The sequence below is a fragment of the Castanea sativa genome, chromosome 9 (genome assembly GCF_040712315.1).
Source record: "Castanea sativa cultivar Marrone di Chiusa Pesio chromosome 9, ASM4071231v1".
Lineage (NCBI taxonomy): Eukaryota > Viridiplantae > Streptophyta > Magnoliopsida > Fagales > Fagaceae > Castanea > Castanea sativa.
In genome coordinates this window covers 37915691-37987779 of record NC_134021.1, presented here as the reverse complement: position 1 = coordinate 37987779, position 72089 = coordinate 37915691, and the positions used below count along the sequence as shown (strand labels likewise).

The window sequence follows — 72089 nt, the reverse complement described above, 5'->3', positions numbered from 1 at the left end:
TTTTGTTGTGATAGTAAAAAATCTCTTACAAGACATTAACCATTTACTTCTTAGTAAATTGTTGTAATATTTTTTTTGAGAAATATTATGTCCATAATATTTTTACAATAAATTTTATGTAATAAGTTGTTACTAATTCTAATTTAAACCCATCACTTAAATTAATTTTTTTACCCACTAATAACAACTAATAACAAATTGTCAAGAATTATTCTCAAGTCATTATAGAAAGACTTGGCTCTTATAGTTATTAATTATAAGCTTATCTCTATGGCCTAACTTCATTTTTTTTTAATACGATAAATGAAAGTATAAATTAAAATTTTCTTCTAACTTTTGTTTTTGAAGAGTGTTTAATCCTTTTTGTTTTCCTTACAAGAAGTTGGTGGGATCTTGCCTCCAAGTTTGAATCCAAATTCTTCCACATAGAAATGTCACTAAACTCTAAAAAAAAATTAAAAAAAAAACTCTCACTTGCATGAAATCTCATACCTCTAATCCATTTGTCAAAAGTAAGAAATCTCAAGAACTTTTTCCGTTAATGATTTTTTTTCTTTTTTAAACAACTCTATGGGTATCAGCTTTTTCTAGATTCGATAAGAGATTAGATATGTCTCTATTCTTGTTTTCAAAGACAGGAATTAGTTTTGGAGGTTGGGATCGGCAGACGCCATACGTCACATTAATTGTATTAGGCATAAATCTTGAGGTCTATATTCAGGCCACGTATTTCCGGTCTTTAGCAACTACCAAGATGTTTCCATGACTTGGTACAAAATTTCCATGGTTTTGATAGCCTTGGTTTATCTTAAATGTCGGAAATATTTTATAGACATTCTTTTCTTTGTTTCTCTCCAAAAAAAAAAAAAAAACTGTCTTTTATTTGTTGTTAATTCGATAGTAAAAGATAAAAGATTTTAATTAACTCTAAACATTTCTATTAAATACATCAAAAAATGATTATTAAATGAGAAAGCTTTTAATTCTTTTTTATTTTCTTTCAAAACAAGTAATAATAATAAATAAATAATAAATAAATAAAACAATAGCTCAAAATATATCCAAAAAAAATTACAATATATTCCACAACTATTAAAATGACATATTGTGATTGCTATTAATTAATAAACAAAAAGCGTCAATGTTGAATAATATTACTCTAATATGTTAAGAGTCCTGTAGTTTTTTTTTTTTTTTAAGAGTTTCAACCTATGATGCCTACTCCTGATAATAGCTTTTTATCATCAAACCAAGATACCAATCAGTTTTTGGTGTAGGTAGGGATTGAACCCTAGGTCTCTTATTCAACCATCAAAGACTTTAATAATTGAGTTAACTAGAACCCACAAGAGTTTTGTAATTTAACTAACACATCTTAATGTTTTAACAGAGAATTCTTGAGACCCCCACCCCCAATATTCAAATTATCAACCAAAAAAAAAAAATATTGCTCTAATAACAATTATTGCATTAATGATTATAAAAAGGATTTTGAAATTTTTTGTGTTCCTATATTATTAAATAGAAAATATTAACCTTAGGATTAGTCATAGTTTTAATTGACTATTTAGTCATTCATTGAAAGTTGTATAACTCAATTTTGTCTCTTTTGAATAGTTACAATAAGTAGGAATGGCAACGGGGCGGGGCGGGGCGGGGCGGGGTTGAAGGATGGGATCTTCGCCCCCGCCTCGTAGAGATTTTTCTTGCCCCATCCCCACCCCGCCTCGCATGACGGAGAAAATTTTTTGTCCCATCCCCGCCCCTTAAGGCCCGCAAAGACCTGAGAAGCCCCGTCCTACTCCGTAAAACTTTATTTCTTATTAATTTTCCCTATAACTATTACCATTTTTTCAAATAAAATGACATGTTTCAGTATTAAAAATATACTTGAAATTATAAATAAATTTATCCTATCAAATCAAACTAATTTTTAGCAAAAACTAAATAATATTATCTAAATGTTTAACAAGACAATGTCACAACAAAAATTTCATAGTATGATACAAAAATCTCACATTATATTAATGATGAAAAGTAAGTTGAAAAAGACATATGAATCATGAATGAAAAGAAAAAAAAATAGTTAAAATTGGTACCTTATTTCCAACTTTACTTGAGAGAAAAGAGAGTTAGAACCATGTTAGGTAGAATAAAAAAAGCTGATGATATTTTTGTTTAAATAGTAAAATTTTAGAGTATGAAAAAATTACAACTTAATTCTTATTAATGCGGGGTGGGTCTAAAAAGTGTAAACCCATCCTCATCCCGCCCCGTGGTGCGGGTCTAAAATCTCGCCCCATCCCCGCACTATCACTTTTGCGGGACGGAAAAACCCACACGGAATGAAGCGGGGAGGGGCAAATCAAGCGGGGTGGAGAAAAATTGTCATCCCTACCAATAAGGAAGATGAAATACAAATCCTAAATATTTTTATTGAAAATATTAAAAAATGTCAATTAAACTAAGAACTCGTCACGCGCATATTTCACGCCAAATGATTTACAAGCTCATAACTCATGATGACTAATGAGTATATATTAGATATGCATTCTGATTGTATATTACTATGTGAGTATTACACTTGAAATAAACTCTATAAAGTGACGTGCGGTCACCACTCGCACGTGTTTTGACTTTCTGTGAATGTGAAAAGATTAATACGTAACAGACACTTAGAAAAAGAATATAGTGTAGCATATTGCTACAATGATAGTCATGACTTGAAATGCAATGCTAGGGTCCTTTGATTCGAGAATCTTCTAAACTTTTCGAGATCAATATTTAAATTATAATGTTTAATTTTTAAATATTAAACCGTTTATCTGAGATAAATAGTGTTGATTTTACCACTTTAACAAATAATTAAATATATATATATATATATATATATAAAAACACTACTTCATGATTTTTTCACTATAGGGGGGAAAAGGAAGAAAGTTTGAAATCTTGTCTTTATCCTTTTTTCTTTTAGAATTTTGAGTTTTTCATGATTGTTTTTTCCTTATATTCAGTCTCTCTCACCTTAAGATTTTCAATAATTTTACAAGTCAAGTCAATATTATAAGGAGATGCTTTAAATGGTATGATTATGTCAAGTTTATCCTTGATAGACAACATGATAATATGGCATGACAAGCCCAACCAAATTTCTTTGCTCAGCTTTAAGGGTAAATGAGGTCAAGCAAGGAGGGATGAGTTTGAGTTAACCTATATATCTAACAATCCAAGTAGGGTGGTTCAGCCAACCCGTCAAAATCAATTCGATTCAATTCAATCTGTCAAGTTGGGTTGATTTTTAGGAGTTGGCGGGTTGAGTTGGGTTGTGAAATTTGTTTTTATATTGGGTTGGGTTAGGTAGGGGTTATAAGATTCACAAATCCGTCTAACTCAACCAAACTCACATATATTTAATATATATTTTTATTATAAAAAATATATTTCAAAATATATTATGCAATTTTATTATTTACCTTTTTACCTCTCTTCTTACGTATAACTCAAACCCCTAAGCTCTTTTCATATAGTTTGTGTTGGTTTGGTGTTAGGATTATTTGGTTATAAATTTCTCTTATTTGTAGCAACATTGTTCTAATTCTCAATCTAATATTAATAAAGTAATTAAAAAACAAATCTGACCAACTCATGGGTCCAACCCAATCCATGTGGATTGGGTTGCATGGGTTGGGTTGAAAAAATCCTTTAACTCGATCCAACTTGAATCATGCACACCTCTAAACTCAAGTAGCTAGCATAATTTTTGTATGTGCTCGCCGTATGAAATTTATGTCTCATTGACATGTGAGACCCACTAATACCGTCTCTAAGTGACTATTCTTTAAAGCTCTATTCCCCGAAAATCACTGTCCAATTTGAATCATAATCACTGTAAAATATTAAGAAATTGGTTTCTTGAGTTATGGTATGCACAAAATAATTAGTTGTTTCTTGTGAATTACATTTTTTTTTTTTTTAAAAAAAAAAAAAAAAAAAAAACTATACCTTTATTGACTTAAGCAATGAAAAATCACTGGACCAACTAAATTGACGATCCACTTGTATCTTCCCTTTCCTTCATGCAAGTATTTATCGTCAACGTTTGTTTGTGCAATCAACTGCATCAACAATACTTTAATTTCTTCATCTTGTTCTGCTACATTAAGGGGGGAGGGGGTCAAACCTTGGGTATCCTCATGGGATTCTTCGTGGTGTCGACTAAAAGGTCATTATTATTATTTTCCTCAAATTTGACTTTTAAGCTTTCCTCACTCATGGATTTTTTACACTTAAAGTATGTGTCTTGTACAATGAGTATATTAGTCAAATAGAAGAATTCTTTTAAGACATGAATTACTACAATTTAGTTAAATCAGGTTGAAAACTTAAGAAGTAAATAAAAAAGGGATTCTAAGTTAGGTTTCCCAATTGCGCTAAATAGGACCAAAACTCAAGTCCTCCTCAACCTAATTTAATAGCCCCTCTTTTTTTCTCTTAATATGTAGAAAACCATGCGATTTTTTATATTGGTATTATTAGTTTCTTGTTGAAGTAGTGAAATCTAGAGCATTTATTTAATATTAAGGGCCAGATTAAAATTTATATATATATATATATATATATATATATATTTTTTGATACCATGGGCCACATTTATTTACCAAATGCACTATATTTTACTACAGGATTTTTTGCAATTTAACACCATTTTGCTATCAATTTTGTTAGTTAGCATGTTTCAAAAACTATTTAGGAAACTAGCATTTCGAGTTTTTAAGACTCGAGTTCAGTGAAGGAACTTGAGTCTCAAAGACTCGAGGTCCCTGAGGTGGAAAAAAAATCCACATGAAACTTGAGTCTCTACCAAAAAAGAAAACCAAAAGAAAGCCATCCCACCAACATAGTCAGCAATAGCTAAGAATCCAAGCTCTTGTCGGAGTTTCTCATTGGAATTTCTTTCACAGAATCCATCACAATAATCATTGTTGTTCGAATTCTAAGCCATTTTCTCCCGCTTCTAGCTCCAAAAACCCAAGAACAAAACCAAACACAAAACCCAAAACAAATACTTGAAACAATCTTGGTAATTTGGTGGAGGAGAGGAACTAGCTTCATTGCCCATAGTGGCATTGATTTTTCAGGTCTTTTCACTAGCGTTTTTTCTTCTTCTTGTTTTTCCTTGTTCCTTGTTCAATCTGGGCAAGTATTTGTGTGTGCATCTGGGCATTGAAGGAACTCGAGACCCACGGAGAAGAGAAGAACAAGAAGAGGAGAAGAGGTTCAGAGTAGATGAAGAATAAGAAGAAGAGTGAGAGAACCACATTTTTTGTTTTGATTTTCTCTTATTGAACTTGAGTCTCATAGACTCGAGTTCCATGTGGATTAAAAATTCCACATCAGTGTGCCAGCACATGGAACTCAAGTCTCTTAGGCTCGAGTTGCTATAGTAAACTCAAGTCTAAGAGACTCGAGATGTTAGTTTCTTAATTGTGTTATTTTGCTCCCAAAAAAAAAAATTATTTTACTACATTTCAATTCCTAGAAATGATGATATATAAACAAACAAGGTTTCTAGTTTGGAGAGAAACTTTCCAAACTTCTCATATATCTTTTTATTGCATGTAAAATTTTAAAAATCTAACCGTTGGATTGCATGTTCTTTTCATTCTTAATTTGCATGTCAAATTTCGTTCAAATTAGATATTATTTAATATTTGATCAATAAACTTATTTTCTATGCATAATGTTAGACTACAAAAACTTAAAATATAAACATTTGATTAATAATATAGCAGTTAATTTTTAATCTTCTTAAAATTTTTCAAACATGGAGGTGATGAAAAACTCAGAAACTAGTAAACTGAGTTTTGAAGACTATCACCAATTGAACCAACAAAGGAATATGAATCACAGAGAAAGAAAAGCCTGAGAAAATGAAGGAAAAAGCAGAAAGTAAGAGAGAGAGAGAGAGAGAGAGAGAGAGAGAGAGAGAGAATGAATGGAAGACTTGTATTCAATTTCAATATTTTCTACATAATGATACACTCATGCTTATAGAGTTATTTATACAACAAGAATCTGCCTAATTGCTTAAGTTAACCACCCAAAATATCTGTAACTAAACCCCAAAATATCTAGAACTAAGTCCTTGGAAATTAGGAATTCTGTTAAGGCTAACTAACTGATTTTTCACGCCCAAACTCAACTGGCACTGGAGCAAAGTGAAGCGCACTGTTTTATTAAGTTTTGATGAAGTCATTCACTTAAATAAAACAGTGCGTTTGGTGCGTATGCTCTTAAATGAAACGATGTGTTTAGTTTAATCAATACGCAGTCATTTTTAGCCTTCTTCTTTTGAGATTCAAACTTCGTCTTCCTTACTTTAACATCCCCCCTCAAACTAATGGGGGAAGAATCAACCAAAAGTTTGGAGCGATGAAGAAGAAACGAAGGAGCAGGAAGGCACTTAGTAAAGATGTCTGCAAAATTGTCATGACCTGAAACAAAACCAATCTGTAATTGCTTCTGAAGAACTTTCTCACGAGTGAAGTGGTAATCAACCTCTAGATGCTTGGCGCGAGAATGAAAAACTAGATTAGCAGAAAGAGCTATAGCTGAGACATTATCACACCAAATGACAGGAATGTGAGTGAGAAAAATGCTAAGTTCCTTGAACAAAGTACAAAGCCAAGCCAATTCAGACACGGTAGTTGCTAAGGCACAATACTCTGCCTCTATGGAAGAACAAGACACAGTGCTCTGTTTCTTAGCAAACCAGGAAATGAGATTGGGCCCAAGAAACACAAGCAACCCAGTAGTAGACCTTCTATTTGTAAGATCCCCAGCCTAATCTGAGTCTGAGAACGCATAAAGGGTCAAAAGCCTTGGGGTAAAAGAAAGCCCGAAATGGAGAATGCCTTTGATATAACGAAGGACCCTCTTAGCAGCTTCAAAGTGAGTAATGGTAGGGTGACTTATGAATTGACACAATTGATGGACACTGAAGACAATATCAGGATGAGTAAATGTCAGATATTGAAAAGCACCAACCATGCTCCTGTACTAAGTGGGATCAGAAAGAAGAACACCATCATGAGGAACTAAATGAGTTAAAGGACATGAGGGAGTCTTGGTTAGCTTGGAATTCTCCATATAAAACCTATGAAGCACATCAGAAGCATACTTAGTCTGTGTCAGAGTGAGACCATGAGTGGATTTAGTAATTTGTATGCCCAAGAAATAGTTAAGAGGCCCCAAATCCTTGAGTTCAAATACTTGACCAAGAACTGTAATCAAATTATGAATTTGGGTGGAATCATTCCCAGTAACAATGATGTCATCCACATATAAAAGGAGATAGATAATGATGTGAGCTGAGCAAAACACAAACAAAGAGCTGTCAGCCATGGAGGCAATGAAGCCTAGATGAAGCAAGTGAAAGGCAAATCGTTCAAACCAAGCCCTTGGTTCTTGTTTGAGACCATAGAGAGATTTGTGAAGCTTGCATACATAATCTAGATGAACAGGATCCATATATCCAGGTAGTTGATGCATATATACTTCTTCTTTGAGAAAGCCATTAAGAAACGCATTAGACACATCCAACTATCTCAACTCCCACCTACAACTCACAGCAATAGCCAAAACCAATCTCACAATTGCAGGCTTAACCACAAGACTGAAGGTTTCATGAAAGTCCACACCAACATGTTGATGAAGTCCTTTAGCTACAAGTTTGGCCTTGTACCTAGAGATGGAACCATTACTATTCAATTTAAGCTTGAACACCCATTTGCAGCCTACCAAGTTAACATGTGGAGGAGCAAGAACAAGAGACCGGATCTGCTGTCTCTGAAGAGCCTGAAACTCAGCAGCCATTGCCTTACATCACCTGGGATACTTAAAAGCAATTTTATAAGAAGGTGGTTCTATATAGGTATAATCAATGGTAGCCTTATAGCAAAGTTTGGGATTAGGTTTGGTAATGCCACTCTTGGACCTAGTTTGCATAGGATGGGAATTAAAGGTAGGGAGAGGTAAAGGGACAAGTGGAGGTGAGTCATTGTGAGAGAAAGGTAGGGAAACAAAATCAGTGAGGGTGGAAATAGTAAAAGGGACAGAGCCAAGGCTAGTGAAAGGTAATGAAGAATGTGTAGTAGTGGATGGAGAAGGGAGAGGAGTAGGAGTGGTATCAAGTAAGAGGGAATCTGTAGCAGATCAAGATGTGCCAGAATTGGAATGTGATAGACTAGGGGAGTGAGATGGATATGGACCTAGTAATGATGACTGATTGGTAGAGTGGAGGTACAATTGATTGGACAACCAAGTAGGAACAGTGGGAGTATAAGTATTGGTGGACACAAATTGAACAAGTAATGCAGAAGGGAACTTGGATTCATCAAAAACCACATGTCTAGGAGTGTAAACACGGTTTGTGTGAGGATCAAGACAAAGGTAACCCTTAGATTAATAAGGATAGCCAATGAAGATACACTCCCTAATCCTAGGTTCAAGTTTATAAGCTGTGTAAGGTCTCAGATTTGGATAACAGGCACACCCAAAGGTTTTAAGATGAGTAAGGTCAGGGAAGGAAGAGTAAAGGGTAAACCAAGGAGATTTCCAATAAATCATAGAAGTAGGAAGCAAATTAATTAAGGTAACAACAATCTGAGTTACAAATGACCGAAAGGAGTAATCCAAAGAAGACTGAGACAGAAGAGCAATAACAATTTCTATGATATGTCTGTGTTTCCTCTCAACAACTCCATTTTGTTGAAGGGTATGAGGGTAAGAAATCTGATGAGAAACACCATGCTTAGCCAAATAAGATTTGAATTCATTGAAAGTAAATTCACCCCCTCCATCAGATCTAAAAGTTTTAATTTTCAAAGAAAATTGAGTGGTAACCATAGCATTGAACTAAACAAACTTATCAAAAGCTTCAAATTTGGACCTTAGCAGATAAATCCAACTAAACCTAGAGTAGTGATTAACAAATAAGATGTAATACTTAAAACCATTAACAGATAGAGTAGGAGTAGGGCCCCACAAGTCAGAATGCACAAGTTTAAAAGGAGCAGAATCTTTAAATTGAGAGTGTGGAAAAGAAATATTGTGCATTTTACCATATAAGCAATAAGTACAAGTTAGAGTCACCAAGATTGACATTATTCTTTACAGACTTGACATTTGGAAACAAACAATTGAGGGCTTAATCATTAGGATGACCAAGTCTCATATGCCAGAGTGTCTTATTGAAATCAGAATGCCTAGAAACTTTATCATAGATTCTATACGTTTTTAGACCCCTGTAAAACTAAATTGTTTAACCTAATTAATTAACCAAGTGAATAACTTAGGTAAATTATGCAAATCTAGGTTAACACAAATATATCATATCATGCAAAGTAGCGGAAATATAAAGAACACAATAATATGATGACCCAGGAAAACCAAACCGGTAAAAAACCTGGGGAGGATTTAACCTAGCTATTTTCAAGGTAAAACTGAATCCACTATGAAAGAATTGAAATTTACACAATAGCGACATAGACCACTAACATCCTATTGCTACATCGAATAGGAAACTTACTATTACGACCACGTGACAGCTCCGAATCCACGGACTACTTTTTCTTGGATTCTCAACAAGCACAAGCACTCTCGCTTGTATATCTTTAAGCTCTTAATGCAGCAACTGAATGATCATCAAGTTCTTGACATAATCTTGATTCTTAATAACCCTAAGTATATGTGAAGGCAAACGCCTCTAGATCTAACAAGAGATTCACACATACAGCATAAACAAAAAGACTTTAAAGAGCTTTTGGGTACAAACCCTAGATACAAAAAGAGACACTCTCTTCTCTCTCTAGGAAGCCATTAAAAATGTGCTTAGAGTTTCCTTTATATAGTGGGAAAAGTAGATCAGAAACCCTAATCCTTACTAGGCTTGGGCTGAGTTGAAAAATTCTGCAAAAAAACAATGTGCACGAGTTTCGATCAATCGAGTCAGACATAATTGCACAGTAAATTCTGCAGCAACTCGATTCCAACTTTACATATAAGACACATACTTTGAGCAATCTAAACAAGACTAAAAGCGTTTTGATCATGGTTTGTCAACATTATAAATTAGAGTTCTAATACATTTAAACCTAAAAGTCTTAGAACTTAACAGATTCTATGTAATGTGAGAGGCTGAGAAGCATGATGAGGATAGATGGGATAAACTGCACCTTCACTATTGCCCTAGTAGAGAATTTTCCCTATGTCCAAGGCCTGGATGGAAATAATATTTTCATCAAAATAGCACCAATAGTGATTGTCATGACAAAATTTATAAAAAGAAGCAAGATTGGAAGCAATTGAGGGTACTCTAAGAACATTATTAAGTTGAATATCAGAGAAAGAAGATGGAATAAGAACAGTACCAATATGAGTGATAGGTAAATTTTGTCCATTACCAAAAGTAAGGTGATCCTGAGTGGTGTATGGCTTAAGGAAGTTGAGCTGAATAAGACTAGCTGTGACATGATCAGTTGCTCCACTATCAACAAGCTAGGGTTGATCCTGATTGAAGCAAGCATTTGAGGTTGTGACCATTGCTGCAAGCTTTGCAGGTGGATGCTTGCCTTGATAGGCATAATCCATCCTGTGATAACAATCTACAACCAAATGACCAAGCTTTCCACAGATTTGGCATATAGGCCTATCTGATCTAGGACCACCTGAACTGGATTGACCTTGTTGGAAATTGTTGAAAGGATTAAAGTGAGAGAACTGATCATTTGAGCCTCTGCCACGTCTTCCTCCTTTATTATTAAAGTTCCCTCGACCTCTACCTCTATTTTGGTTTTGATTATAACCATTGCCATTTGACTTCTGATTAGCTGATGTAGCCATAACAAAGATAGAGTCTTTAACCTCTAAACCATTATTAAGGGATTCCTCTTCTGCATTTAACAAGGTTGAAAGCTCATCAAAACCAAGCTGGGTACTCCTGGTCCTGATTGCTGATCTGAATGCATTGAATTCTTTTGGAAGTCCCTTAATTGCAATATGGAGCAATTCCTCATCATCTAACTCCAACTCCAACAGCCAATAGTTTGTCTCTTACAACTTTAATTTTCTATAAATATACATCCACAGACTCACTTCCTTTCTTCAAATTATGAAGCTCACTCTTAAGGTTCATGATATGAGACCTTGAGACTGAAGAAAATCAATTTTCCAGTACCTTCTAGACTTCTATGGCAGTTGCACAACCAACAATGAGTGCAAGCACAGATGGAGACAAAGTTGAACTTATAAAGGTAAGTAAGGCCTTTTCTTTTGATTTCCAAATCAAGAAATCTCGATTCACAATTGTAGTGTATGATACAGATCAATCCTTGAGAAACTTCTCAGGAACAAGTTAAGGCTCTTCAAGCAACTCATACAAGGAATAGGTTTCAAGAACCATGAAAATTTGATGTTTCTATATAATATAGTTTGTATTATCCAGTTTTACTATCATCATATTGGACATATTAGAGAGAAGTAGAAGAGGCTGATTTACCAGACTTGATGACATTGAGGAAGTGGATGAAGACGATGCCATTGTTGAGCTTAAGGCAGCCATAGTTGAAGATTGAGTAGCAGCAGCAGTAGTGTACTCTAATACCATGATGAAAAACTCAGAAACTAGTAAACTGAGTTCTGAAGACTATCACCAATTGAACCAATAAAGAAATATGAATCATAGAGAAAGAAAAGCCTGAGAAAATGAAGGAAAGAGCAAGAAAGTAAGAGAAAGATAGAAAATGAGAGAGAGAGAGAGAGAGAGAGAGAGAGAGAGAGAGAGAGAGAGAGAGAGAGAGAGAGAGAGAGAGAGAATGAATGGAAGACTTGTATTCAATTTCAATATTTTCTACATAATGATACACTCGTGCTCATAGAGTTATTTATACAACAAGAATCTACCTAGTTGCTTTAGTTAACCACCCAAAATATCTGTAACTAAACCCCAAAAATATCTGGAACTAAGTCCCTGGAAATTAAGAATTCTGTTAAGGCTAACAAACTGATTTTTCGTGCCCAAACTCGACTGGCACTTGAGCAAAGTGAAGCGCACCGTTTTATTAAGTTTTGATGAAGTCATTCACTTAAATAAAACAGTGCATTTGGTGCGTATGCTCTTAAATGAAACGATGCGTTTAGTTTAATCAATACGCAGTTGTTTTTAGCCTTCTTCTTCAACCTTCTTCTTTTCAAATTCAGACTTTGTCTTTATTAATTTCAACAGGAGGATATAGTAAGAACATGCGATTGAATGAATAGATTTTCATAATTCATACTCAATAAAAAGATATAAGAGAAGTTTAAAGAGTTTCTCTCCAAAGTAATTTTGAGAGAAACTTTGTTCTAAACAGACATATATACGCATATCAAAGTCAACTTCATATCATGCTATGATTGGTTAAGCTATTGTAGTTTCAGTATGTGGGTGGCATAAAAAATGGAAGTGCAACAAGGAGTACTCCAAGAAAATGGAACTACAAGAAGCACTCCAAAGTCTCACCTGTTAAGGAGCTTGCAAAAGGGAAATTAGCCTACTAAGGCAACGTTTGGAGCAACTACTTGGAAAATGCATGCATTTTATAGAATAGAATGTATTATGACGTGACTTCTTCTTTTTTTTTTTTAATTGCGTTTGGTATCATATTGAAAATTTTATTGTAGAATGCGTTTTTGTCATGTTCAACCAAATTGTATAGTTGATTCTCCAAACCAAAAAAAAAAATTGTATTGTCACTTCATTAGCATTAATATAGTAACAAATTTTTTTTTTTTATATAAATAAATTGTATACATAAAAATGAACATAAATTATAATTGATCTTCATTACATAAAATCCCAAAAATAAAAATTTCATTTATTAATTCCAACTTAAAAATTCCCCCACCCCCCCCCCCCTCCCCCCATTTTATCCCAACATTACATTACTTGTTGTTAGTCGTGTACTAGGAAGGGTTTAACATAGATGTAGGTTTTTTATGGTATGGTTTTCTCATTTCTAGGGGAAATATTTATATTTTCATGACTTTTGGGTATTGTAATTGGGGAATTAATACCCATGTTTTGCAGAGAACTTAGTTGGGAGTGTAGGGCATAGACTTTATTCCCTTTGTTTTGTATGTTTGTTAGCTTGGTGAAAATGGCCAAATACCACCATTTTGCAAAATTTGTAGCAAACTAGCATTGTTTCAAAAATATTTAGCAATGTACCACTTTTTTAGTACTCGAGTTTCACAAAATCAAGTTCTAAATAGTACTCGAATTCAGTGAACTCGAGTACTCAAGTTTCACAAAATCGAGTTTTAAATAGTACTTGAGTTCAATGAACTCGAGTTCCTAGGGAGTCGCTAGCGTGGCACTGCTGACCTGGAATTTGTGCAATTAAAAAAAAAATGCGGTACTCGAGCTTGATAAACTCGAGTTCCGTGCAACACAATACTCAAGCATACCAGGCTCGAGTTCTTTGTAAATAAAATGTTCTTTTTTTTTTTACAGTAATCGAGCTCACTAAGCTTGAGTTCCTCATAATATGGAACTCGAGTTTGGTAACCTCGAGTTCCTTATACTTTTCTTTTTTTGGATAATCAACAAATAAACACAAACATAAAAATAAATAGTTTTTTATGTTTTTATTTATTTAAATAGAAGTATTGTAAAATATAGAGATTTTAATTTCAAAATATGAATTTTTAGGCCACTCATACCCGTTGTTCATTCTTTTTTAACACACTCATTAATTTATAACTTCTTGGAAGCGTTATGGTCAAATTGGTTAAAATATTGGGGGTTACAATGAGAAATTAGAACAACATGTAAAAGAAAAATCTCACTCCATTTTTTGCCATGGGCACACCGAAAGAAGTTTAAGCTACGTATTGCTACTTTATCAATCCTGTTCTGAATTACCGTATGGTCAAATGATTGATAAGTATTGCAGAAAGAGTAGACCACTTGGATATAAAGAAGAACTTAAGCTTTACCACATCTGGATATATAAGTTCTTGACTTGCAGTATTTCTAAGAGGAATGTGAAACATTTTTTTATGTATATCTAAATGTTTGGCTGATGATGTGAAAGTCGCTTTGGCAACTTTTTTTCTTGGCGAGTTGTAGCACCCCATATTGTTCACTATTTTCTCATAAAACACCTCCTGAAATTGTGTTATCTAAATTTAAAAGTCCAATCCATATACTTTTTCATGTTTAAATTTCACAATAATCTAATTTGTTTTTCTGCATTGATAAAATATGTTTTTACATTAATAAAATTTGCTCTCTGCACATCATGTTTACTGTATATTCAAATCTGCTTATTGCATTCATAAAATATGTTTTCTACATTAATTAAAATTTTTCATTGTTTTCTCATAAAAATTGTTTACTGTTTTCTGTATAAACTATTTCTAGCATTCTGCATAAAATTATTTTCTGTTCAACATTATTTAAAAAAAATTTCACTCTCTTTTCTGCATAAATTATTCTCTGTTCACTACATAAATTGTTCACTGTTTTCTCATAAAACACTTAATGAAATCGTGTTTTCTAAATTTAAAAGCCAAATCTGAATACTTTTTCATGTTTGAATTTCACAATAATCGAATCTATTTTTCGGCATTGATAAAATCTGTTTCTACATTAATAAAATTTACTCTATGCACATCATGTTTACTGTATATTCAAATCTTCTTACTGCATTCATAAAATCTATTTTTAGCATTAACTAAAACTGATCACTGTTTTCTCATAAAAATTGTTCACTGTTTTTTGCATAAACTATTTTTAGCATTCCGCATAAAATTATTTTCTGTTTAGCATTATTTAAAAAATTGTTCACTGTTTTTTTAGCATAAATTATTCACTATTCACTGCATGTTTACATACAACAAACATCTTTACATACAACCTTAGGACCCTATGATTCGTCCAGGCATAATAACTACTTTTGTTTGTATAGTAGGATTATTAGTTACTCTTTGGATTTATTCAAGGCATTTACCATTAGGTGACTTATATGAATCATTCATTTTTCTTTCATGGAGTTTGTCCATTATTCATATGGTTACATATTTAACAAAAAACAAAAACCATTTAAGTGCAATAACTGCGCCAATGCTAAAAACAGTTTATGCAGAAAACAGTGAACACTTTTTATGAGAAAACAGTGAATAGTTTTAATTAATGCAAAAAACAGATTTTATAAATGCAGTAAGCAGATTTGAATATATAGTAAACATGATATGCAGAGAGCAAATTTTATTAATGTAGAAACAGATTTATCAATGCAGAAAAATAAATTCGATTATTGTGAAATTCAAACATGAAAAAGCATTCATATTTGGCTTTTAAATTTAGAAAACGCCATTTCATGGGGTGTTTTATGAGAAAACAGTGAACAATTTTTTAAATAGTGAACAGAGAATAATTTATGTAGAAAAGAGAGAACAATTTTTTAAATAATGATGAACATAAAATAATTTTATGCAAAATCCTAGAAATAGTTTATGCAGAAAATAGTGAACAATTTTTATGAGAAAACAATGAACAGTTTTAATTAATGCAGAAAACAAATTTTATGAATGCAGTAAGCAGATTCGAATATGCAGTAAACATGATGTGCAGAGAGCAAATTTTATTAATGTAGAAACAGATTTTATGAATGCAGTAAGCAGATTTGAAAATATTGTAAACATAATGTGCAGAGAGCAAATTTTGTTAATGTAGAAACAGATTTTATCAATCCAGAAAAATAGATTTGATTATTGTGAAATTTAAACATAAAAAAGCATACAGATTTGGCTTTCAAATTTAGAGAACACAATTTCAGGAGGTGTTTTATGAGAAAACTGTGAATAATATCTAAACATGGTGTGCTACAACTCGCCAAGAAAAAAGTTGTCAAAGCGACTTTCACATCATTAGCCAAACATTTAGATATACATAAAAAAAAAATGTATCACATTCCTCTTAGAAACACTGCAAATCAAGAACTTACATATCCATATGTGGTAAAGTTTAAGTTCTTCTTTATATCCGAGTGGTCCACTCTTTCTGCAATACTTATCAATCATTTGATTATACAGTAATTCCAAACATGATTGATAAAGTAAAAATATGTGGCTTAAATTTCTTTCAGTGTGCCCATGGCTAACAATGGAGTAAGATTTTTCTTTTACATGTTGTTCTAATTTCTCATTGTAACCCCAATATTTTAACCAATTTGACTATAACACTTCCGAGAAGTAAGAAATTGATGAGTGTGTTAAAAATGAATGAACAAGGGGTATAAGTGGCCTAAAAATTCATATTTTGAAATTAAAATCTCTATATTTTACAATGCCTCTATTTAAATAAATAAAAACATAAATAAACTACTTATTTTTATGTCTATGTTTATTGTCGATTATCCACAAAAAAAAAAAAGAAGTTAACTCGAGCTTACCAAACTCGAGTTCCATATTACACGGAACTTGAGCTTGGTAAACTCGAGTACCGAAGAAAAAAAATAAAGAGCATTTTATTTACAAGAACTCAAGTCTGGTATGCTCAAGTATTGTGTTGCATGGAACTCGAGTTTACCAAACTCGAGTATTACATTTTTTTTTAAGTTGCACAAATTCCAAGTCAGCAATGACACACTGGCGACTCTCTAGGAACTTAAGTTCACTGAACTCGAGTACTATTTAGAACTCGATTTTGTGAAACTCGAGTACTAAAAAAGTGGTACATTGCTAAATATTTTCGAAACAGTGCTAGTTCACTACAAATTTTGCAAAATGGTGGTATTTGGCCATTTTCACCTTGTTAGCCTTACCTTTATGGCTGAAGTGTAAAATAATGTTGTATTGGTCTGGTTCTGTTCAATGAAGGCATATTGATTTTTTATTTATTTAATATTGTATTCAAAGGTGAAAAAATATTTAATAAATTTGTGTTTATTTTGCAAGAAAATTTAGAATGATGGAAAGTAAATAATCAAGTTTAATTTTTTTTAGACAGTCTTTGCATTCTTCCATTAAATTGTCAAAACAACTAATTGAAGAGTTTATTTGGCACAATACCAAAATTAGCTCATACTAAATTGTAAAAAAAAAAAAAAAAAAAATTCTTAATGCAACGACATACAAGTTTAGAGAGATTTCGTGCAATTTACTTTTTTTTTAAGTATCCGTTTGGTATGAATTATTTTTACTAACTTATTTTAATATTCAACTTATTTTGGTTACTATTTATGGACCCCAATGTATTTTTTGGTACTATTTATAGGTCTCACTGTACTATTTCAGTTAACTTTTACCTTAAAATTTTTCAATTTCTATAAAATAAGCAGATACTAAACAGACACTAAGTATAAAAAAATTCAGATTATTCCATGTTAATCCGGTCCTTCAAAGACTAGATAAGGGTCATAGGAATGACAACCCATTTTAATGTATTTAGTTATTTGAATTGTCATTTTTTCATATACAAAGTGTTTAAAAGTTTAAAGGAAAATATTCAAGTCACAAATTAAACATTACATTGTAATTATTTCTATATAAAAAATAAATAAAATAAAAAATAAAAAAGTTATCTTTTATCCGGCTTGATCCATATATATATACCCCACCGAGTCAAATCGGAACTCACTTGATCCAACCCAGTGTCAAGTCTATTATCCACTGCACACGTTGGTCATTAAATGGAACAACTTGGACCCAAAACAGGTCCACCATAAGTACTGGTTCATAAACCGCCGATTTGTTTGTCTTTTTATCATACTTAATTCAATTTGTTTGAGCCGGCCCCTGCGTACATTAATCCTTACAAGGGCAGCTACACAATCCTTTGGTTATACGTAACGTAACTTAGCCATTCACCACATGACCCCAAAACCAAATGCAACATGTACTCTGTTCTCGTGAGCTGTTCGATGATCGCTCTAGCTAGCTGATCAGTGGCTCAGGCGAAACAGCAAAGCAAAGCCACTGACTGCTACACTGAAAAGATGTTTGAGCCTCCCTTTAATGGAAGCAATTAATAGTACGTACCAAGAAAAAGTTGAGGCGGGAGGCGGGGCCTCATTGTCATATATATAATAGTCTTATACATCACTTGGTTTTTATTCAAACAGTCAATCTTCAACAACTTCTTTTCTTTTTTTTTCTTTTTTGGGAAATTATGGCTAGATTTGGTACACGTATTTTTATATGGTCTTTTACCTAAACGGGCCCTATGTTTTTGCATTCCTATTTTTGCTATTAACTTGTATTAAAAAATCAATTTACCATTTTTTACAAAATAAACATATGAGGACAAATTGGTATTTCAATGTGAAATTCCGTTAAAGTTAACAACAGAACGAAATGAAGGCTCTCAACAGAATTTCACTTAATTAGGATATAACATATCTTTAAAGTATAATGTATTTTTTAAAAAAGAATTTTCAATAGTAATTGTGGTGATAATTTAGGAGGGAAAAGAAATGCCCCCTTTTTTATTTTAAAAAAATTCTCATACTCAACACCTTTGTATATATACAATTACAACCTTGAACAAAATGTTGATCAACTATGAAAAGCACACACCGAATTAATGAAGGCTCTCAATAGAATTTCACTTAATTAGGATATAATATATTTTAAAAGTATAATGTTTTTTTTTTAAAAAGAATTTTCAATAGTAATTGTGGTGATAATTTAGGAGGGAAAAGAAAAGCCCCCTTTTTTATTTTTAAAAAAATTTCAGACTCAACACCTTTAATTTGTATATATACAATTACAACCTTGAACAAAATGTTGATCAACTATGAAAAGCACACACCTAATTAATTTTTGAAATCTCACATGTATTTAGTGGCTGGTTCAAACAAATAAAAGAAGAATTAAACCTATATATGTATATGGACTAGAGTCCTCTACTCTTTATATATATATATATATGATAAATTTGAAACTATATATGGTGTCCATATGGACAATTCCATGATTATTATCTTTTATTATTAAGTCAAAACACAGGTTGATTTTTTATATAGATGGAATATTTTAAAGAATATATGAAGGGAAAATGGAAAGCTTTTAATGATATTTTGTGTCTTTGCTATCTTTATTTTTGAGAAAAAAAATATTACATCTTTGTTGCATCAATTATAAGAATGACAAATTATTGGCTTTCTTTTTATTTCCTTTTTTTTCAAAAAAAAAGAAAGCTGGCCAATAAATTTTTTTTTATTTTAAATTCTATACATTTTAAAAGCAATGATAGTTTGATATATATGTGTGTGTGTATTTAAAGAACTTCTAAAACTTTTCAGAGAGCCATTTTACCCGGTCTATATATGTGAATCCACCAGTACTACACAGCAACATTATCTATCTCTGACGACAATCATTCATCATCCATGTAATGCAAATATAATGAGTGAAAACGAAAAGTGTTTTTTTTTTTTTTTTCCATTTTACTACAAGGATTGTAATCCTACCATTCATATGATAATGATATACACCCAACTTAAAGCCTTAAATGCAAGTGGGGTTGTATAAATGAGTTATATTCTGCAGAAGAATAGCCACTATATCCAAAAATTGCATTATAGCTAACTAAGCTCTTTATGTATTGGACCCCTATACTTGAAATTTTCCAAGCTTGTGTTAGTGCATGTTTACAACTACAAATAGACATATGGGACACACATAAAGCTACAGGAATATACCTATAGTGTGGACGTACGTTTTGTTTAAAAAGCCTTGCCCTAAAGAATTTCCAGAGAAAAAAACATATATATCCAACAAATAGAAAGCAACACCCAAAATTGCATTATGTGGGGTTTGCAATCCTGTCACCATTCCTGTATGAGCCAAACAAGTTTTTCCTTGCTGGTCAGTGCAATAAAAGTTGCCCTACTACTCTCCCTGCCACTAGTACAATGGTCCACACTCTATTAGCTAGCTAAACGTACAGTGAGTGAAAGTGACTAAATTAATTTTGGGAGCCGCCACCAAAATTAAATTACAAAAATAAACAATTCTGCACTTGTCATTTAATCACATTATCTATTTCACATTCAATCTCATCATCTCTATCATTAATTTGAAAAAAAAAATTGTACAGAGTACGTACAATTAATTTCACAATCAAGAATCGACAAAACTATGTTCACAAATAATAGCAATTTCTATACTATACAATCTTTGGTGACAAAATTAAATTGTTTGTCAGACCTAAAAAAGATTGTACAAATTATTGAATCCTAGTAAGGTTTTTGCTAACGGAGTCATTGTACTATTAAGAATCTACCTTTGGGTTCAGATGCATTGAGAAATAATAAAAATTAATAACTAAATAAATATGCTCTAAATTGAATATGGCTCAATCTTAACAAAAAGTCAATCAATTGCTTTACAGAATTCAACGTTAACAATTTTATGCATCCGTTATGCGGGCCATACTTGTAAAATAGCCTAATTTTTCCTTTTCCTTTTCCTTTTCCTTTCCTGCTCAAATAATCTTTTCACTTTTCACCATTCCTTTAAGAAGGCAAAGAAGGTTTCCTTTCTTCCAGATCCAGTGCGATATGTTTCCCTACTGTTTGCACTGTGTTCCACTATTAGCATGGTCCATATGTACCCTGGGAAAAGTAGCTCCATAAATTTTGAAAGACTCCAGCAAAATTACAAAATATGGGCACTTTACATTATCTACTTCGCATTAAATGATGCTAGCTATTTGTGTGTACTGCATTTTCAAGCTTGTTTTGTTGTTATATCAAAAAAAAAAAAAAAAATTGAAAAAGTAAATACTGATTTGACAACTGTGATTTGACAAGAAAAACGAAGATAATTTTTTTTTTTTTTGGGTAAAAAGGAAACTTCATTAAAAAACGAAGATAAATTATGTTCACAAACTATGTGCAATTTAGGAGTATGGTACGAATAGCAATAAATATCTTCATACATTAGTTTCTCAAAAGAAAAAAAAAGATATATATATATATATATATAGATATTTTCATACATCATTTCTCCGTCACTATGCTGTAATATCCTTGATGGCAAATTGTTATGCATATGTGGGAAAATTGTATATTAATTTGTAAATAAAAATGCTAAAGACAATATTATTCATGAGTTTTACTGTATTTTTTGGTATTATTCATGAATTTTGTTGTACTTTTTGGTATTATTTATGAATTTTATTGTACTATTTTAAATAATTTTTATCTTTATTTACAGTATTTTTAATAAAAAAAAATTTTAATTTCGACAAAATAAGTAAAAACCATTGATATTATTTTTATTAGGTATAAATCATAATTTGCCACGTTAGCAATTATGAAAAGTGTAATTAAATCTGGACTTACAGATTGGTAAATAGCTAAGTTTTGGATTGAGGTAAAAACTAATGTGGTTGCTATATCATCCGGTTTACACAAAGAACATGCATGTAATTCATTTATACGGATACCATTCTTCTACTTGATCAGCATTGTTCTAAAAATCTCAAATAGAATTTAAAAGCATATATAATTTCTTGCCTATGTTTCATATAACCATAGAACTGTAACTGTTTTTATTTCTTACAAGAAAATTTTGTACATTTTTAATCGTGAAAAGTGCAAACCATTATTGTATCACACTATCACATACTATCTTTTGGAATTCCAAGAGGGATATCGGAAAACCGTATCCTTGTCCTTTCTTTGGCGGGAGAGGCCATAATAGTGTGGCTATGAGAGTTCACATACTTATATTATCATTGTAAATCGTAAGAGTATCATGAAAAATATATGATGCCTTAGGGATGAAAATTAGGTTAAATTGTACAGGAATCATATACTACAAAGACTATCATTGGGAAAAAAAAGTCTAATTAAAAAATTTGAAGCCTAGAGAAGGGAATGTACATTGCTTTTGTTCACAGGGCTAAGTAATGTATCAATAAATAAATAAAATAAAACACAATGACGAACAACAATCAAGCCTTAGTTTCAATTATTTATTGGGTTGGTCCTATATATATAGATTTGTTATGGTTGACTGTGTAAATAAATTAATACCATGGCATAATAATAATAATAATAATAATAATACGTACAATGGCATGTGAAAATTTGCTTACATAAACTATTCTTAACATAGAATAATGAAATTAAAGAGACAAATGTAAGTCAATATGAGAGAGAAGAATTGTTATTGCGTTCTAGCAATTCATAACCTCCATGGAGCCTACCTTGCCACACACGGACACACTGCCACCATGAGCTTTGATACCCATTTATTGGGGAGATAACAATTTGGGGAGTTTTTAATTAAGTAATTAATATAACATACAAGAACACTATTTAATCTAAAAGGAATAAGCCTTTGAGTTTGGCTGAATTATTTTATATTAACAGCTCACTATTTTTATTATTATTCAATGTAGGATTTTACTCACACACATATACCCAACAATCACTACTTTCTGTAAACAATTCACCTAGACAGAAAAGAAAAAAAAATAAATAAAAAGAGAGTTTGGCTATTAGTTAATTCATATCACCTTATTCAACTGCATGGTCTTCTAAATGGTCCTATATATATATGAGATTTCACTATGCAATTACTAGCTAGTTATTACAGCCCCAATGGTCCAAAATTCTGTAGTTACCCCCTCCTAGCAGCATTCGATTAATTTCTCTAGCAGCTATGGTTTGCAGGGTAAGAGCCCTGGCAAAATTATGATTTCCAAAATAATAATAATAATAATAATAATAATAATAATAATAATAATAATAATAATCAAATTAGAAAAGCAAATATGACAATGAATAAGTTTGATGTCTACTCAACATCCATTTAGCCTCCAAGACAGTATCACCATTGGTCAAGATAATCATGCTAGTGGGTTTCTTGTAATCAACAGACCATGATTAAGAAAACCAGGAGGATATGCTTGTTTGATGGGGGTAAACCAATGATCTATTTTGTCAGCAAACGTGCGTAAAATCAATGCCATTTCTAATCGCACTCACATATACAAATCTAGAGGGAATAAGATTAGCTTGTAGCATATGAAATATATATGTCAAGAATAATGAGAAAATGGTTTGGTTTGCATTGCACTATTATTGAAAATCACAGCTATAGCACCTGTAGAGGAATAGTAATTGCAGTCAAAGTGTACATATGAAAATTGAAATCAGACAAGACATATAACAGCACAGCAACCTAGGATATTGACGGACGAAACAATCCGAAACCTTAAAACTTTCTTAGTCAAAAATTGCTTTTTTCTTAATGATTCGATCGATTATGTTATATGTCAAAGCATATACATGTTCCATTGCATTTGCATGCAATTTATTATACATATACATGGCAAGCAACAAATTATCTCGATTCATAATTGGATCCAACGCTCATTATAACTTATAATTAACTTCAAAGAAAATCATTTCGGACTGTCCTCAACTAAGAAGACCAAGATATAGAGAACAAACTTGTACAAGAACTGGGATTCATTATAGATAGAGAGAAAAAAAAATTAGCAGACTTTGAAGATATATTGCTTCACCATTTCAAAATACAAATCTCAATTAGAGTTGAACTTTACTAGTTCATGCACCATTTCTTAATCAAGTATTCCACGTAACAAGCTTTTAAAATTTTACCCTTTCTTCTTTTTCTTTTCTTTTTTTTAGCCACCATTTTAAAAAGAAAAATCTTAGGAATGCAATTGCAAACGGTCGTAATTAGCTCATGACCTTTAAAAAATTTAGGACATGAAATTGTTAGAGTTACTCAAATTGGACAAATCAGAACCATCATTAATTAATCAAATAAATTTTGTGACAAACAATTAATTATAATAAAATGTACTAAAAATTGACATTAAAAAAACTTACTAAAACTTGAAGGAAATTAGAGGATTTAAATGGAGGGATATCATCCCAATTTTGTCTCTCTTTTTTCAACACAGTCATTAATTCTAGGTGAAATACAAATAATTAAACGGGTCAAGCTAGGATAGGCCTTCATTTGTTAAGCCCAATCTCCAAAAAAAACCCAGCTAGAAATAAAATCGACCCATCCTAAGAGTGAGAGCTGGCCCAATTTTGGGTGGACTGTTAAAGTGGGCTGCTCACCCTCCCTTTTTGTTCTACATCCAAATCCAATCGATCGATTTGTCCCCACTCCTCTCTCCCTCTTTTCTTTTCCTTTTCTTCCAAATTTCTCTATCCCATCGAGCCATTAATGATGGATGTATTGAGCCTAGTGAATATAAATACGGTGGGCGAAAAATATTTCTTAGAAATGTTTTTTTTATTCTTTTTTGTGAGGATTTTTAATAAGCAAGCACCAACTAATTAAACATCTTTCGTTTTTTTTTCCCAGGAGAAAATGTCATCAAACTTCCAAATAATGCTATTTCACTTGTAGAATAGTCTATCTTTAAAAATCATGAAAAGTAGTCACCTTTTACTTATGGACTAAAAAGTACAGTCAAATATTGTTGGCACTAATATTTAATCAAGCTCATATTTTGGGTTTAGTAACTTTCATTTGACACGTAAGAATTGTGATTGAAAAGTGTTATATTCATAATATTTTTACAATAAAATTCAAGGTGATAAGTTGGTATTGATTCTAATTTGAACCGATTATTAAAACTATTTTTTTTATCTAACAATAACTAGCAATAATAATTTGTCACTTAAAATCTGGCGTGAAAATATTGTTAACGTTAACCAGAGACATGAAGTCATTTTGCTCCCTGCTATAGGAACACAATGGGCCACAATCCACGAATGAAGGGAGCATTGTGAAGGACTTTGGGACATGGGCCACAAGCTGTATGGACTATTTAGACTAAAGAGCGATGGCTCAAAGCCTCTCAAATTCTTGGACCCATTATCAATTTGATTACATGCTAAGTTTCAGCTCAAGTGCTCAACTGACTATGACTATAATAGAACTAATAAATCCTTTACTATACAACCCAAAAAAACATGGTTCCAATCCACGTTGGAATTGGAAAGCCCTTGTAAGTAATGGCTTGACAAATTTAGGTGTAGTACAATGGCTCACTCAAGCACAACTCATAAGTATTGGTCTAATAGTTCTCAATAACTCATGAAATTCACGACCTTCTAAATTCAAAATTTCCGACCAATATCTTGGAACCATCTCAAGATATTCTTCTCTATAGTTACCTGGTGTGGTTTGACACCATTAAATGTCAAAAAGCATGGTTGTGGCATACACTCCATTGAAGCAAAGAGGTTAAGCAAAACAAGCAACCTTTCATAGATCCTCTATATATAAATGCCATAGAGATATATGTAGAACTAAATAGAAGAACAAGAATTATTGAATGCTACTATAACAACAACCCTCTACCCTAATTCCTTTAGTTAGTCTTATTTCCTTTCAAAAAAAACTTTCATTTACCATATATACTTGATATTCATTACACCAACCTAGTTTTCTACAAACTGAACCTTTAATTCACCATATTAGTGTTGGGTGCATGGCACCTAATATGGCCAGCCCACTCTTGCCACTCTTGTCAAAGCTCATTTATGAGTTTCTTCTCAAGCCCCACAAAATCTGCTTTTGGTTTAATGCAAAGCTGATGCAAGGCGTGTTGGACATACTAAGGAGAAAAAGAAGAAAAGGAAGGGGTTGATGCTATTCGGCCTAAGGGAAGGAAGCTGAAGAAAGTTTTTGGTTGAAGCAAAGTCAAGGGAATAGAGCTGAAGAAAGATTTTGGTTAAAGCAAAGTCAAAGTAAGTAGGCTTGCATTTATGGTGATGTAATGTGAAGAGTGTGGAAGGAAGAAAAGAGGAAAAGATGAAGAAATATAAGAAAGGCCATTCGGCCATTTGAAGGTGCAGAGAAAAGAGAGAAGTCCCAGCAAGTGAGACTGAGGACTGCAGTCTTGAAGAACTGTGTGAGTGAGAGCAAGCAAAAGAGAGGAAAGAAATAGAGAGTAAGGCTGCGTTTGTTTGGACTGAAAACAGTTTCAGGAAATCATTTTACGCGTTTCCTTCTGTTTGGCAGCCACGGAAAATTCGGTCAACGGAAAATCGTTTCCAGTTTGACCGGAAAATCAGCCATTTCTAACGGAAAATCGTTTCCACTTTGATTTTACCTTCAAACGATTTCCGGAAATCACACCTGAAGAGAGAGAGCTCAGCACACTCCTCACACAGTCCAAAACTCATCTCCAAGCTCACCTCAGCCAAACTCCGGCCAGCCCAAACGCCGCGCAATCTCGCCGTCCGAGCCGTGCCTCGCACCGCCGATCAAGCAAAGATCGATCCAACGCCGCACGATCAAGCAAAGATCGATCCCCACCGCGCGATCAAGCAGAGATCGAAGCCTCCACCGCGCGATCTCGCCTTCGCCGTCCACCGCGCGATCTCGCCTTCGCCGTCCACCGCGCGATCGAAGCCTTCGCCGTCCACCGCGCGATCGAAGCCTCCGCCGCCGTCGATCGCGCGATCGAAGCCTCCGCCGCGCGACGATCGCGCGATCGAAGCCTCCGCCGCGCGATCGAAGGATCTCTCCTCTCTCTCTCTTCCTTCTTCTCTCCCAAAGTTGATGATTTTTTTTTTGGCTTTGATTGTTCTGTGTTTATCTGAGAAAAGATTTTTATATATTGATTGGAAGCTAAGAAAATGTGAGAAAATGTGAGTAACAAATACAAAATGCATTTTCTATAATATTTTCAAGATGACAACCAAACACTTGAAAAAAAATTTCAAAGTATTTTTTCAAATGTTACCAAACACCTAAAAATATTTTCTTTTCCCGAAAATGTTTTCAGCTGAAATCATTTTACACCCGGAAACTATTTACTGTCGAAACAAACGCAGCCTAAGAGAAAATGGTGAGAAATACACCGTGAGAAAGAGAGCAGTGAGTAAAAAGAAAAAGAGAATTTTTTTTACTCAAGTTGTATTTTTAAGTGTTGTAATTTCTATTTAATATAATGAAATTATTCGAAATTTGTCCCGTGATTTTTTGCCTTCAAGGAGAAAGGGTTTTCACGTAAATCTTTGTGTTATTGTGTGATTGTGCTTCTGATGTGCTTGCTGAAATTATTCACAGTTATATAGAATTTTTCCCAATAATTAGACACCTGAACATATATATATATATATATATATATATATATATATATATATATATATATATGTGTGTGTGTGTGTGTGTGTGGCCAACATAAGCATACTCTCTAATTCTTCTTACCACTCCAGTCCCAGCACGTGTTCTCCTTTCATTGTTTGATTCATTTGATTTGATTATTTCCATATTTAACCACCCATTGTTTTTGTCGCTTTCTTGAGATTTGATTTGGAAAAGAATTAAAGTGCAAAAGTAGCCACAATACATTGTCTGGTTGTGCACAAATTCTGGGTCCAACTATCCTTTTGAAGAAACCAACTTTTAGACGACTAAACCATTTACCAATTGTCACGCGTTAATGACCCCACTTAATATATATATAAAACAAAATTTGATTAACCATAACCTATATTAAATTAAGAGCAAAATTCTTCAGAAAAAAATTATAGACAAAATGCAAAAATACGCCCTGGGTTTGTGTTAGTTGCAAACTAATAATCTCTTGTATTATCATTTTTATATTATTAACTCTAAGGTTTAATAATTGTCTAAAAATTACTCCAAAAAAAAAATTGTCTAAATCAATCCCTCTACCTCAATTCTGTTAATTATAATTAATATTATAAAAATGATCATATTGTGCACATATTATTTTAAAAATATGATTTATATAGTAAAGTAGTCATGTGTACATGACATGACCATTTTCTAGTAGTTATATTTAACGAAATTATGATAAAGGGGTCAATTAAGACAATTCTTAAATCTCAAGAATCAATTATACAAATTGATAAGATGGGGGTCAGTTTTTCTAACCCAAATCCCATGGTTTTTTTTTATTCATCTTTTATTTTGTATTATGCACTTTGGGCTTAAATAAAAACTTATAAAACATCAAAAACCAAGTTCTAAAATTCTTAAAACATAACAATACAAATATCTAAGCCAAAAAAAAAAAATACAACAATTTAGGAGATGAACAAGGTGCTGATGTGGTACCTCAAAAGAAAACAATGATATGGTAGCTTCGCACTAGCATTAGCATAGAGACTACTTGTTCACCCATAGAAAGTCATCCCTTCATGTAGTTGCCTACCAGCAGAGAGTACCTAGTCAGATACCATAAGACCTAACTCATTGCAAAAAAGTTCCAAGTGGAACTTCTCATTCTAAGGAAAGTTAGCTGAGCCACCAAGGACTCAAAAAATGAAAAATTATAACCAAATTGGGAAGAACCTTACAAGGGAATCAAACCCAACTGAAAGGGAGCATTGATTGAAATTAGAGGATGTCCAACAATTGTGGTGTTCTTCATTTCCAGTGGGAGAAGAAGGATGGAGTTTCTTTGACTGTCACCTTATTATGGATAGTTGTATGTAGCAGTTGTTGCAAATAAGGTTGTAGCGAATCTCCTTCCTTAAATTAACCATATTTTAAAAGTTGAGGGACTAAATTGAGTCAATTGATAGTTCATGGACCAAATTAAACTTAGGTGCATAGCTGAATGACCAAATAGGTCACCTAACATTTTTCTCACAAATAAAGAAAATGAATTTATATATAAAAAATATATTTAAAAAAAAAGTCCAAAGCTGAGTATCATTTAGATGTTGAAATTCATGCACTTGTGAAGCCAAGGGGCCACCACACTTCAATTCGAAATGGCTTTCTTCTAACTTATATGTGGACTCCTTAATTTTGATCAATATATATATTATATCAATGAAGGTTTAGTGGCTATATAAAGACCCAATAATGCTAATTTTTACACCCAACCAGAATGAGTTTTATTCCTTCACATATTTTATATATACTAAATTCTAATACAGACTATACAGTGCTTAATCAGAAGAAAGAACAATGAAATTCGCATCTCTTCTGTATTTAGTGCCTTGATACTACTATATATGACCTATCCAAAGATTGAACAGTGTGAGAAATTAGACGTGAGCTTCGTTGATAACAACCAGGAGAGGAAGGTGAACACGATGTACATATCCCCTGTATTGAACACGATGTACATATCCCCTGTATTGAACACGACTCAAGTACTTGCTATAGGCATTGGACACAAGTCACACAACTCAAGAACTAAAATAAAAAATTTAAAAAAAAGTACTTGCACTTTTATTTTTATTTTTTGGGGAACGTAGTTGCACTTAAGCATTGGACATTGACCGAAAGAACTAAATATTTTTATTTTTTATAAAGAAAACTCTCTGATATAATTCTTAACTTGCTCTGAATTTATTACTTGGACAACAATTACTTATGCAAAAACACTTTCTATATACATATTTTTTAATGTTAGCAATTAGCATGCTACATTAGATTTCTCTCAACAACAAAAAAATGCTTCATTAGTTAACATTTTTCTTTTTAGAAATGATTATTAATCTATAGTGCTCTTTATTATTAGAGTAAGACATTAATTGATTTTTGGTACAAGCATGAGATCGAACCCAAGATCTCTTATTTCATGATAAGAGATTTTACCAATTGAGTTAACTGAAAACCACATTATATTACATATTAATTTTATAAAAAAATAATATATTCAAACACGTGGCACGATATGTTATTAACAATAATGTTTTCAATTTATCTATTATTTTTTAAAATATTAGATTTATATATTTTTCAATTTTGAAACACTAATATATGATATGATATCATATGTTATGTCAATATATTATAAAGACCTCAATGCATGAAAAGTGTAGCAATTATTCAGTAGAATAATTATGTCAATAAAAAATAAGAATTAAATTGAGTTGTGTTTAGCTTCAAGTGCTGAATTCAAACATTCGATATTTTATTGATGAATTCACATTCTAACATATAATTTAAGAAACAAAATCGCACTCGAATCCAAATATAATTACCAATTGGGAAGACTTAAATAAATAAAGGAAAAGAGGACTCCATCTATCACATGGGACAAGTAATTGGGCTCCATGACCTGTTCAAAGAGAGACAGGGAGAATTTTTTTTAACACAAGGCCTCTAAACAATAGTTCCTACCAAGAAAGATGAGTGCCACCTGCTTTGTTATTGGAAATTTTATGTTGAGTGTGATGTGACAAAGGTATAATATAAATTATGCTTATATAGTTACCTTTTTTTTTTTTTTTGATATGCTTATATAGTTACCTTTAGTTCATAAAAAAAAAAACTTAATATAGTTACCATATATAAATTTATTCAAGATGATCACAACAGCTCGATATGTTCATACCTAATCTTTTCAGTCAGACAAAATTTTCTCTAATTAGCCATAATAAGCTTGGCCTTTTTTTAAGTTAAAACTAACATTCATAATTAATAGGCTAAAGTTGGTCATAAGCAATGAAACCCTTCAATCATACAACGAAAATCATTGAGAATTGACCATAAAAAAAGATGTGCCTCAATAAATAATTTGTTCACATGTCTTTTCATGATTGATCCTTAACCATTCAAACACTTTTATGACCGGAGAGAATCCTCACTCTTCCTCTTTGTTTTTTTCATTTTTTCAAAACTCACCCTACCTAAAAGTAGCAGTCCGCCTACATATCTATTACCATTTCCAATCTCACTTTTCTTTCTTTTTCTTTTTTTTTTTTTAATTTTTTTTTATTTTTATGTGTCAATTTATAATAGGATTTCAACATTTTCATGTGAGTTTATTGCCAGCATTTGAGCATGTGTTGTCAACTTATATATTAATCATAAGTTAACACATAAAGTGTCTGTTTAGGAATAGTTTATTTAGCTTTTTGTTGAAAATTTGTCGTTGAACGTTAGTAACTGATGATATATTAAACTAATTATTAATTGCTAAGCTTTGATTAGTATTCAATTTTGTTCTAATCATTGGCAAAATATTGTTAATGTGATTAAATCAATTTTCACCACAATGCTTCTGATGAATTTTCCCACTTCTAATATATATGTGTGGTGAAAGGAAGGGTCATAAAAAGATATATATATATATATATATATCCCTACTACACTATTCTTGGGTAATGAGAAAGTACTATACGAGAGATTTATATCCTACAAACTGTGGAGGGTTTATCTCACTGGAAAACCTATGTACGGTATGTATTATCTCAAAACAGTGACATGGTCTACTCCTCAACTCTACCATCTAAAAAAGTTCACGAATTGACAGTAAATTATTCTTACGTTAAGAGATTACATTAAAACATCATCAAGGTAACATCTCTCTATTATTCTCTAATTTTAGGTAAATTATAATTTATGAGAATTTCAATAATTTATATGATATGTTGAATGTAATGAAATTCAATTTATTTATTAATTATTGTTCTTAGGAACAACAATTTCAAAACAACTGCTCTCTCTCTCTCTCTCTCTCTCTCTCTCTCTCTCTCTCTCTCTCTCTCTCTCTCTCTCTAGAAAATAAAAAGAACTCCTAATACTTACTCAATTGGCTTAACATTCTTTATTAAAATATAATCATATTAATTTTGTTTATCTGATGTTAATTGCCTTATATTATTAGTTCACAAGACTAATATATTTTATTATAAGTTTTGTAATTTAATGACATTGTCATTAAAAGTAAAAAAAAAAGGATTCAAATCCATTTTCTCAATTTATTGTAACAATTAAATCATAAAAATATTAATAATAGATTTATTTTTTTTGGTTTTAAATTAAGTCAATCTTAAAATTCTTAGTGAAGACAAAAAGATTTAATAAAAAAAAAAAAATTGGATGCATACCATTCATTAATGAATCATTTTTTTTTCTTTTTTTGATCATTGATGGATCATGTTAACCAACCCACCCCTTAATATATATATATATATATATATATATATATATATATATATATATATATATAAAAACTATTTTCTATTGTAAATTTCAACAAGCATCACGTGTAGGGAGCTGGTAGTAAATATCAAATATGAAATGTGGGGGGGGGGGGGGGGGGGCATATCTTTGATCCAAAGTTATCAATTTTGACTTTTACTCCTAAGGGCATAATAGTCATTTAATTCATTAAAAGAAGTTCTGTAAGCTTCTTTGCGGGCGGCGCGGCAATATGAAAGACTGCTATTGGTTCAACGACGATATAATTTTACATAACTAACCTCACGTGTTCCCATGCCACTGTAAGAACCCTCAGGTTGTTCAAAATCACAGAACTACCATCGTTCTTAATGAGACAAAGGATCACGGCGTAGTGGTCATATTGTAAATTTGAAGACTCGAAGGGCTTATTTTTTGAAGGGCCCGGTTTTTCTGTTGTGTCACTGTGATTCACTGTCCGTAACCGATCCATTTGCAAAGATATTTTATTAATTTTTTATGTGAGAAAAAAGAGAAAGTTTGAAACTATCAAGTATGGCCCTTAAGGATTTTTAGAATATAAAAAATGAGTGGTAATTTCATTGAAATTGCAGTTTGCCCCCTGTCCTCACCTACCCCCAAACCCAGAGAGGTTTGACTAGTTTGTGCCTTTGAATGACTTTATTTACAAGGGTCAATAAAATAGAGTCTTTGGAATAATTGCCATGTTATTGCACTGCTAGTGGGGACGTAGAAATGAAACTCTATTTCTAGTATACGGATAAAGAGAAAAATAGAAAATGTATGATGGTTTAAAAAGATTAATTTGGTATACATATAGAGGGCGTTTGGATAGCAAAACGTGCGTCCATGTTCAACTTTTTTTTTTTTTTTTTTTCCACGTGCATCTGTCACTGTTTATTGGCCATGAACAGTAATTTTAGGCCAATGAACAGTACTTTTTGAAATGAACAGTAATTTTTACACATTAAAAAATTATTTTTATACAGTATTTTCAGTTTTCAGTTTTTAGCAATAAGTTCTATCCAAACATACCCATAGTAGAGAGTGAAAAAGAAGGAAAATATACCTAGTCAATGAGTATAGGACATGATGATGATATGATATTTGTTCAGATTAAGGGGCAATTATATTGGGGGTTCTAGATATGATTGAGATCATACCACGATTCAATTACATGAGGGATCTATCAAGAAGGGAAGAAGAAAATTAAAATTAAATGAGGGATCAATTTTCATCTAGGTACTTAAGATATTAAAAAAATGATTATATATTGTGCACGTATTATTTTATAAATATTTTTTTTATAGTAAAGTGATCATGTGCACACAATATGACTATTTTCTATCTGTTATATTAATAAAATAAAAAAGTACTTAAGATGTTGATTTCTTAGTAAGTAGATGAGTTTTTTTATCACTCCTATATAGGATAGTCACAATTGATCACACTCACATTTCCAATTGAGTGGCAAAACTCTTAATGCACTCACCTTTTTTACTTACATAAAAAAATAAGGTCAATTTCTATTATAAGTTTTTGATAAAACTGATAGAAAAATGCATAATTGAAAATAAAAATATTGCTTTCCCTTGTGTCATGAAAGAAGAAAAAAAAAAGTATAATTACACCCTTATATATGAAATTAAAATAATTAATTAAGACAAAATTGGTTGTTTATGTAAGTGCACAATTGCACCTGGACCCAAGAACAGTTATGGGCTCAGGCCCAATGAGCCTTAAACAATACGATTTGTAGAGTGTGGGCTTGAAACCTAGATTAGAAATGGATGGGACTTAAATGACAAACCAAAGACTGCCAATACTTGGAAACAACAAGGAATATTGTAAATAGGCTTCCTCGGACGTAAGCCGAGAGCTGCATTCTTATATTATATCTCTCTCTTTGTCTTTTTTCTTTTTAGGTTACCAAAAGTTCTGTCCCCTTTTCTGTCTTAAATTGCTCTTTAAATACTACTCTTTTGAATGCTCTGTACACGTGTTGCCTCACCTCCCCCTTAAACTAGATATTTTTTTTCTCAGTGCCTTTGAATAGTGACCAGAAGTTTCTCTTCCACTGTTCAGGTGTCACTTCCCCATAAATGCGGCCAAGGTGGTAGATGCAGGGTCTTTAATGTGGAGGTAGCAGCCTTTATCTTTGACTTTTCTTCAACACCGGTGCTTCTGGGGCGTTCTAGGGTTCACCCCTTTTTAACCATTGGTCTTGACCGTGTCATTCCCCAACCTTTACCATGAAATCCCGAGTTCTTCAACATTTATCCGAGGATAAGGCCACCCTCGGCTGGATCTTCGGATCCTCGGCGCATGGGCCGACCCATAGTACTAACAATTTCTAAACCCAGGATCAGGTCGGCCTTCCTTAACACGGCCCACAAGGCCCACGTTCCCATCAGGATCTTTTTGCCCCCCCACAGTTTACTTATCCATGTATTTTAAATCTCATTAATTTTCCCTTTAATTTTCTTTGCATGTTTGGAGGAATATAAAATTCTCATCCTCTTTTTCTTCCCACCCATTTTATGGCCATACTTTAAATTATATGAAAAATTATTTTAATTTAGTTTCTACTATGGATGCGAGACAAAAAGAGAAAATTACATCTTCATATAAAAACATTAGAAAGAGTATCGGTGATGATAACTTGAAAATCCCAACCTAAGGGCATAGAAGGATTGTTAAGAGCCTCGGTCACTACTTTGGTGTCTCCTTAAACATGGGAACCTGACCTCCCTTATAGGCGATAGCAGAGATGGCAAGAAGGATAGCTTAAGTAGAGGGGGATAAGAAGACTTTTTTTAGTGGTAATGGATAGGATTGAGCCTTGGGAGCCCTTATTGACCGCAAAGATGAAAGATACTTGCTTGATCTATGAAGGAAAAATCAAAATTAATCTTTATCCAATCATGGGGTGGAGGTGACCAGAGAGCCAAACAACACAGTGGAAATTAGAGGCTTTATTGATTTCTTGATCTAGATTTGGATGGAGTTATGGAGTATTTCTCAAAGACTAGCTTGTTTCGGTGCCATTGAGGTATTATACTTTCGGGTGTTTGTTAGTTTATTATTGTTTTAAAACCATAAATTAAAGTTGCCTAAAAAATGATTATAAAAAATCAAAAGAATTTCTTTCTATTGCATGGCTCATAATTCATAGGTCTACGAAAAAGGGAATTATCTATTTTGATGTGGGCACCACATTACCATATGACTAATTTGTAAAAAAATTGTAAAATAATTTATAGTTCTAACATTACTCGTTGTATACTTATGGGGCCATAATGTTTCCAAAATTCTAAAGACAATTACAATCTTCTAAAACTTGAATGGATATAATAAATTAACTGAAATTGTGTAATTAGTATTAAAATATCTAACGTGGATATTGATATATTATCAATTTATAAAAAAATTGTAAAACAATTTGTAAGTTTAATATTATTTGGTTAATATTCGTGGGCCCATAAAGACATTTACAATTCTAACACTGAAAAAGATGATTGGGAGATAAAAGCTTTGCAAAAGGAGACCAGTCACAGGGAAGTGAAAGAGGGGTACTCAATGACATTATGACAAACTTGAGAGGGAAAGTTCTGATATGCACCAAAGTATCGGACGCAAAAGAAAGGTACATACATTTTTACAAAGCAGTAAAAGAAGAAAAAACAGAAAGAAACCACAATGAGAGTAGAAAAGTATATACAAATACAAAAAAAAAACGGGTGGCTTTGAAAAATGGGAAAAAGTAGAAAGAGAAAAGGACAGATGAAGTTAGATTGGAATGGTCTGAACGTCACGCTTCTTCTTCTATAAGTTCTATAGTTCCATTCTCTCTCTTACAAAAAAAAAGAAAAAAAAAACTAAAAAAAAAAAAGCTCAAAATTCAAGGTGGGTCTGTTTGAAATATAAGAGAGAGAGAGAGAGAGAGAGAGAGAAGTTGTTGTATAAAATACTGTATTCTTGAGTATACGATCAAAAAGTCAAAGTAAGTTATTAGAGTAGTATTTATCTGCAAGAAAGGCTCACTGGTTAGGGTTTTCAGTTTTCTTTTGGGCTCCTCTCTCATTTTCAGCTTCTGGGTGTTGCTCAAATAGTGATAAATCAGTGTTTCAAGCACTGGGTCTTTTGGTTTATGTGTTGGGTTAGTGTTAGTTTTGCTTCAAGTTTTTGTTTTTTCTATGCAGTTTGTGGTGGTTTTGGTGAATTTGGTGCTGGAAGGGGTTGTTAAGGTTTAGAGGGTCTTTTGTTGTACTTTTAGTTTGTGAATTTTAAGGTTTGTGGGTTGATTCTGTTGGTTGGTTGGTTCGATTTTGGATTTGGGTTTGAGTTTTAGCTTGTGTTTGTTTGGTAAAAGTTGCATCTTTGCTCTTATGTTATGGAATAGAAGGTGATGAAGTGGTAGTTTGACTTGGCTTGAGAAGCTACTTGTACTGTAGTCTGTGATTTTGGAGTTCCTGGTTAGTTTGATTTTGTAAAGGGGTTTTAAGATTTTTGGGTTTTGTTTTGAGGGGGGATAAGGTGGTGAATTTGATGATCATGGTGATGGTGATTCATGGGTAGTAGAACAGTGAAGATTGGAACAGAAGATGCTAATAAAGTTGTGACCGGGATGCCGAGCTTCGTTCCTGCTATACCCACTTCTAATTCCCTGTAAATTTCCTTCTGTTTCTCTTTGTTAGTACACGTCTGATTTGAATTTTACTGTTAAATTTCATTGGCCGTAAAGTTTAATTGGTTTTTAATGCCTCATCTTAGTTCTTGTTTTTTTTATTTTTTTTTATACAAGTTTCTGGGATAGTTTACAAGCTTTGTTTTAATACTGGTGATGAAATGGATTTTGCTACTATAATGTAACTTTGGTTGATTAATTAGAGAAATTCTTGTTTGCTGCTGAGATTTAGAAATTATGTTGCTGAGGAAGTATAGGAGAAGAAAAAGAAATTTAGAATACGATTTTTGATTGCCTTATTAAATGGGATATGAGGTGACAATGCTCCATTAATGCCATTCTGCTATTTGGTCTTGTTGTGATGAGTTCCCTCTTGTTCCTCTTTTTTTTTTTTTTTTCTGATGATGAGAAACAGAATAAAATATAATATTATGAAGTTCTGTTTTACTGTTATTATTTCTAATGATGCCTTAATTGACTTGTGGGAACGTTTTCTGATAGTGTAGGAATATGTTTTATTTCAAATTAATAAAAAATGTGGGGAAAAGTGTGGGGATTTAAATCAATGGTTGTGCGATTATATGTCAACAGGGAAAAAATAGAGTAAAATTGACTAAATTTGATTATTTCCCTAGACTACGAACACAACTATTTCAATCAACTATCATAGTTTAGGTGTTTTATCAGATCATCCTAGTGCTAAGGTGTCGTCTCACTATTCATGTAGGTGTACATATTCCTTTCCAGATTATTTCCTTTTCACAATGTGTCTTCTACAAATTAGTATGAGTTTAAAATTTGGAAGTTCATTTCTTAATTTGGGTATAATACGATATTGAAAATGTGATCAAATATTTGGTTGATAAGGATTAGCATATCAAGATTGATGAATTGAGTCATTAGTAATCATTCAATAGAAATTGTCTGTACTGTGTTGATTTTATGAGACTGAAAATTATCAGTCTCATAATTATGCTTTGAACATATAGAGGCTTTAAATGGATGTGTATCTTTGTGGATGGATTTGTTGCATTCTTAGCATACTTTTAGCTTTTAGTACCTGGCTAGGGAATATGGATTATATTACTTTTTATGGTTCTTATTTTTTTTTCTTTGTTATTATGGGTGGTTTGATGATCTTGTGGCTTTCAGTGGCACAGAAGGAAACGCCATTGGTTCTTCTCGAATTTCAGAATTCGGAACTTTTGAGCAATCACTTGGATTTCGCATAGAGGATGCTGTTGAGCTAAGTAGAAGTACGTGACTAAAATTCAATCTTTGACCAAATTAGATTAATCTTGTTGTGGTTCTTTCAATTACCAATCATACAATGTTTCTTTTCTTTTCATCCTTATTTTTTGCTTTAACTTGAATAAGTGCATAACAAATATGCCTAGCTAAAGTCTTTAGCAGAAAGCATTGTTTCCAATCTCTCCTTCTTTTCCATGTAGCATGAGAAACTCATGTATTGCCCTAAAATGTCTATATTGTCTGTTGTAAATAAGCTTATAGATATAAATTGCCTGATGCTTTTCCTCATATCTATGTACTTAACCCAATAACCATGTTCACAAATTGCTATGACCTTATATCCTGTTGTTGTAGGATGATTATTGTGGATCAATTCATTTATAATTATTTTGACCTATGCTCAGAAATATTGCCTTTAGGATTCATTTTGACCTTCTGCATAAATCTTTCTTATTCATCTTTTCTTAGACTTCCCCGGAAGTATGAGCTTGTAAAGGCATAATTTCAGGAAGTACAGGAATTACAATCACAGAAAATACCGATCCATGGTTTTTGAGTTGCTTGGATTGCAATTTGGTCATGCATGTAATAGTTTGTATTATGAATCTTAAGGGTTGTTTGTGAAATATACTAACATGATTTATATAAAATTAGGATGCATATCTCTCATGTTGAATGTTACGTGCTTCTTAACCATCTTCTCTCCCTATTTGATAATTTTATTGCCTTTTAGATCCCCTATATAACCAGATGAAGTCAAGTAGCCAGACACTAGGTACAGAAGTTCAATTTGCCACTTTAAATAAGGTAATTATTTCAATTTCCGTAACAGTTACTTGCTTCATGTTCGATAAAATTAATACTAAGCACTTGTTTTTCTATTCTCCTTTCTCCTGCATTGTGGAATTTAGTCACTTGCATCTTCAGATATAAATCTATCTGCTGCTATTGTGGGGTCTCAGACTTTATCACTACAAAAAGAATCACAATCAAATCTAGTTTCTACATCTGGTGGCCATCGTGAGAACTGGGGGGAGTCCACGATGGCAGAAGCAAGCCCCAGGACTGATACCTCAACAGATGACACGGACGACAAGAATCAAAGGGTGATGTCTCTTTCATTGTTTATTCATCTTATTCAGCTTTCTGTAGATCATGTCATCTATAAATACCTTGTAGTAATGCTGCTATGTGGTAAATTGATGCTAAAATGTAATATGCCATTTCATTAGATCCATATGGTAATAATTCTTTAATGAGAACTATCTTTGCTTTTGAAATGATAGGAAAATTGCATGTAAGAACTTTCTTTTTCATTAAAAAGCTTGGCTGCTCTTTGGCAGTGACTTTAAGTTTGTGCCTTCCTTGTCTTTGTGCAGCATGAAAGGGGTCAATTGGCTGTTGTTGCGGCTTCTGATTCCAGTGACAAATCAAAAGAGAAACCAGGGGATCAAAAGGTAATATGATTTAAATGATGTATATTCAGATAATTTCAGATCAATATGATTTAAACAATATATATTCAGAAAATTTCAAATCAAAATTTTGCAGACTTTACGCCGGCTTGCTCAAAATCGTGAAGCTGCCAGAAAAAGCCGATTAAGGAAAAAAGTAGGCCCTTATGTGTCTTCCGTTGTTTTCTCTTCATGAACATTGTTGTCATTGTTATGTTGCTGTGCTTTTAATTATAATTGCTGAATATGCTGGAATGCAAGCTGCTTCAATTTATAATAGTTTGTGTATAAGATGCAACAACTTGTTTTTACTTAAATTTTTAGGCATATGTGCAACAACTTGAGAGTAGCCGCCTAAAGCTAACTCAACTAGAGCAAGAGCTCCAGCGAGCCCGTCAGCAGGTTTGACAATGTTATCCTCAATTAAGTGCAGTACTCCTCTTATCCTTTTGACATTTTAATGTGATGGCTTGGGACATTGTTCTTATGTTTCTAATAATATTTTTTCTTCAAGGGCATATTCATTTCAAGCTCAGGAGACCAATCCCATTCAATGAGCGGAAATGGTATTTAAACTTCTTTTTCCTTTTGATTCTTTATGGATTGTGTGCCTTGATTTGGAAAATTGATCACAGAATTAATGTCTCTAAAAAATTTAGAATCATATTCTTATTATTTTGCGCGTTAAGGTCCTTAAAATTGTAACCACGTGGTTGTAGCTGAAATATGTGAGTTACTGAGTTTTATGATAAAATTCGCTTAAATTCTTAGTTGCGCAGGCAAGCTCAATGTACAATTTGATGTGGACACCTCAAGTGGATTGCTTATCTTAACCCATCAAGGGTTTTAAACATGCCAAGGTGTTTTTGAATTTGGATTTTGAATTTGGTCTTTATTGTGATTTTGAACTAGTTTTTTTTCCCTTTAACTAGTCAGGGGTGAATGCCCCTAGGTTGCTTGGTAACTGGTTTTGGCAGGTGGGGTCAGTTGCCTGTAGGTTTTACCAATAGTTCCCTACGTTATTGAGTATATATATTGAATTTGATCTTTTTTGTTATTGAGGATATTATGGGTTTTAATTGTGGCATGATTAGAATCTAGCCCTATTAAAATTGTGGCTTTTGTAATTGTGAAAGCGGTACAATCTGAAAAGAATTATTATGATTAGAGAATGTTTTCTCTTTGTTAGGTGGTGATGCCTAGGGTTTTTAGGCAGATTCTAGATGGTGAAGCGTAGGTTTTTTCCTTTTTTCATTATCTTTTTCCCTTGATCTCTATTTTTCGATCTCGTCCTACATCATCTTTCTTTCATGACCTTCATGGGTTGCTCAACTGCAGTCTCTTTGAATCTGAACTCTTTTTCTGGCATATTTAGTGACTATTTCTCCCTCAAATGAAGGTACAAAATAGAGAAAGCTTTAGTTGTTAAAGTTTTTATAATTAGTTAATTAAACTTGAATTGATCTTATGAATCCTTTATGATCATTGAATCATGGAAAAACATTTTGTGTTATGTATAGGTCAGTTTTTTAGAGAATATTCCAATTAATTCTCTAAATTAGTTGTTTTATCAATTTCTAGTTTTGTTTTGGGCTTCGGGCTTTAAATTATGAACTTTTAATGCTAGATACTTAGTTTTTGGGGGTAAGTAATGCTAAATGCTTTCCAAATCATGGCCATCTCTATTTGCTCATTGTCTTTGATCTAATGGTAGCATAGGTGTCTTTTTATTATCCATTTTTTGTTTTTATTATTTTTTGATGTAGGTTTTTGGTTTAGGTCTATATGGGGCTGATTCATAAAAAAAAGGTTCTACATGGGGCCGAAGTTTGGCTCTTGCGCTTATAGTGTCATGTCCTAGAGATAAATGGAGCACCCTGAAGTTTGGCTCTTACACTTTATGTACCTACGGTACTGCTGCAAGTGGACTGAAGCCCTGTTACCGGACAATCAGAACAAAATTAAATAACATAAAAATAAAGGGGTATGGCCTAGGAGTCGGCACCTAGGCCTAGCTTGAAGTTAGCACCAAGCAGAAAAACCACTAGGAGTCAACATCTAGGGTGGAACTGGAGTCAACACCAAACCAAAAAGACCAAAGGGCCATTTCTTTTAATCCATTGAAATATAACTATCTCCAAGAGGAGTACAATAGTTTGCTTATATAGGCAAAACTAAACCCTAATTCTAATTGGCGAAATTGCTGTATTACAAAAATAACATTGCTTCCAAATACTAATAGCCTAATAAACTTCTAGGACCTAAAACATAAAAATATATTTTGACTTTCAAAGATAAATAAGACTAAATTAAAATAAAAATCTCCTTGTGTTTCCTGCATCACCACCCCTCCCCATGATGCCAATAACCCATTAATATAAGACTAAAGTACACACTCTTGGCTCTTAAAGTTGGGGGCTGTTTTCATTTTTTATGTTTCAAAATTTTCATTTTCATCAATTGCCAAGGTGAAAATAGAAAACTACATTAAATGTGGAGGGTCAAACTGAAAATTTTGAAACTTTATAGGCCAATATGAAAATGAATCAAATGTGAAGTGGTAAAATGTAATTAACCTCAAATTTTAAGGGAGGCATCCATTAAAATCACACATAAAAGGATCTCCTTGATGTTGGCTCCGTAAACTGGCAAAGAATCCACTAGGACTACCATCAACATGAATAGAGAATCTAATAATTAATGCTAAAGTAGATCCACCTTCTCCCTTGGGCCCAAAAACCACATCATTCCAACATGTATAAGAATTTTCTAACTTGACATGGTTGTATGCTTCTCCAAGGTCCAATTTACATAATATTTTGGAATACTAGATGTTAGTCTACTATATACACATTTATGTGTGATAAGAATAGAGTCCCAAATTTCTCTCTTTTTATAATAAATGCATTTTGTGATTTGAGTCAAATGTCTTGGAATATAATTCTCGTTTCTCTTTATTAATAATAATGGTTATGTTACATGTTTTGTGTAATTCTTAACTTCGATGTAAAATTTTAAATTGTGGTTAGATATCAAAATCTAGTATATAAGATGGTCCCTAAAAAAAGGTATGTAAGATGGGTTGTGTTCTTGGACCCAACTTGAACAGGCCCACCTACAAACTGTTATTGGCTCTTTCCATATGCATAAATTCCAATGAGGAGGTATGTACTGACAAGTTTGTGCCTGAAGGCAAGTATCCTTCAGCATTTTCTGGCTTTCACTAAGGTGCACATAAACAGTATCTAGGGTTGGGTGGTGGTTATGGAATTTTATTTTGTTAATTATTTGTTTGCATTGGCTTTTCTGACTAAGAACTTTATGGTGCAGTAATTATTAAAAAAAAAAAGAAGCTCAGATTATAGTTCCATGAAGCAGATCTTTTATGGTTAAAATTTGTCTTCTTGATTGCATGTTTCTATAGGTGCCTTGGCATTTGATGTAGAGTATGCACGGTGGCTTGAGGAGCATAACAGGCATATAAGTGAGCTCAGGGCTGCAGTCAACTCGCATGCTGGTGACACAGAGCTTCGCACTATAGTTGACAATGTTACAGCACACTTTGATGACATTTTCAGGCTGAAAGGAATTGCAGCAAAGGCTGATGTTTTCCACATATTATCAGGAATGTGGAAGACTCCAGCGGAGCGGTGTTTTATGTGGATTGGTGGCTTCCGGTCATCTGAACTCCTCAAGGTCAGTTTCCTTTTCATAATTTCTATGTCCTCATCTGTTTTAGTTGATTTTGTGATAAAGTAGGAGAAGAATATGTTTGACACAACTATGTTATCTTAAAAATAACTGAGCATTGTTTGTGTGCGCGATTGATGTAATGCTGTATGTATTATTTGGATAGCACAAATGGTTTCTAAGCTCCACACAAACACACAATAGGACTGACATTCCTTCATGGGATTGAAACTGATATTGCTCCCCCACTTGTTTAAGGGTCAAGAGATGCCATATTGGTCCAAAGACCATTTGTTTCTCAGCTTGAGAATTTAAGTCATTTTTGGTAGAAATAAGAACTATATAAGTATAAAACTTGATGTTCTGAACTGCGGGCAAATATGAATTGGAAGATCATTAGTTTGTACATAAGAATATAAAGCATATATGTGTGAGCTCATGATGTGGGATTTTATGTTTTAACTTAGTTTTATTTACTTTTAGAATTCAATTGTTTTTTATTGGTAAGTTGGCTCTTATATTAGTTCTTCTTATTTAATTAGCGGATTAGTATTTTGTTTAATTTCTTAGAGTTGAAGTCATATTTTGTAATTCGATAATTGGGTTTCTGTAAGTCAATTGGATTTAGTTAAGTTATAGTAGTCTATATAATCACACTATTGTACTCCAAAGTTTACAGTTTGGCTTTACTAGTAAAATTTCCTTGGGAATTCTTTTAAATGATCTAGTGTTTCCTCCAATCAACCTTAGGTGTTGACTCGTAGGTTTGGAGAGTTAAGGCCCCTAGGCGAGTTTCTTTTTTTGTTTAGTGTGTAGCTTGGAATAAGATCCTAACGGGAGACAATCTGAGATTGAGGAGAGTGGTTTTTGTGGATTGGTGCATTATGTGCCGTCATTGTGGAGAGACGGTAGATCACCTTTTTCTTCATTGTGAGGTGGCCTATCGGTTATGGAGCTTTGGTTTTATAACTTTTGGCTTGGCTTGGGTTATGCCTAGTTCGGTTCCAGACTTGCTTTTTGGATGGTGGAATTGGCTGGGGAAGCATTCGTCTCAGATCTGGAATTTAGTCTCGTTGTGCATCCTTTGGTGTATTTGGAAGGAGCGGAACCGGAGGACTTTTGAGAATTTGGATAGCTCTAGGGATCAGTTGCTTGCTTCTTTTTGTGGAACTCTTTTTGATTGGTCTCGGGCGTGGGGACTCACGTCTAGTGATTCCCTCCCTTCTTTTCTTTGTTCCCTTCTCCTTTTGTAATTTCTTTGTTGTTTGGTTTTCTCTCTTGTTTCTCTTTGTTTTCTTTTTCTTGTATTTCTGGGTTGCTTTGTGTTTTTCAGGCATAGAGTAACCTTTGTATATATATCATTCTTACTTATCAAAAAAAAAAAGGTGTTGACTCGTAGGTTTTCTATCTTGCTTGGTCTCAACTCCAAACATTTTTTGGCCCAATTATCAATGAGAAGATTTTTCTTGTATGAATCGCTATTGTTTTGATATCAATAATGGTAGTCGTTTCAGTCTGATAAGGATTCAGATATATCCGCTATTGAAAATTCATTAATGGTCCATTTTGACTTGATATAACCCTAACGTATAACATTTGATATATATAGGTCTACATACACTTTACTCTCTTGCCCCTAGTTTTATACTCATAACAAAGATAAAACAGGAATGCTGCTACATATTCGATTGGCTGTTTGTCCGCATAATCAACAATGTCAAGTTTTGCGAAAGCCTACTCACACCAGTGGTTCAATTGGAAATTTTATGATGCGGTCCCTCCTTTAGTCTTTGAGCCAAGCATTTCTGAGAAAAGCTTGTTGGAAAAGTCAAGGCTAGGATGTGCTATCGTGACTGCTAGCCAGGCTGAGTAGTTGTGACCTGTCGGAAGCCTTCCCCCTTGCACAATGTCATTAGACAGAGTCCTGACTAGTGCTTGGTCTGAGAATTGAGAGCCTCACACCAATCTATTGGGACTACTGACCAATCTTATTGATTTGCAAGCTTCCTTTAATTGTCAGTAAAAGAAGAGAAAAAAGAGGGCTTTTGAAAGGCCGAAGCCATATGGTTTGATTATTGGAGTATAGGTCCAATTGACATGTGGTCTGACCCACGAAATTATACAGTGGGCTCTTCCTGGGTATTTAGACAATACAAAGCCAGTAACTTGTGAAGTGCAAGCCATGCACTGCAATAGCGAGTCCATGGTCTTAAAAACCAGTACGGTCAAAGAACTGTTTTTGGTCCCGGTTTCTGGTTTTTAAAACTATGAGTGAGTCTGTAGCGTAGTTCATGAAGTCTAAGTTCTTGTTTCAATTATTTATTGAAATTTTATTCTACTGAATCATGGTGATATTAGAGGCACCTATGTTTGGTGGTTATCAAGACCCATGGGTTTTCAACATTTGGTTACATGAGATAGGCCAATTCTTTAAACAAGAAGGTTTATTAGATAAGGTTTGCCAAGATGAAACTCATCGGTAGAGCTTGTATTAATAAAAAAATAGTGAGAACCTTTGTCTTATATTGTACAAGCCTGCCATTATTGAGTGGAAAGAAATGAAGAAAAAAAATCAAAGAGGAATATCTAGCTCAATACTATTGGAAGAAATATCTATCACAATCTCATCAGGATGATTTTTCTAGTTTGAGAGAGTCTACGGTAAGGGAACAAACAATGAGTAGCACAATATGATTGGTCGCACAGCCTCTGGTCTTAAGCCTAACTACTCTAGGACAGTTTGCCATAGAGCTGACCTTAGCAAATCTAGCAAATGCTTTTAAAGAATTGTCCGTATTGAAAGAGAAGTTCAAGCGCCAAACTAGTGCTTCAAAATTTGTGGAGCAAGAGTAACACATTGTAAATAGCAGGGGTGACATATTTGAATAGTGTGTAGCAGGTTTAATTCAGTCTATTGAAGAATCAAATTTGTTGGTTACCCTAGGTGCCAACCTTTTCTTTCTTTATTGCAATTTTCTTTAGTGTTTTATCCTACGATAGCTTAAGAATCTATAATCTATAATATATTATAAAAAACTAATGATGTTTTACTTTTTGTTGATCTTTTATATTTTTCCATATAAACTTTTGAGGTCTTACAATTTTACACGTCATAATTCTCTCATGTATATATTTTTAATTGAATTAATTATATATTTAGACTCTCCACTAAAATCTTGGCATATTATATTTTCTATAAATGATAGAATATATAGATCTATATAAACACTGATAATAAATGCCTAATATTGAGATATGTATTTCCATAAAAAAAAAAAAACTATCATAATTATCAAATTTCATATTTAGATTAAAAAAAAATATATATTATGTTACTTTTTTGTGCATTGCATGAGTTACTGACTAGTTTAATGATATGTCCATACTGTTGCAGAAATAAGAAAAGAAAAATAAAAAGTATACATTTTAGTTGAATTCATTAAACGTAAAAGACAATCTGCAAAGTACACCTGCAAGTAATAAAAATGTTATGTTAAAGCCAGGATGGAGACGTGCAAATGAAGGTAGTGAAATAATAGATAAATAAACCCTTATCCTCCTGTTGTGAACAAACAGTGTAACTATTGTGTGCAAATGAAAATTCAGCTTGAAGCTTTGAGAGTGCTTTGTAACTCCAGAAATTTCTATTTTTTTTTTATAGGTAAGAAATTTCTATTTTTCTATTGGAAGCATATGGTTAAAGTCATGTAGCGCTTTCTAATAGGATACTAAAGGTCTCTTTTATTGTTTAATTTTGGATACTATCCCAGAAACCTGCTCTCTCAATACGTATCACACCTTCCTTCCAAACTCATTTTGTCTCGAAACTTCCAAACAAGTTGTCTTGAAGCTTTCACATTGAGTTTGAAGTGAGACAATAAAGATATAAAAGTTAAAGCCCAATATATTATTCTTGTCAAGGTTCATTGTATAATCCTAGTCCGAGTTCATTGTACTAGGAATCTTGATCCTACTTGTAATCCTAATCCTTGTCCAAGTTCATTGTAACCCTAGGGCTAGTCCTAAATGTAGCCTACTATATATATTATTAAATGGGTTCATTGTAACACAAAGCTCAGTAATAGTGAGTTCTAGTTATCTTAAGTAAAAAAAGCATTTTAGCATCGAATAAGAGATTTGGAGTTTGAACCCCGTTTACACCAAAAAACATGAAGATAAAGGGCAATAATCATGAGCAAAGACCATAGATTTGAAAGTACTTACCTCTTATAAAAAACCATAGAGCTCAGTAATAATTATGTAGTCATTTTGGGCCTTTTTGCTGTGGATGTAGGTCTCTAAGGTTGAATTGCGTTAATTCCTTACATTCTTTCTTCTTAACCTAATTTGTTTTTTTATTCTAACATGATATAAGAGTTAGGTCTCTACTCTTTCTAACATAGCATCAAAGGCTCAATGCTATATTTTGTTTTTCTAATAGGTTAAAAGAAATTGAAAAAAAAAAAAATACTACTTCTGTCCCAAATTGTTGGTCGTGTTTAGAAAATCCAACTTTTTTGGACGACATTATTTATTATCTTGTCTCGTAATTAAAAAGATAGAAATTTCCAAATTTACCCTTAAACAAAGTTCTCAAAAAAAAAAAAAAAATCTTGTTTAAAGTGCTTGTGCTTGGTAGGGGCATAATAGGAAACTTGGTAAATTAATGGCTTTGAAACATGAAAATTTTTTGGGACATCCCAAATTGGAAAACAAGACCAACAATTTGAGATGGATGGAGTAATAATTTGAACTTGGAGTGTAGAAGGCTGATAGAATTGCTTTACAATTTTAAATTCTCTGTTTTTGCCTACAAGCCTGGCTATTGGAAGGAGCATGGTGGGAGGAGCATATTGGGACCTAATTTGTGATGGTGCACTATTACTGAGCAATTAATTGCTAGAATCTAACAATATTCAATCTAGAGTTGAATGATCTAATCTCTAATTGTGTATGAGACATCTACTTGACATTTCTTCACCATAAATATTGATAAACTTCCACTTATCTAAAAAACCTTAAGCTGTTAGGAAATGATGAATTTAATTACTTAAATTATTATTGTAACACTCAATCTCACATGTGGGTCCATATTTTCACTTAATAACTAGGGCCTATATGTGGGTTTTTTAACTTTTAAATGGGAGGTAGAGTGAAAACAAGGTTCAAACTTAGGACCTCTTGCTCTTATAGTATGGCACACTACCACTTATCCCAAAAGTTTAAACCAAGTAAATGATGAATCTAGTCACTTAATCATTTTTCTAACATATATGGCATTCATAGGGGAAGATGCACTAGACACGCACATACATATATAATGAAGTTTGTCTACAGATATCCCACCTCCAACACCCCCCCACCCCCCCTTTTTCTTTTTTTGTTTTGCTCCACCCAATTTGTTTTTCCTTGATTTTGTTAAGTTGGTGACATGAAAACCTACATGGGTGTATATGTGCATGTCCAAGATATTCAACATGGAAGTAAGGACTATATTATCTACTTTCTTATGTTTCTAGTAATCCTTCTGATTTTCTTATCATTTTGCCGTTCTGATTTCAACATTGTCTTTCTTCTTCATCATGCATTTTCGGAAAGGATGTATTGTAGATGATGTGACCCAAAAAAAAAAAAAAAGCACTTTTGGGACATTCTGTTTTAACGTGTCAAAATTAAAATATATAACACCTTGTTTTTATCTTGGCAGCGCTTATTTTTTCTTTATTTTAAAAAATTCATTTTGTAACTTTTTTTGACTGAATTCCCAATGGTGCAGCTTCTTGTGAATCAATTGGAGCCTTTAACTGAGCAACAATTGGTAGGCATCTACAACTTGCAACAATCATCCCAGCAGGCTGAAGATGCTCTGTCACAAGGCATGGAAGCATTGCAACAATCCCTGGCTGAGACATTGGCCAATGGCTCACCTGGCCCGTCAGGATCATCTGGGAATGTGGCAAACTATATGGGTCAAATGGCCATGGCCATGGGAAAGCTTGGAACACTTGAGGGTTTCCTTCGCCAGGTAATTTTCTATTATGGTTTGATCCCGCTTATTTTTTCCCAGTATTTTTTATTCACTCATTGCTAGGAAGGAAAGATGGCGAAATGAAACTCAATCTTAAAACAAGCTAGATTTGAAGTGGTAGGATAATCCTTACATATGGTAGAAAATTGCTTCTTGGCATTGCTTTAAAATGCTTTAGCTACTTTGATATTTTCAGTAAAATAGTAGGAAATCTGTAAGTCTAATTGTTTTGAGGAATGTAGGCCTCGCACAATTATAAAATTTAATTTATGTTCCTTGTCCATAATTAGCCAGTTTGTATTTCCATAGCATTAGGATTAGTGTTCCCAGATCTGCACTTTTCTGAATGATTTAATACTTTGGTATATTTTCAGGTATTTGGAACATGAGGACTAAACCAAATCCTTCATGTAAATGTTGTATTTGTATATGTTCTTCCAAGCATTTTGCATTTAATCTTGCATGGGAATTTTTATGGAGGGTGGGGGGAGTCTGCAAAAAAGAAAAGAGTCTGATTACTTTTCATTAACTTCCTTATTATTATTATTAAATTCTGCAAAATCTGTCCTCCTGCTAGGTGAAGCAAATCAACCATTTAAAAGGCTTAGTGCTAGTTTTGATGCAATTTGTACATAACTTTGGCTTCTTTCCCTTTTTTGAAAATTACCAGGCTGATAATTTGCGTCAACAAACACTGCAACAAATGCACCGTATATTGACAACCAGGCAATCCGCTCGTGCACTTCTTGCAATACATGACTATTTCTCTCGTCTTCGAGCCCTCAGTTCCCTCTGGCTTGCGCGGCCACGGGAATGAGAAGCACAAAATTGTCCTGATGAAGTTCTTTTGAAGACTGACTCAACCCATCCTATCAAATGATCATTAAGCATAGAGTTCATAAAGGATCAGTCATATGATTCACCATTCAGTGGATTTGCTGTCGATCTTTAACCCTAAATTCATTTGGGATTGGGTTGTCATGCATTAGTCACATTGATCATCAAATTGAAAGTTGCAGATCTCTTTGTTGTTGATATCGTGTCCATCTGCACTTCTAGTGTCACATATGTTTACCTAGGTCGTTTATTCTCATTTCTTATGTTTAAACTATAGATCCAATAATCTGATTATGTTAGCTGTTTAATAGAACCAGGAAGGAAAATAGGATAGTATTTGTAATGTAGGTTACAGTAATCGATTTGTATACCAGAATCAGATTATATATTGGAGTTATATTTTTTTTTTGGTGTTTGGATTTTCTTTATTCATATTCAACATGTAAATATGTTGCTGTGCACAATTTCATTGGCAATGATAATTTCGTAGGTTGGTTGTATCGTTTGGTTTTAGTGGAAAGTCAATTTTGTATGCTGAAATGTGCTGGGGAAGTTTGGCTATAGTTGGGTTTCATCAAATTGATTTATTGCTTTCCTGTATAAAGAAATGTACAGTGACTTATGTTACAACTTACAACCACATTCTGTTGGTTTTTTATTCTGGCTTAAATTAGTTAGAGAACAAAAAAGGACTTGTATGTAAATCCTCAATAATATTAATTTCAGTGTGTCAAAAAAAATAAAAAAATAAAAGAGAGCCTAAAAGTATGGGCATGGAAATATATGAAGGGCATAACAGAAAAAAGAAAAGAGAGGAATGTAAAATATTGATCCTATTAAATATAACTTGTTTCTAGTTCAAAGAAACTTAGTAACTATCACATTATCAAGAAGATAAACTAGTATGAATATGAGTGTATTTACTTGAGCATGCATAGAGCTAGTAAACGCTGAAGTTTTTCAAATTTGGAGTCTAGTGGATAAAGGATTGAACATAGACAAAAACAAGAGTATTATCACACAATGGTTCTCTTAGAATACATATACAAATAGCATAAGATATAACAAAAAGAAAACAATATAAGGCCCTGTTGGGAATGAGCATAGCTTTAGATATGCTTCTCAAAAGTTATGTGAAACTGCTTCCTTCTTCATATATCCCAGCGTCATATTCTCTTACTAACTTGAGGTTGAACATTATGTAGTTGATATAACTTGTTATTATATAAATGTAATTGAGAAATTAGATTTATAGTGAGTTAAATGAGACTATTTTCATCACTTTTATACTTGTATATGATAAGAAAAAGGGAAGCTTAAACTATAATGATTCTGATCAGTATACTCTTTTAAAGATTTTAACTTAATTTCTAGTATGTGATGTTTTGTTCTTATAATATAAGTATAAAATTAGAGCAAAATTAACAATATTATGTTATACCAAATATGATTTTTTATATTTTATTGAACTATCATTAAAATACTCTGAAAATGAGATACAAAGGTCTCAGAGAAGCCAAAAACATGAGAATGAAAACTATTAGCTCACAAGAAGTTAGTGCACAAGTAATTGTCTAATAATTAACGATATATGTGTCTTTATTTTGAACAAGATGCATTGGACTCATTGTTCATTAAACAATTTTTTTGAATGCCAACTTAGTATGGTAAATAGATTAATTTCAATTGTCCAATAACTCGATAATTAGAGTCAAGGTGCATTGTGATTGTGTCTTTTTTTTCTTTGCGAGTGTGCTGAGGATGGTTAAGAGATTTAGTTGGTAATAAGTATAAACATAAGGGCAATTGAATAATTTTTGATTGAGTGGATGGTCAGAAGCTTGCTTGCAGACAACTCATATAGTGTTCGTTGTGATTCTTATTTGAGTCTTAGTCAGTGTGCACCACAACACCACCAATGCATTGAGTTATGAAAACATTGGTTACTGAAAGTTCAATAGTGTAAAACACTATCTTGTTTAGATCCCTAATTTTAAAAAGATGGCTTAATTGCTTTTACTCTAACTTATCTAAGTGCGGAACAAGAGTAAATGGTACGCAATAATCGAAACTACTCTCTAAGCTATAAGTACAAGCAAGTAACAACAATAATAAAGCTTAAAGGGTAAGGGAAAAGAGATGCAAATACAAGATAATATTGCAATGTGTTATCAAAGAGGAAATCGAAGTACTCGGCGAAAAACCTCTCGGTGACCTTCCAAGTTGAAATGATCCATTGGTGAATAAGTTGGAGTATAAGGATACCGAAAAGACCCTCCAAGCCTAATCTATCCAAAGTACTTGAGCTCTCCAAGCTTCAGCTACCAACAGACTTCTTGGAGTCTTGTCTTCACTAGCTTCCTGGATCCCACAATATTGCCCAATTGCATCCACCATGCTTCAACAGCTTATTTTGGCAAATCCTCAATACTTCCCAAGCTCTAAATCACTCTCTACACTATGAATAAGTGTGAGTTGTGTTTGGGTACAAATTTCCTTAAGGTATAATAATGGGAGATGGAAGGAGAAGAGATTATTATGATTTATCTCTTAAGGATGAGTAGCTCTCTCTAACAAGGTGGGTGTATCTAGGGTTTTTCCCCCCCTCTAATTAGCCTCTTTATAATATTGTGGGTAATGATGGTATATATAGTAGAGTAAAGAAGAGAAAATGCCACACTTAAAATCCAGTTGGTTAGTGTATCTCTCAGGTTGGCCAAGTCGCGAGTGACTTGCAAAACACACCGATTGTTGAACTTCCTCATGTGCTCCTCACATGGCCTTTCACGGGTGCTGCAGTCCCGAGCCAGTCATGAGATCAATTTTCTTGAGCAATCTTCACCAACATAGTACTAAACCCATTATAAATAAATTTCACAAAATACAAGGAAATAAATTAATGCAATTACAATACTTTTTGTTATGGAATAGAGCCAATATAAATATTATGTGAAAAACCATAACTTTATCAGTTTGGAAATCACGGCATTAGTATATGATATTGTAGTAGATCAAAAGAAAGCCACATACCTAGATTTTGAAAATCATTGCAATTGAATCATTTATAGAATCACTTTATCATTAAGCCTACATAATACAACTAGTTCTACTAATTAGCATCTTTCTTTCTTAAATAAAAGAAAAGAAAAAGTGATCTTTATAGACAATGTGTGATTTCTAATTCTACCAAACTGTAGATGATTGTTGACCACGAAAATAGTTCTTCACATGTGTTTCAAATGGTGTGCCTTATGTATATATATAAAGGGGCTGTATATGTTTTTAATTTTTATGCATTTTTGGATACTGACTAAATACTAAATTGATATAAGAAAATATAATGTGCTCACCTACTGTATGTCTTGCCTAGCATCACATATCGTTCTCAATAGTCTCTATTTGCTCTTCTTGCTGTGTCTCATGATTCGCCTGCTTTTTCTGTATGAATAAAATATATGACTTAAGTAATCATAATATTTGCTATTGGAAAAATGTTTGTTGCTACTATATTTAATCATAAGTGAAAATATTATTGTTTGTCAAAGACATTTTTTTTCTTCGTATATGTAAGTTGTGGGTCTAATTTTTATACTAAGTAATAAAAGCTTAAAGAATTTGCAAATTATATAGTGCGATGGTTTATACAAAAGTGTCAAAATTCACCTATTAGTGAGATATTTGTGGTGAGAATTTGCCATACCTTTCCTTTGAAGATGTTTTCTATCGTGGCATTCAGGTCTCCCTTCCAATGACACGTTTCTTTTTCATTGAAATAACTATTGTATACTGATACTCCCTCCAGCTTAGGTGTGTTTAGATTAGATGGAATAAATGTGCTTAAACTAGGACATTCAATTACCCTTATTTCCTTTAGCGATGGCCACTCTAAAGCATTAGTTTCAGGGCAAAAACACTTCAGATTTGGTAAAGAATGAAGCAAGATTGAGTTCACTTTGTAGAACAAAACGTCCTTTTCTTCCTCTTCTTCTCCCGTTCTTGCAAGGATTTCTTCAATTTTTATACAGTTAACAACTCGTATTTCCTCTAACACCACAAGCAATTTTGCTATGGATGGTGGGAATAAATATGTCAGACTGTCACATTTACATACTTCTAACAATCTCAAGTTCCCAAAGCCCAAGATCCTTTCCGGACCCTTCTTCCATATGTGCATCAGATTATCTAACCCATATAGAATCAATTCACTTAACTGATCAAGTATTGGTGCCATGTGACTTTCCTCAACATTTAGTTCCTCAAGTTGAAATAAAACTTCCGGTGAAGGGAGATTAATCAATTCAATCGATTCTAGATTCTTTAGGCACTCAATTATATGAGATGGAAAAAAAGACCATATCTTTGAGGGGTTGTTGCTATCACTAACTTTTGGATCCTTTGGCCTACTCAAAGTACCCTACCAAAAATCAAGTACTGATAAACAAGTAAAATAATAATTTCTTTTCAATTATTATTTGTATTTTTTATAGAAAAAGATGGTATAAAGCATAAACAGATCAGTGGATGACTAATAGATAGAAGGGTCTGGTTAATGTGTGCCCTTAGAGCACATGTTAAGCCATCTATTTTTGGAAAATTTTATGGAAAATTGAAAAACATTTTTTAGAAACATTTTAAGCTATCTATTTTTGGAAACATTGTGTGCCCTTAGGGCACACATTAGTAAAATTCTAGATAGAAAAACAATCAATGTCTTTTTTTAACTAACTGTGTTGTATGCATTAAGGTTATGACCAACAATTGATTGATTGGATATCTATATGACAGTTGGTGACCATAGTCCACCGGGATAGGTGCATAAATCTAGAACTTGTACGTACCTCTTTCTTCACAGAGTAGCTTCTTTGGGATTTATTGGTGGTGCCTTGGTCTGACATAGCCATCAGACCATAATTTTTGGGACGTGGTATACACTCAAGGCATCGCCAGAGAAAACCAGGGGACCCAAGTTCATGCTCATTAGGTCTTGAATACAGTTCCCTATTGATTTTCTTTGACTTTCTTGGGCTCTGAATTTCTGAACCAATTGTTTTCAATTTGGGACAACGATACAAATAAATCTCCTTAATGGATGACCATTCAAAAGAATAAGTTTTGATACAGAGACTCATCATATTTGGCAGCTCTTGTAGTTTCAAGGAACTAACTCTAGGGAACAGGATGATATCTGTTGCCTCTTCTTCTCCATCTCTTTGAACAATGTTTTCGATTGCGTCACATTCTTCTATCTCAATGCTTTGAAGTTCCACAAGCAATTTTGCAATAGAAGTTGGGAATAAATATCTTAGACGATGACAGTTACTTACTTCAATGGATGTTAGATTTTGAAAGCCTTGAATTCCTAGCGGAACATTCTTCCACACGTATGTCAACTTAGATAAATATTTTACCTCTAAAGTTTTCAATTGACCAAGTACAATGATCCTCTGGTGGTTATCGTTGATGTTTAGTCCTTTAAGATCAAATACCACTTCTAGTGAATCAGCTTTCCACACTTCAAGATATTTTAAATTCGGTGGCCACAGGATGGTGTTGGATAAGAAGAGTTTATGAGAGATAATGGGTGTTGATTCTGGAAAAGAGCCAGTATGTTGTTGAATGTCTGTCATCTTATGCTTTTCAAGATTGGTCACTTCATCAGTGCTGATCCTTTCGACCTAATGAATCCATCAAATTATTATTAGCTTTAGCATTCAACTTTTTCAGTTTTATTAGCATCAAATCCAGACCAGAACGAAATGTTAAAAAATTGATAAACATAAAACAACAAGCTTTTGAATGGTTTAAGTTAACTATACCTCTCGATTCAAGGATGGTTGGACAAGCTCAACGGGACCCATGCTTGTACAAAAGCCAATGAGTCTTGGTAGAGAGTCCAGCTCTATAGACGTTAATTGCGGAAACATGATCTTATCATTTAGTGCCTTCTCATCTTCTCCTTCATTGTGAAAACATTCTTCCATGTCATCACAGTCATCTATTTCTAACTTTTGGAGTTGAACCAAACCTCTCGCTATGGACAATGAAAATACATTTTTCAAATGTCGGCACTTTTCTAGACAGAGAGATTTGAGGTTGCCAAAACAAGCACTGTTAAAGGATCTCTTTGGGAATTGGCTATGATATATCTCTTTTAAATTATTTAGTCGAAAAACTTTCAGTGACTCCAGGATAGGGAAGGCAGCACGAGGATTCTGATCTGATGTGGCATCCATTACATATTCTACATCATCACTTCCACCAACTTCTAGAACCTTCAAGCATTGAAAACCCTCTTTGTCTAACTCATACACAATGTTTTTTAAATCTTTTATTTCTTTCAACTTTAAAATTTCAGATTTCTTTAAAAGTTGAAGAAGCATCCGACTCTCCGCAATATCACTTACGTCACAACTTGCAAGTCCCAAACTATTTTTAATTAAATAATCATAATATTCCGTGAAATTATGCTCATCAATTTTCACATTATTACCTACAAATATCTGAAATTTTATCGTTTCATTTTTGAAGGGCAAGTCTTTTGGCAAGACCTTAATATTTGGTATTTGAATTTTTAAAGCCACCAAATAGGACAAAGACATGAGTTCAGTAAGGCTTGCGTTTGCTCCCTTTTTCTCTTCTTCCTCTTCCTCATCCTTTTTTTCCTCTTCCATAGGTTTCCACTTCACATCTACTCCGAACATGTACAACTCTTCTAGGTGAGATAAACTCGATAGGAGATCAGGTGGAATTCGCTCAAGATCATTGCATTCTGTCAATTCTAACAACTTTAGATAACTAAGATTTCTCATTTCTCCTGGCAGCTCCTCAATTTTAGATCCAATAAAGCTAAGAATTTCTAGTTTCCTAAGTTCTCCAATTGCTGACACATCTGTTATCTCACAACTAACAAATTGCAAGGTCCGAAGGTTTTGAAGGACATTGATTGGTTGTGGTAGTGATGGAAATGACATATTTATCAGAGACAAAACCTTTAAACCATTCATCCCTGTAAATAGATTGGGTGGGAGCATCTGCAAAGTGTCTTTGTCACATGATAGCTGCAAAAGCTCAAGTTTAGGACACTCCAAGACACCGGGATACCTTTTCAATTCTTTGGATACAAGCGAAATTGCAGTAGAACACTCGCATGAATCTTTTTCTGGCCATTCTTCCATTGTTTCATTACATCGAACCAGAAAACCTTTATTTTCTGCAATTGATATTGCAACATCCCGTACAACATCATGCATTTTGACATGTTCTTCTCCTTCCTCACTATCTAACAGTAGAAATGATCTTTTGAGATTCTTAACTATTGCATGTACTCTATTTCTTGCATCTGCCACAGTATCAATCTTTGCAAACAACCTTTGTCCCACCCCATACCTGACTAAAAATTCAATGGGAATATTACTATCTTCTGCAAATAAACAGCATAGCAAAAAGCATGACTTAGCTTCATCACTTTTTAAGTAACTATAACTAAGCTCTATGCTGGAATACACCTTTGAATCAAGACCAGAAATATTTTTTGGGATAGCATTTTTAAGTTGTTGAAGTGCAGCACTCCACTCAAATTCACTTTTGTTTTCTAGGGCTCTTCCAACAGTTACAATAGCAACAGGTAGACCTCCACATTCCTTTGCAACCTCTTTTGCTATTGGATGTAGACTGGGAGTATTGATACAATTACCTGCCATACCCTTGAAAAGATTCCATGCTTCTTCATCAGGTAAGAATTTGATTGGAAAAATCTTTTGAGCTTTCATTTGAGTGCAGGCTTCTTCACTTCGTGATGTCAACAAGATTTTGCATCTATTGTGTTGACCTCCATAAGGAATTCCTACAAGATCTAAATCAAGTGCATCCCAAACATCATCTAATATTACAAGAACACTCTTAATATCCTTTAGTCTTGAATATAGCTGCTCTGCTCTTCCACCTTCACTCTCCCTTTTAAGTTCTAGACCTAGCATATCTGCAATTTGACCTTGAATCTTGCTCAAGTCTCTCTTCTGGGACACAACTGCCATCACAACTTCATCAAATAGCTTATCATCTTTTGCTCTTTTCGCTACCTCTTTTGCCATTGTTGTTTTTCCTATCCCCCCCATACCGCATATGGCAATCATATTAATCTTATCAGCTCTTAGTGCCTCAAATACTTCTTTCCTTATATTTGTTCTTGACTCAAAATCCACAATTCCTTCTATGGATGAAGATCCTATTCCCAACGGAGGAGGAGGATAGGACACTTTAGTAACAAATGGGGCTGCATCACTTAGAAGCCCATCAATTTCCAGAGTCTTCTTCTTAGCTTTCCTACTCAAGGAATAACATGGACACCATCCATCCAAGCTCATCTTATTCACTTCAACATCTTCATCAATGATGTTGCGTACCTTTTCAATCCACGTCTCAACCTCAGGTGCTATTACCTGTCCGTTCCTTTTTGCTGCGCCAATTTCTAATTGCACCCCATCTCTTTTGTCACGCAACTTCTGAATTTTAATTTCGAGATCCTTGATGTTGCTATTGTAGTGAATCAGATAGCCACATTGTCTTTTGATTGGGTCCACAAAGTATCCTCCAATGGTTACTATAATTGAAACAGCATCCATTTCTTTGCTTTATTCTTCTGGATTCTCTGTAAGAAAAGAAGGAATTTAAAGTTTTAACTTTCATTTATTCAAAACCAAAAAGACGAAATTTTAAGTATTATAACTTTCATTTATTCAAAACCAATTCAGAAGTGATGGTTGCACTGAAGTGGACCTATTGATTAGAGAGTTTTAGCGCTGCAATTATTATTATTTTTTAAATGTGTTAGGGATTGATGGTTATCATCCAAATGGCATTGTATTTGAAATTCCTATCAATATTGATATATGAATAGGAGTTTTGGGTTGTTAGGACATATGTGAATCATGTTAGGAACATATGTTAACATTTTATGTAATTGACTAATTCTTTGATAAAACACACTTTACTTGTATTTGAGATTGATGGTTATCATCCAAATGGCATTGTATTTGAAATTCCTATCAATATTGATATATGAATAGGAGTTTTGGGTTGTTAGGATATATGTGGATCATGTTAGGAACATATGTTAACATTTTATGTAATTGACTAATTCTTTGATAAAACACATTTTACTTGTATTTGGGTAGATTTAGGATGTGTTTAATGCTTCAAGAAACAAAGTTTCAAGTTCAAGTGTTAAAGCCATGCAAGTCAGTCCAAGAATAAAATGAAAAAGTGCTGTTCATTAAATCTCGACAGCTAATATCTATCGAGGTTTAAAAGAGCTGTTTTAGCCGAGGCTCGACAGCTGCTTGACAGATAGGGTATCTGTCGAGATTTATGAAAAACATATTTTCAGTTCTGATTTTCATCCAATCCGTGAGTATGTGTTTGAGCTTTCTTTTCTCACAACCCTAAACATATATAAGGATTATTTTAAGGGCCGTAAAATATTGCACAGTTGCACAAGAGCACAATTGCACAAGCGTGAAGAAAAGTGTGACTGGAAATCTAGTTTGCCCTAGCTCATCTTGAAGAAGCTGCTGTGTTTGTACATTGTAGGGTTTTGTGACCAAGCAACTTCATGATATTCATTATGTGATGAACAGAAGAACTTTGCAGCCAACGTCCTTCTCAAGTTGGTGATCAAGTCGCGTATTGGGATCCACACATCTATTGGTTAGTCACGTACTGGGAGCCATGCAATACAAGGAGAGATTGTCATTACAGAACAAGTCCAATTGGGTATTGGGGTAAGGGTTCAACTGTAGGTTGGTATAAGGTATTGTGATTTCTTTACTTATAACCGTTTGTTTTGATAATAGTGAATTCTCGGGAGTGGTGACCTTAAAATCACCTGGTGGGGTTTTGGCCTCGGAGGTTTTCCCTATTCGTAAACAAATTACCGTGTCAATTCATTTTTTGCTGCATATTTAGTTATTTGGTGATTTGTTTGTGCTACCATACTCATTACATGTAATTGAACCTAATTCATTCACCTGGCTAATTAATTGGTTAATTCATCACAATAGGTCAATTCGTTTTTGGCCTATCACGAGTGTAACCGTGTTCCACAAAAGCCTTCATAGAAAATTATGTGAAATCTTGATGGCAATTCGTGTTATTTGGGTTGTGTTCATGTAGTGTCGAGTGAAGAGTATTCAACTACATGGGTCAACCCAAACATGATTTATTTTAATAATCTTGTATCAACACTAACACAACTCATTTATTAAGCTGGTTGACACAATACGATTCTTCCCAAACCACATATCATGCTTAACAAACATGTTATCTTGGATTGACACAGACATAACCAATTTGACCCATTTATTAATATACAGGGAATGTTAGATTTAGGGGAGTCAATATTGTACCAAACTAATTGGTATGGTTAGAATTTGTCATACTGATAGGCGGTACAAAACACCTTTAGAGCATCCTAACAAGGTTGCTAAATTGACTTTTAGTCAATTTAGCAACCAATACCCTAAAAATGTATTCCACAGCAAAGAAGGCAAACTTTAAAAAAAAAAAAAAAAATTGAGTTTGAGCTACAGTGAGCAACAAGAGATAGCAGCTCATTGTAGCTTAAACTCAAAACAAAAACTAATTTTTTAATGTGGGGTGTTAAAAAAAGTATTTTAATGTGCTAATGGTTGTGGTTGTTGTTTATTGTGTTGGATATATTATTTTATTGTGTTGTTTATCTTATTTTAATGTGTTGAATGTTAAAATAAAACCTTTGATGTTGGGTGTATTATAAAATGAAGTGTTAAAATAGATAAAGTAGTATTTTGAGTTGCTAGACCACAACAAAAGTGGTCTTTTCTTTGCCATGGTTCAAGCAATATACTTTCCTTGGCACTAAGCCATTGGAAATATTTGCTAAATAACATACTTTTAGGAAATATTTGCTAAATAGCACATGACCAAACTTATTTAGTTATGTAGCACTTTTTTGGACTCGAGTTTGTCAAACTTGAGTTCCAAGTGAAACTCAAGTTCCAAACATTATGTTTGATCAGATTGCCATAATGTCAAACTTGAGTTCCAAAATTTTTTTACATTTGAGTTCCAAAAAAATGTTACATAACTAAATAAGTTTGACTTGATGCTTTTTTCCTATTTCCAAAAATTATGCTATCTGGCAAAATATGCCCTAAGCCACTAGAGTGGATCCCATGCTTTGCCCTTGAGTAAGGGTGTCAATTCGGGTTAGCATGTCGGGTTCGTGTCATGTTGAGGTAGGAGTATTCGACTAACTGACTCAACCCTAATCCGACCCATTTAATAATCGTGTCATGATCCTTCAACCGTAACCCAACTTATTAATAAGGCGAGTTGACGTGACCCAGCCCACTTGGCACGCTTAATAAACGGGTCGTGTTGGGTTGATACGAATGTAATACAACCCATTTCAACCTACATAATATTAAATATAATATCCATCTAGAAATATTTTTTTTTTTACATTTCAAAAGTAGTGCATACACTACAAGTCTTCAACTCACATTTAAAAAATAATATAGTTCAACAAAAATATAACATCTATCTAGAAATAAGTTATTTACACTCCAAAAAGAGTGCATACACTTCAATCCAAATTCAAAATAACATAGTTCAACAAAAATATAATATTCTCATAACTCACCAAATGCTAAGTATTAATATTGAAAGAGTTGGAGCAAACAATAGACTAATCATGACTATAACTACAATTATCATCCATAGATTCTTTGTTAATGTCCAAATTCATAACATCTCCCACAAGTTCATCCAATTTTATTTGTGCAAGTTCTATGCCAAAAAAAAAAAAAAAGTATTAGTAGTTACAAAATATGATCATGCTTCAACAGTGTTACAAGAACTAAATAATAATAATGTAAGAGTAATAATAACTAATGAAACAAATAAGATTACCTTTCTCTCCATACAACCAATCTCTAGTGCAAACCAATTATAAGAAGGTTTAGAGATTTAGGGTTTGCAGGGTTTAGAGATCTAGGGTTTGTAAAGTTTCAATTTCCAATTATATCCCTTGTAATTTTTTGTAAATACTCAATTTTCTTTTTAAATTTAAAATCTAAGGTTGTATATAAAAGGTATTTGAAAAATCTAAAATAAAATGAATATTTATTTGTTATACAAGTTAAACGAGTTGTGTTAAATGGGTTATTTTGGGTTGATACAAATAAATTGGCGTGTCAAACGTGTTTATTGCGGGTAGATCTGCTTATGACATGTTTCTTATCGTGTCGCTTTTGGATTGACTTGTTTATGACCTAAACCCACTAAGGCCCAACCTTAACCCAAAAAATACCTGTCAAGTTTGTGTCGTGTTTGCGGGTTGGGTTGAACATTTACACCTCAAGTTAAGAGTGGGATTTGATGTACACTTTTCATCATCTTCAACCCTAATTTGACACTAATCTTTAAAAGACCATAACTTACTCATTTTAAGTCCAAATTAAATCAGTTTGAAGCTTGTAAAATATACTATCAATTCATGAAAATAATTGACAGAAAATGAGTTGTAGTTAGACAAAATTGGTATGCAATTTTTTGGTTTTTTTATTATTATTATTTTTACCAATTTTCAAAACTAGGTTTTGTATTTCTCTTTACATGCCATAACTCACTACCATATTTTAAAAAGCATGCTATTATCATCATTAGAAACATATTCATATGATTTAATCATTCAATTTCGTGCCATAACATGCCTCTAAAAATTCATGCATGTTGGATTTTTTAAAAGCAACAAAGATCTTGGGTTCATTAATCCAAAAGGGAAAACGAGCATCCATAGCTTTAATATCAATATTGAAGATATTAGCTGGGCCATAAATTTTACATACCTTAATAGTACCGATTACTCACTTCCCAGATCTTTCTCTTCCTTGCTTTACAAACTCCTCCACACGATCTCTACAGTTCTTGGAGCACCTTTATGTCATTGGAGAGGCTACCAAAGTTTCTTCTGAGATTCTCACACTCCAAGTTCCAAGGTACTCTTGATGGTGTCCCTAGAAAGAAATGGTTTGCTTGAGAGATTACTTAGGAATTGTATGTTTGTTTTTGTTCTCATAATTTCTTTGTTGGTCCCTTTTTTTTCCCTCTTTAATTGTTGTAATAGAATTTAAATACAAATTGAATAAACATACTATCAAGATGAGTGGTCTTATAATCACTCAATCCATCATATATTACTCCACTTAGACCAATTTAAATTTAAACTCAAATTTAAATTTACTTATTAGATAGCCTATGGATAAATAACCCATGTGGATGATCCATGGGCCATGTGTTATGGGTTGGGTCAAATCTGGGCTAAGTATTAACAAGTAGAAACAAATAAGTTCCAAAATACAATGAACGTGATAGTTTTTCCTTTATTTTGCAATTAAAAAAAAGATGAGGAACTCAAGGGTTTAATGAAGGATTAACAGTATAACTAGTAAATTCATACTTATGATGGACAAAAATGTCATGCATTTATATGGGTCACTCGTCTTGACACAAATTATGAGCCTGGTAATTTTGGGTTTGATTACAAGTTAAAGAAGTCAACATGAAATTGACCTATTTATTAATCATATTAAACTGGGTTAACCCTGCTTTGATATAAATTCATCTATACTAAACATTAATCTACAAAAATTGTGTTGCATTTGTGGGTGGAGTTATCCATTGTCATCGTTACCCGCAAGAGGTTGAATATATATATATATATATATATATATATATATATATATATATATATATATATATATATTTTTTTTTTTTTTTTTGACCTTGTACTTACATTCTCACACTTCTTAATTTTATATAGCTTTTTTTTTGGAAAAATGTCTCTCTCTCTCTCCATGTTCTTTCTGTAAACTAATAACTAATAGAAAATACTAACTAAAGAACAAAATAATAACAAAAATAAAATAAATAGAAAAGTAATCGAATTGTGAAACCAATGTGCAAATCAAAGAAGCATTACCTTGGTAAAATTTAGGAGTAACACCAGAAGGAAAAGTCTCTAGTACTTACCTACACCTCCTATACAAAGCAAAGAAGTGTATAACAAAGAAATTTAGCAGGTTACAACAGAGAGATTGTAGCCAACAATCGCAGAGCACTGTGATCCGATTTTAAGTGTAATTAAGTATGAATCAAAAGGGTGATGGAGAACAAGCAATTGGGTGTTATTATATGCAGTGTAAATGCCTTTAACTTAAGCATCAGAAAGGAAAGGTATCCAATTCTTGATTGGCCATTTTGACAAAGAATCAATGATAATTTATCTTTAACAGGCATCCCTACCTTTCTTGAACATCAATCTCAACGGTATGGAAGCAAGCACTGATTCGCTTTCTAGAATAGATACTGAGAAATTGTTCCACTATCCTTTTGAGGAAACGAAAAAAAAAAAAAAAACCTGAAAAACGAATAAGAGGAAAAAAGAGATTAGAAACGAACAACAATAGTGGTGAGGAATTACTTGAATATTGAGCAATATATTGTTCACTGCCCTAGCAATATATTGAGCCTGTGTTTCTTTGTTTCTGAATTTGAAGGGTTCACGGAATTGTTGTATGAGCATGGGAGCACGGGAACTCTCAAGAAGCCCAAGCCGGCTCCGAAGTAATCATAGGAATTACAATTGCGGGAAAATATATCATTCCTTGCTTTCCCAGTTGCTTTGATTCTCATTTGGTGATGCATTCTTGTAATACTTTGTGAAATATACAATAACATGAACGATTTATATAACCACATGAATTCAAGTAGCCAGGTCCTACTCCTGGCCATTGAATTAATACTGAGCTCTTGAATTTCTTTTCTCCTTTCTCCTATCTACTCCGATTGTGGGGTCTCAAAAGTTTGTGGGTTTAGAGGGTCTTTCATTGTGGTTTTAGTTTGTGGGGTGTACGGACAACTATGTTGTTTTTGTGAATTTTAAGGTTCATAGGTAGATTCCGTTGTTTGGTTCGTTTTTTGGATCTGGGTTTTAGTTTTAGCTTGTATTTTTTTTTGGTAAATGTTGCATCCTTGCTCTTGTGGTATGGAATAGGAGGTGATGAAGAAAGTGGTAGTTTGACTTAGCTTGAGAAGATACCTGTACTGCGGTCTCTGATTTTGGAGTTCCTGGTTAGTTTGGTTTTGTGAAGGGGTTTAAGATTTTTGGGTTTTATTTTGAGGGGGATAAGGTAGTGAATTTGATTTTGATTATCATGGTGATGGTGATTTATGGGTAGTAGAACAGTGAAGATTTGTACAGAAGATTCTAAAAAAGTTATCTCTAGTAATGGAAGTTCTAGTTTTCTTAACATTTAACCATTATGATTTTGATAGTGTCTTTCTTCTTCATCATACATTTTGGGAGAGGATGTATTGTAGATGTTGTGACAGAAAGGAGAAAAAGAAAAAGAAAACTTCATCATACATTTTGTTTTAACATGTGTCAAAAGTCAAAATCTTCATACCTTGTTTTTATCATGGCAGGATTTTTTTTTCCCCTATATTTCAAATCATTTTATAATGTTTTTAACTGAAATGCCAATGGTGCAGCTTCTTGTGAATCAATTTGAGCCTTTAACTGAGCAACAATCGGTAGGCATCTACAACTTGCAGCAGTCATCCCAGAAGGCTGAAGATGCTCTGACAAAAAGCATGTGGGCATTGCAGCAATCCCTGGCTGATACATTGGTCAATGGCTCACCTTGCCCATCAGGATCATCTGGATATGTGGCAAACTATGGGTCAAATGGCCACAGCCATGGGAAAGCTTGGAACACTTGAGGGATTCCTTCACCCGGTAATTTTATTTTCTGGTTTGATCCCACTTTTTGGTTTTCCCAGTATGGTTCATGCACTCATTGCTAGGAAGGAAAGAAGATTAAATGAAATTCAATCCCCCCTCTTTGTTTTTCTCAAAACAGGAACCGTGTTTGAAGAATAAGGCACTACCTTTGGGTGGGTGATAATGGTATTATCATTTCAATAAAACCATTTTTTGAGAACAACTTTTGTGCAATGGTTCCTATTATGGTTAAGTGTAGGGTTTAGAAGTGATTGAATTGTAGCCAAGTACACTACTTAAGTCTCATCATTGAATCTGATTCTAGTTCTCTTTAAGTCTTCTATCTTTTCATTGTTATAGTTACGATTATTGGATATAGTTTACTAAAGGTAATTTTGTTGTAGACAAAAAATCACCAATTTACCACTGCCCAAATTATTGAAAAGCTAGGTGGAGCAAATCAAGAATTTAAAACGCTTTGTGTTAGTTTTGATGCAGCTTGTTCATAACTTGGTTTTCTTGTAACTGTAGATGTTACAATTACTAGGTTGATAATTTGCGTCAACAAACACTACAACAAATGCACTTTATATTGAAAATCAGGCAATTAGCTCGTTAACTTCTTGCAATAAATGACTATTTCTCGTCTTTGAGCCCTCAGCTCCCTCTACCCTTCCCCACCATGGGAATGAGAAGCACAAAAATCGTCTTGATGAAGTTATTTTGAAATTTGACTCCACTGATCTAATCAGATGATCACTAAGCATTAAGTTTGTAAAGGATCAGTGGACGGCTGCCGTTTTTTTTCCTAAATTTGTTTTGGGACTAGGCTGTTGTGCATTAGTCACATTCATGATCAAAATGAAAGTTGCAATTCTCTTCGTTATGGATGTGGTCTCAATCTACAGTGTCACATATGTTGACCTGGATCTTTTATTCTCATTTCTTATGTTTAAACTATAGTGCCAATAATCTGATCATGTTAGATGTTTAATAGAACTAGGAATGAAAATAGGATAGTATTTGTAATGTTGGTTACAAACTTACAGAAATCAATTTGTATACCAAAATCAGATTTTATATTGGTGAAAGAGTTCCTTTTTTGGTGTTGGATTTTTCTTTCATTCATATTCGACATGTAAATATGTTTCTATGCACAATTTCCTTGGCTATGATAATTTCGTAGGTTGGCTGTATTGTTCGGTTTTAGTGCAAAGTCAATTTTGTACGCTGAAATATTTCATGTGCTGGGAATTTGGCTATTATTGGGTTTCATCAAAATGATTTAAAGCTTTCCTGGACAAAGAAATCTACTATAGCTTATGTTACAACCACAGTCTGTTGGTTTGCTATTCTGGATTAAATTGGTAGAAGAAGAAAAAGGAATTTTATGTAAATCCTTCTGTTTTACTCTGTATAGCTCTCTTCATCAATAAAATTTTTCCAATTTATCCCAAAAAGAAGAAGAGAAAAGCCTAAAAGTCTAGGTGGCGTAACCAAAAAAGAAAGAAGGGAATGTAAAATTTAAATATTGATCCTATTAAATATGATCAGGTGGTGTGATATTCTAAAGGATCAATTTGCACCAAATATAATTTGTTTCTTTTCGATGAAACTTAATAACTACAAGTAACAAGATTATAAAGAAGATAAACTAGCATGAACACGAGTGTATTCACTTAGCATTCAAATAAGGAGACAAAGATATCACGTTCACACATAGAGCTTATAAACACATTCGATTTTTTCAATTTTGTAATTTTTCGATAAAAGATTGAACATAGAAAAAACGAAAAAAATATTATCACACAATGGTGCTCTTGGAAATTGGAATTCACATATAATATAGCATAAGATAGATACATATACAATGGTGTTCAGAATAAACATAAGCTTTAGATGTGTTTCTCATATTCTCTTACTAACTTGAGGTTGAAAAGTATATAGTTGACACCACCTGATATCATACAAATGCAAGTGAGTCATTAGATTTACAATGAGCTATATTGGAAATCATTACTCTTCTAGTATGATTTGACTTTCTGTACTAGGGAAGCAATTGAATCATATATAGAATCACTTTATCATTAAGCCCTGCATAATACAACTAGTTCTAATTAGCATCTTTCTTTCTTTTAAAAAAAATGTTATTCTATAAAATGTGTGATTTCTAATTCTACCAAAGTTTCTCTACATGATTCTCTTTAATGATATGCCGCTTACGAAAACATTTCTTAACTAGCGTCTCAAATAATGTGATATATATATATATATATATATATATATATATATATATATATATATATATAATTATATGTTTTTCATTTTTACGCATTTTTCGGATACCAACCAAATACTTGAACTAATATATATAAGAAAATGTAATATACTCACCTACTGTATGTCTTGCCCAGGCCCTAGCATCACATAATTTTCTCTTGGTCTCAATTTTCTCTTGTTGCTGTGTCTCATTATCCACTTGTTTTCTAGTATGAATAAAATTTTCCTCTTGCTAGGTGAAGCAAATCAAACATTTAAAGGGCTTAGTGCTAGTTTTGATGCAGCTGGTACGCCCTGAACCAAAAAGGGTCCAAAGTTTGAGAAAAGAACCATCAAGAGAGAAACTGCAAGAGATTTTTTTTTTTTTCCACATGATAATAATATATAACCATATTGAAATCTCCACATTACAAGTCAGAACTCTATAACACATTTACAAACAATAACTAAAAATCATGTGCCTCTATAATACATGAATATATTACAAAACTCCAAATGGATTACACAAGGCCACAATCTTATCAAGAATAAGCAACCTCTACATTGAATCTAGGCCTACCACGCTTAAGGCTAACAAACCTCAAGTGTCCAACCTTCAATAGAATTAATTACGACCTCATTGAACATAGCAAGATTGAGGCACCAACCATTTACAGCAAAAGTCTTCCAATTTAACATAACACTCTAATCACCACCAAATAAAATAAGCCCCATACTTGAGGTATAGTTATAGCTAATTGATATGAAAAAAAGTGTTAGAGCATCTGAAATAAGGTTGCTAAATTGACTAAAAAGTCAATTTAGCAACTAATAACCTTAAAATGTGTTCTACAGCAAAGAAGGGAAATATAAAAAGATTTGAGTATCAGCTATAGTGAGCTGCTAATTTTTTATTTATTTAAAAATTTAATGTGTGGTGTTGGAAAAATAGTATTTTAATGTGTTGATGGTTGTGATTGTTATTTATTGTATTGGATATATTATTTTATTGTATTGTTTATATTATTTTAATGTATTGAATGTTAAATTAAAACTTTTCATGTCGGCTGTATATAAAGTGGAGTGTTAAAATAGAGGGTGAGATGAGCTAAAACCTAGAGCAGTGGAGCTAAAAATTTAGCAATTTAGCTCTACCAAAAGTTACTTTATCTATTTTACCTACACACATGCTGCAGCAGTGGATCTATTTTAACTTTCAACACAACAAAATAATATAAATATCATAATAAAATAATATATCTACCACAATAAAATAATACATCTCACTACAATAAAAACACCACAATAAAAAGGTAATGTGAACACAAAATAAAAAATTATTTTTTTTAGCTCTCATGAACAGTGCACATCTATCTATAGATGTGCATTGTAGCAATGAGCTAAAAAAATATAGATTTAGCTCCACTGCTGCATGCTTCTTTTTGGTGTTTTGGTGGAGCTAAAATAGCTATATAGCTATTTAGCTCCACTGCTACAAGTGCTCTAAGTAGCATAATTAATGGGATAGGGGAAATACAAGTTTCATGATAAGGAGCATTTTACAAAACATGCTATAATTTGAGAATTTTCATTTAATTTCTGCAAAATCAATTTCATTAACAATATGACAAGAGTGAAAGAAATAATGTAGCACCAAGCTTCCCAAAATAAATATGAAAATGCATATTATTCACTGTGAGCTAGAAAAACATCCAATATTATTTCAAAACCAAAAACCTCACCTAAGGTCACATGACAAGGTGCTACAAAGATGGAAATGTCACCAAGTCATACTGCCACAGACAGGTTAGAATCCAAACACTCAAGGATTTACCTTTTCCCTCCATGGGTAGCAGGGAATGATGCATCACACAGTACCCCTTTTGCATGTAGTCTTTTGGCTCTATGGACAACAGCCTCACCCACACACTCAAGGATTTACTCGTGTCATGCAAAGTGGGAGCCTCCAACCTGGCTTGTCATCACAAAGACGGGATAATCATACATCACAAAGACGGGGTAATCACTAATATCATAGCACAAGGGCAAACCCACATCAAAAGCTCACAAGTTAAATGCATTCAAAATACGCAATTTACTTTCAAGTAGTTTCATAAAATATTTCAATAACCAAATATCAACAATATTCTCAAAGTCCTTAACACCATTTCTTGTCAAAAATATTTTGCATAAATTTCCCAAATAATACAAGTTAAGATAAAGCTAGTATATTCAAATAATACCATAAATCTATGAAATCCATTATCAAAGGAATTCAAGGATGCTTGTCTTTTCCATGCCAAATATTCATGCATTTCCCTATATGAAAATATTAAACATGATGCACTTTTCATATATAATCATATATAGTAGGGTCACAACACAACACTTTTTAGACAAATATAGTTCCACAAATAATTTAGAATATTGTTGCTAAAGTGTGTATATATATATATATATATATATAAAAGGTAAAGTATAATATTTATTGTTGCTAAGCTCATATAATTTAGAATATTGTTGCTAAAGTGTGTATATATATATATATATATATATATATATATATATAAAAGGTAAAGTATAATATTTATTGTTGCTAAGCTCATATTGTGCCACCTCATCCACCACATTATTAACCACATAATCATTCTTTTTAATATTTATTTTATATTCTTAATTCTTTTTTCAAAAAACTTATAAATAGATTATTGACTTTACATATTCATCTTGGATAGTTAACTTTACATATAACTTTGTCTTTACAAATTCATCCTGTGTAGTTTTGCACCACATCTTGGGCATCCTTTCTTATTTTTGTTATTTATTTATTTATTTTTTTAGCAATTTTTACTTCGTTCAACTTTTCATCTTCTTTAATTATTGTTTTCTTAGTTCAATATTTCATCTCCTCCAATCATTGTCTTCTTAAATATTTTTTGATTCGCTTTATAAATTTTCTCATTTATATTTTCTTAAATTCTACCGTTTCACTTTGTTCAATCTTTCATCTACTTTCACCCTTCATCTTCCATCTTAAATTTCATATAAATTTCTTATTACTTTATATCCACCTCCTCCCATGTTCCTTCCAAGTTATCCACACCAAAAAAAAAAATGGTTATCTCTCTCTCTCTCTCTCTCCAATTATGTTTATCTTTTAGTGAATTTTCTTAATGTTTCAACCACTTTTTTTTCCACTAACGATTCTTTTTGCTATTATTGATTTAATTTTCACGTCACATTTGTTTATTTTTTCCATAAATTTGTATCGACCTTTATGCATATTTAGATGTTTTGGTATTCTAATTCTTGATCAGAAGTTCTTTTTTTATTTTATTTTTTTTTTATACCATTGGTTTGATTTGATTTGGGTTAATAATTAGTTGTTTTACATATTAGAATTTGATTTTTTTTAGTTATCCATTTAGATGATAAACTATGAGACATTACTAAGTTTTGTTTATTTTTTAATTCTTTTAGGTGGACAAATTTGTAGTTTTGTAGAGAAAGTACTCTTAATAGTTGTATTAGAAGTACTCAATAGTGCCACTAATGTAGAAAAAAAATAAATGTCAGTTAAACAAAAATAATTGTATGAGTGATGTAAGTGCACAATATGCCCCCGGTCCAGCCACTAGATGGACTCAGGCCCAAAGAGCCTTATACAATAAAATTTGTAGAGTGTGGGCTTGAAACCTAGGTTATGGATATTAGATAAAGAGAAAAAACGGGCTAGATTGCCGTTATCCGCATATTCAATAGATGAGAATAGCAAAGAAACTCTCCTCGGACGTAAGCCGATGACTACTTGTATTGCCTTTCTTTCTTTAAGAACAATATTACAATTACAGTTCAAATATTCAGTCCTTTCTCTCTCCTCATTCTTCTTCTTCTTCTTCTTCTTCTTCTTCTTCTTCTGTGATCCCCCCTTTTTCTTATTCCTCTCTTGTTCTCTTATATCCATCTTATTCTTGCTTTCTTCTTCCACGTGTAACACAGATCTTCCAATTAGATACTTGTCCCATTCAACACCTTTTTGAAATCTTCAAACACTAGCTGGAAGGCTGAACATTACTG

General features: G+C 32.9%; 2 protein-coding genes and 2 long non-coding RNA genes across 7 annotated transcripts; 2 read left to right on the top strand and 2 right to left on the bottom strand.

The window, feature by feature from the left end:
• Window positions 1–35852: 35852 nt before the first annotated feature.
• LOC142611132 (transcription factor TGAL1-like) lies at window positions 35853–50430 on the top strand. 4 transcript variants are annotated; one of them, XM_075783174.1, is made up of 12 exons: window positions 35946–36651; window positions 37823–37926; window positions 38655–38728; window positions 38833–39027; window positions 39301–39378; window positions 39473–39532; window positions 39700–39777; window positions 39890–39941; window positions 42800–43071; window positions 48842–49090; window positions 49468–49503; window positions 49764–49902. In XM_075783174.1, the coding sequence occupies exons 1-11, from the start codon at window positions 36554–36556 to the stop codon at window positions 49480–49482; spliced, it is 1275 nt and encodes a 424-aa protein (XP_075639289.1). In that variant the 5' UTR covers window positions 35946–36553; the 3' UTR covers window positions 49483–49503; window positions 49764–49902. The 4 variants fall into 4 exon arrangements, with proteins under 4 accessions (XP_075639288.1, XP_075639289.1, XP_075639287.1 ...); XM_075783173.1 differs by lacking the exon at window positions 49468–49503 and having other exon boundaries at window positions 35853–36651; window positions 38884–39027; window positions 49764–50430; XM_075783172.1 differs by lacking the exon at window positions 49468–49503 and having other exon boundaries at window positions 35954–36651; window positions 49764–50430.
• LOC142611133 (uncharacterized) lies at window positions 43095–47219 on the top strand. Its single transcript, XR_012839955.1, has 2 exons — window positions 43095–43829; window positions 44465–47219. It is a non-coding gene; the product is annotated as an uncharacterized LOC142611133 (long non-coding RNA).
• A 2872-nt stretch (window positions 50431–53302) lies between the features above and the next one.
• Window positions 53303–58573, bottom strand: LOC142609172 (putative disease resistance protein At4g27220). The gene is made up of 5 exons (XM_075780787.1): window positions 55785–58573; window positions 54929–55520; window positions 54769–54820; window positions 53631–54344; window positions 53303–53368 (listed from the first exon to the last, which is right to left on the bottom strand). Exons 1-5 carry the CDS (start codon window positions 58549–58551, stop codon window positions 53303–53305), a joined length of 4191 nt encoding a protein of 1396 aa, XP_075636902.1. The 5' UTR covers window positions 58552–58573.
• Window positions 58574–61513: 2940 nt separating this feature from the next.
• On the bottom strand, window positions 61514–64132 carry LOC142609848 (uncharacterized). The gene is made up of 3 exons (XR_012839698.1): window positions 63951–64132; window positions 62818–62985; window positions 61514–61756 (listed from the first exon to the last, which is right to left on the bottom strand). It is a non-coding gene; the product is annotated as an uncharacterized LOC142609848 (long non-coding RNA).
• Between the last annotated feature and the right edge of the window lie 7957 nt (window positions 64133–72089).

Coding starts and splice junctions, on each gene's coding strand:
- LOC142611132 (XM_075783172.1), top strand. CDS start 36,554: ATGGGTAGTAGAACAGTGAAGATTGGAACAGAAGATGCTAATAAAGTT. Junction 36,652..37,822: donor ATACCCACTTCTAATTCCCT/GTAAATTTCCTT, acceptor TGTGGCTTTCAG/TGGCACAGAAGGAAACGCCA. Junction 49,091..49,763: donor TTGAGGGTTTCCTTCGCCAG/GTAATTTTCTAT, acceptor GAAAATTACCAG/GCTGATAATTTGCGTCAACA.
- LOC142609172 (XM_075780787.1), bottom strand. CDS start 58,551: ATGGATGCTGTTTCAATTATAGTAACCATTGGAGGATACTTTGTGGAC. Junction 55,521..55,784: donor TGGCTTTTGTACAAGCATGG/GTCCCGTTGAGC, acceptor GCTCTTTTCCAG/AATCAACACCCATTATCTCT. Junction 53,369..53,630: donor AAAACATCTTCAAAGGAAAG/GTATGGCAAATT, acceptor TTATTCATACAG/AAAAAGCAGGCGAATCATGA.